Genomic DNA, 60948 nt, shown 5'->3' on the forward strand with positions numbered 1-60948 from the left:
AGGTTAATGATTGTTAAAGATTTTTTGTAAAGCTATCTTTTATATTTGAGACATTTAAGTGAATTTAATCAGAAATTGCAATTGAAACAAAGGCTTCAATGGTTCTTAAATTACAATTATTATTATTATTATTTTTTGTAGTTAACAACAAGATGACTATTATCATGTAAAACTAGGGGTGGGCAATAGTCGGTTCGGGATCTGAACCGAACCGAACCAAAACTAATCGGTTCTTTAGAAGATGAACCAAATTCGAACCGAATTTAGGAACCGAATTGAAATATTTCAGTTCGGTTTAGTTCCTAAATTCGGTTCGATTAGGTTCAGTAACAAAATTTCTGTTTAATCACAACATTCAGCTTAGTAAATATTCAACATTTTTATTTAATTATAAGTTTATTTTAACTTGTATAACTCCAGTAACAACATTTCCATTTTGATGATTTTAAAATAACAAGAAACTAAAATTAGTTAAGAGCATGCATATAATATTAACTTGCAGGATGTTGCTATGTTACAACATCTGTAACATACACACCCAAAGCAAAAAGCACACGTGTCCTGACTTACAGAGAAAAAGCAATGCAAATGCAAGGTTGGGGGTTAGCTGAAGCAACATATGTACCTTACAGATGCTTTAACTTAGCCAACTCCTTACTTGCAATGAGTACTCCGATGTTATGAGACCCAAACCGAATAAAATAAAACGAAAATGATTTGAAATTGATTGAGATTTGAGACAGAATGAGATGTTGGGTATTGATCCAACACCATTACCATGGACCCAAAAACTCAAGTTATTAAGCAAAATTAAAAAAAAAAAAAGACGGGCCATGGCATAAATTTAAAAGAAAAAAGACACCCACAGGCTGCAGCTGCAGCAACCAAGATGACCGTGTGCGAGGGTTAACGACGGCGTCACAGTGCATGAGGGGAGGGGTTGTACTGCTACTGAGGGGCTGTGCTAGGCGCTGACCGTGGTGTGAGGCGAGGCAGAGACGCGAGGGAGAGACGTGAGGAAGAGACCGAGAGGAGCTGAGTCGAACCACGCCATGCACGCGCAGAGGGAGAAGATACTGCCGAGGGGTGGTGCTGCCGCTGAGGAGTTGTGCCGTGAGGAGAGAGAGAGATGCGAGGGAGAGGCACAAGGGAGAGAGGCAAGGGCAACAGTATAGATGCAATCGTGAATTTGTGATTTTCAATTTAGGGTTTTGATTTTTTGTGATTGAAATTTGATTTTAAATTTATATATTTCACTTTAAATATTTTGTAATTAAATTGAACTGAAACCGAACCGAACAAAAATCAATCGGTTCATCGGCAAAAACCGAACCGTTTGCCCACCCCTAGTAAAAACTATCGCTAAATCTAACAAACAATGACTGTTTTTATTGGAACGTGATTAAAGGTAGTCAATGAACATAAATGATCATTATAATATAAAATTCGTCATGAAAATACATGAATAATGACTGTTTTTGCTAGAACTATCATTAAAAATAGTCATTCTGCTCACAATAAGACGATGGCTATATCACAAAATCATTATTAAATATCAATATTTAATAACTCTTCTTAAATATCAATATTAATATTTTTGGTAATTTGGACTTTAATGTATCTAATAGGGTGTAGGCCTTTAATATATAGAGATTTCAGGGTAATTTCTATTTCTTTTTGGACTGAAATAAGAATACCCAACGATAACAAGAAAAACTTTCTATATAAGTAGTTATGGTCCCTAGATCACATGCATCTTTCAATTTTTTTCTGACATCTCATCATTAAAGAGGAAGTATAGAGAAAATTAAAAGATTTTTTAGGAAAACGTGTTGATCTGGAAAGCCAACCACACAACCCTAGAGCGTAGTTCAGCATTATGGACTCAGGTACGCTTCCGCAAATTTTGTTATTGATTTTTGATAATATAACATGAATATTCCTGATTTATAAGTGATGATTTTCACTAAAAGATTTCTTATTCTAACAAGGCAAACTCATGTTTTAGGGCCTCCTGTTGTCTGTGATACAAAGATAAATCGTCTTCAAATCTAGTCTGTACAACTAATACTAATGTGTTGGTATGCCTTATTTTCATAATGTAATCATTTTACAGACAGTAGCTTGTCCAACACATTTGAAAATTTTGATTTAACTTAAGAAAGCATAAGAGAAAAATACTACACAAAAAGGATAAATAATTAAAGAGTGTTTATAGAAGTGCCGAGAAGTTGAGCACAAATACAAAAAAAAAATGGTAGTTTTGATATTTGCTTAATATATACAAAACAATAACAAATAAAATCAAAACTAGGATCACAACAAAAGTACATAAAATTGAATAGTTTGAAATACTATTGAAAATAAAACAAGAAGACTAAGCATAAAAACTTCCACGGATCAATAATTGAGCTCTAGTGGCAGCATCGTCCTGACATTGGTTTCAAAGTTGTTGGATGCAGTGACTGAAGGATGTGGCTCCTTCTTATATTTCAGACTGATCCTGTCTTAACTTGTATATTCAATCAAAATCCAGAATGATTCTAACAGGTGAAAAAAAAAGTTAAAGTAAATTTAATAGAGTTAGGTGAGAATTTTAGGGCCCGTTCGGTACTCTTTTTCAACTCCTGTTTTTATTTTTGTTTTCATAATACAAATATAATATATGTTCAGTAGGATAAATTCAAAAAACAAATTACAAAATAACAAATTCATATTCAGTATTATAACTTGAACTATGAAAACATGTTTAACATATTCTCTAAATATTACAGACTAAACTTAAAAATAGATTAAAAAACAAAACCCATCTGTTGCAATTCGTGAGACCAAAACTATATCAGTCAACACCAGTTGCAGCCCAAGACCTCTCTGATTACAGACCAAAACAAGATGCTCACAAGATTCTATTATGGCTAAGTTTAATCAATTAGAAACACATATGAAAAACTGTATTGAGTTCACAAAGAATCAAGAACAAAGACAATGTAACGTGGTTCAGCTGTTTGCACCAGCTTACATCCACGGAGAAACAATATGGTCAGCTTTATTGATTTGTAAGGAATTTCAATGAGACTTTTCATAATACAATTCAGAGAACAAGAAGCTGATCTTTTCAACTCGAACTTCTCTCAATCTCTCTTGAAAGATACTCTCCTGTTTTTCCACTCTTGAAAACCAGCTGTGTTAACAGCTTTTAACTGATTTCCAGAAGCCCAGAAGCTCACGCCTTTCTCACGTGAAACTAACGACCTTTAACGACTTAGATTTAACACGTGACGAGCTTGTGACTTTCTAAAGCTAAAACGACAACTCACCGTGTCGTTTTACTTGTACAAGTTTATTCCTCGAAACGCAACACTCCCTCGTCGTTTTGATCTCCTTCTGATTTGCTTCACCAGCTAACTCAACAATTCTCCACCTTGAACAAATCAGCCTGATCAACATTGTTCCTCTCCATGTGTGCATCACCATCCACACAAACCAGCCATGTTCAAGCAGAACTTGAGCTTGGCTGTTGAAACCACCTTCGTTAGCATATCAGCAGGATTACTGTCAGTATGGATTTTGACCATTTTCACCACTCCTTTGGACACTTCATTTCTTATGAAATGAAGCTTTATGTCTATATGTTTTGTTCTTTCATGATGTGCTGGATTCTTGCTCAGATAGATTGCACTTGAACTATCACAAAACACTTCAACAGTCTTCTGAGCTAATCCCAGCTCTGCCATGAGACCCTTTAACCACAGAGCTTCTTTAACTGCTTCTGCAGCAGCAGTATACTCAGCCTCTGTTGTTGATAAGGCAACAACATGTTGTAAGCTAGCTTTCCAGTCAATCAAGCAGCCATCGAACATGTATATGTAGCCTGATAATGATCTCCTTCTATCTAAATCTCCAGCAAAATCAGCATCAACAAAACCACATATTCCTTTTCCTTTCCCATCTGATCTGCCATAGACTAATCCATATTCAAGTGTGCCTTTCAGGTACCTCAGTATCCACTTTGCAGCTTGCCAGTGGTCCTGTCCAGGTGAAGCCATGTACCTGCTTACCACACTGAGAGCATGTGATATATCTGGCCTAGTCAGGACCATTGCATACATCATACATCTTACAGCATTTGCATAAGGAACTACTGACATTTCATCCTTCTCCTGATTTGACTTTGGACATTGTAAGCTTGAGAGCTTAAAATGTGCAGCAAGTGGAGTTTTCACAGACTTACAATCTGTCATGCCAAAGCTTGCAAGTACCCTTTCCAGATACTTCCTTTGTGTGAGAAACATAGTTCCTCTTTCATTGTTCCTTCTGATTTCCATCCCTAGGATTTTCTTTGCTTGGCCCAAATGCTTCATGTCAAATTCAGAATTCAGCAACTGCTTCAGAGCTTCAATTTTAGTTCTTGACTTACAAGCAACCAACATATCATCTACATATAACAACAAGTATATGTAGAGATCTATTTTCACCAACTTGTAGTGTACACAGCAGTCATAGTTGCATCTCAAGTATCCATGTGATATCATGAACTCATCAAACCTGAGATACCACTGCCTTGGGGACTGCTTCAGTCCATACAGTGATTTTTTCAGCAAGCAAACATAGTCATGCTTCTTATGATCAATATACCCTTCAGGTTGAGTCATTAAAATCTCCTCTTCAAGTCTCCCATGTAGAAATGCAGTCTTGACATCCAGCTGATCAAGCTCCATGTCATTCACTGCAGTTAATGCCAATAACACTCTTATTGAAGCATGCCTGACCACAGGTGAGAAGACTTCTTTAAAATCCACTCCTTCCTTCTGTGTATATCCCTTAGCTACTAACCTAGCTTTGAATCTTCTAGGCTCAGCAGCTGTTAATCATTCCTTAACCCTGAAAATCCATTTGCAACCCACTGTTTTCCTATTGCTGATCTTTTCAACCAATTCCCAAGTGTTGTTCTTATGCAGTGATGCTATCTTATCATCCATAGCTTTCATCCATTCTACTTTATGAGGGCTATGAATTGCTTCAAAGTAGTTCTTAGGTTCATCTACTTCTATTTCATGAGATGCAACAAGTGCATAAGCTATTAAGTCAGTATATCCATACCTCTGTGGGGGTCTTATTTGTCTCTTCTTTCTGTCCTTTGTTAACTGATAATTCTGTAGCTGAGTTTGTTGTTGTTGGGGCTAGGTTTGAGTCTCAGTGCATTCTTCCTGTTCTTCACAAATGCTTTCAGAATTTCCATCATCTTCAGATTGTTTATGGATAATCTGCTCCACCTCAAACTGATTACTGGTCTTTTCATCATCTCCTTGTTAACTGTCTCCAGCAGGTTTCTTCTTTTCCAGTGCAGCCCCTTCATTGAATATCACATCTCTACTAAGGATACATTTTGGTGGGTTGAGATCAGTGCACCACAGTTTATAGCCCTTAACTCCTTCAGGGTACCCAATAAACTGTCCTTTGAGCCTTGGAGCCAATTTATCTTGTCTAATATGTGCATATGCAGGGCAGCCAAACACCCTCAAAACATCATAGCTTGCTGGTTTACCATGCCACACTTCAAATGGGGTTTTGTAGTCCAGAGCAACTGAAGGACTGAGGTTTACCAAGTAACATGCAGTTAGTAAAGTTTCTACCCACAGACTTTTAGGGAGCTGTGCTTGAACTAACATGCATCTAACTTTATCCATCAAGGTCCTATTCATCCTCTCTGCTAGCCCATTCTGCTGTGGTGTCATTCTTACTGTTTTGTGTCTAGCTATACCTTCATGTGCACAGTAGCTATCAAATCTTTGATTGCAGAACTCAAGACCATTATCAGTCCTGAGTTTCTTCATCTTTCTTCCAGTCTGATTCTCAACTAATGACTTCCACTCTTTGAATTTTTCAAACACCTGATCCTTATGCTTCAAAACATAAACCCAAACTCTCTTTGAGAAATCATCAATTATTGACAGAAAGTAGCTGTTACCTCTAAGTGAGGTTGTTTGTGCTGGCCCCCAGAGGTCTGAATGTATGTAGTCTAGTATTCCACAGGTGGTGTGAGTTGAGCTTTTGAAACTGCTCCTTGTTGTTTTACCAAGTACACAGTCTTCACAAAAGTCCAGCTCAGTGATCTGCTCATCTCCTAGAACCCCTTGTTTCTGCAGTTCCATTAGACCCTTGATGCTCATATGCCCAAGTCTCAAATGCCAGAGTTTGGTCTTGTCTTTATCAGACCCAATGGATACACTTGACAATCCTATAATGGCTTCTCCATCCAGGACATATACCCCATTCCTCTTAATACCCTCTAATACAGTTCTGGTCCCATTAGAGATTATTAGCTTTCCAGATTCAAGCTTAATGCTAAAACCATTTTGATCAACCATTCCAAGAGAAATCAGATTTCTCTTTAGGTCAGAGACATGCCTAACTTCTCTAAGTTCCTAGATTTCCCCATTTTTCAGTTTAAGATTCACAGTCCCTATACCTATGATTCTACAAACTGCATTGTTTCCCATTATTACTTTCCCTCAATCAATTTCTTGATAATCAGAAAAATAATTCTTGTAAGGAGACATATGAAAGGTACATCCAGAGTCTAGGATCCATTTACCTCTCTGCATGTTCTCAGTTGCCACACAAACTCCAGCTGACTCATATCCTTCTTCTTCAACTGTTGCTGCATCCCCATGTTGATTCTTCTTTTTGTTTTTTATCTCTGGACAGTCCCTTTTGAAGTGCCCTTCTTTGTGGCATTCAAAACACTTCAGATTCTGAGACTTTGCCTTAATCTTGTCTTGTTTCTGTTTCTTCTTTCCATCACCCTTGCTAGCTTTGCCTTTTGCTATCAAACCTTCACCATTTTGTATACCCCCAGATTTTTACTGTAACCCCCTTGTATTTAGGGCTGCCTTAACTTCATCTAAGGACAAAGTCTGTCTACCATACATGAGGGCATCGACAAAATTGGAGTATGATTGCGGCAATGAACTCACCAGAAGCAGTGCCTTACCTTCATCATCTAACCCTTCATCTATAGTCTCCAATGTATCACAAACTTTATTGAATTCGTCAATGTGATCATCAAGAGAGGATCCTTCACCCATTTTGAGAGTAAACATCCTTTTCTTGATATATAATATGTTTGCTAGAGACTTAGTCATGTACAATCTATCAAGCTTTGCCCAAAGCTCTGCAACAGTCCTCTCCTTGGCAACTTCTCTGATTACAGAGTCACCAAGACTCAAGATGATGGTGCTTCTGGCTTTATTGTCAATCTCAGCAGCTTGCTCAGGTGTTCTTGATGATGAAGTTTCTTTCCCTTCTTTCTTGGTAACTGGTTCGATTGCATCTCCTAGCCCTTGTGTGATCAGCAGAGCCTCCATTTTCACCTTCCACATGTTGAAATCATTCTTGCCATTAAACTTTTCCAAATCAATTCTTGCCATTGCCATACTTGGATCTGATTCTTTAAGATCAAGCTCTGATACCAATTGTTGCAATTCGTGAGACCAAAACTATATCAGTCAACACCAGTTGCAGCCCAAGACCTCTCTGATTACAGACCAAAACAAGATGCTCACAAGATTCTATTATGGCTAAGTTTAATCAATTAGAAACACATATGAAAAACTGTATTGAGTTCACAAAGAATCAAGAACAAAGACAATGTAACGTGGTTCAGCTGTTTGCACCAGCTTACATCCACGGAGAAACAATATGGTCAACTTTATTGATTTGTAAGGAATTTCAATGAGACTTTTTAGAATACAATTCAGAGAACAAGAAGCTGATCTTTTCAACTCGAACTTCTCTCAATCTCTCTTGAAAGATACTCTCCTGTTTTTCCACTCTTGAAAACCAGCTGTGTTAACAGCTTTTAACTGATTTCCAGAAGCCCAGAAGCTCACGCCTTTCTCACGTGAAACTAACGACCTTTAACGACTTAAATTTAACATGTGACGAGCTTGTGACTTTCTAAAGCTAAAACGACAACTCACCGTGTCATTTTACTTGTACAAGTTTATTCCTCGAAACGCAACACTCCCTCGTCGTTTTGATCTCCTTCTGATTTGCTTCACCAGCTAACTCAACACCATCGTTATCTCCTCATCCTTTTCTCTTGGGCAACAACCCTCTCTTCCTCCTCATCTTTCTCGATCTAGTCACGGCAGCAGCGCTCTCTCTCCTTTTCTTCCTCCAACAACATTTTCTCTCTCCATATCTCTCCTGATCTACTCTCTCTTGGTGTGCCAACCGTTGTTCTTCGTCTCTGCCGCCGCTGCAACTTCATCTCAGCTATTGTCCTTCAATGTGCCATTCTCTCTCCGTTGTGGCCACTTCCGCTCCGTCTGCGTGTAGCCACCGTTGTCCATCTCTATGTAGCCACCGCTGCTCTGTCTTAATCGGCTGGACTGCTGCATCTCTCTCGGCTCTGACTCTTGTTGGTATTTTTTTTATTTCAGCAAATTTTGAGTAATTATTTGAATAATTTAGAGTGATTATTTTTTAAACCATGTTAGATTTTGGATTCCCTCTATTCATGCAAACATTTTGAGTAATTTTTTATGTTTCAATTGTGGATTCTCTCGGTTATTGGCCTATGTGTTTAGGACCATTTTGAAAGCATATATGAGATATTGTTTTGAAAGCAAAACTATGTGAATTGGGAACCCATGTTATCCCCTGAAAAATTGAGACATATTGTGTACTTGAACTTAAAAGTTTCATTTGAGTGAGAAAGAGATATGAGATGTAATTATGGGGGTGGGGACTCCTTTCTCACGGACTGACTTTTGCAGCTACTGCTACCCTCTTTATGCCATTGCCAAATGCCAACTTCATGCCAAAATTTTGAGTAATTATTTTTTAAAGCATGTTAGATTGTGGATTCACTTAGTTCATGCCAAAATTTTGAGTAATTGTCTTTTAAAGCATGTTTAGATTGTGGATTCACTTAGTTCATGCCAAAATTGTGAAATTAATTTATTTGTTCATATTTTTATTGCATGAACCAGGACATTGAGGTTGTTATCTATCAATCCAAAAATGATTTATAATACAATAGCAATGATTGTAAATTTTTTGTTGTGTCCTGAAAAAATAAGTTAAAAAAAATTGACGAGAGCTTGCCCTTAATTTGAATTGGTCAAGTTGTATTAGAATATTTTTTATAATTATTTGCAACTTCTACGTGGCATGATTACACACACAATGGATGATGTCTACCATGTAATTTTGTATAACTATTTTGTTTAAATTATAGGTGTTGTAATATATATCTTTATTATAGTGTAAAACAATGACAATGTAAGACTTTTTTTTTTTAATGCTAATACTAAAGCTTTATCCTCATGTAATTTTTTATATTATTTTGTTTAAATTATTTATGGTATGTTTGTATATGTATTAGCTAAACAATTATTTTCTAGCAATAAATACGACTTAAATGTTTAGTAAAAATTATTTTTGAAAATAGTACTACCGAACGCATATTCTCTGTTTTTATCATTTTCAATTGTATCTACCGAACGCATATTACTGTTTTTCAGTTTCAAAATACAGGATATAGAAAATGATATCAGACGCATACTTAAATTCGAAATACAACAACTGTAAAACATCATTTTCATTCTCATTTTTATTTTCAAAAAATACAGTTTCAAAAATAATACCGAACGGCCCTTAACAATTTTGCAATCTTTCTTCCTCTCTAACATTTAACTTTGGGCCTTTCCCCCACCCCCAATGAAGCTTTCACCTAATACCACAGCAAACTGAACAGAGAGCTGAAATGGCAAAGACTTCAGTAGCGCCATTTTTTTTTACTGGCAATGTGGGGTTTGAAGGAAATTGAGTTATGGGTTTGATTTTTGGTACTAAGGCTAGGGATTGAAGGAGGAAGTGTGAAATAATTTTGGCTGAAATCAAAATTAGAAATCAAAATTAGAGGAAACATCTAAAAAAATTTTCACTTCCTCCTTCAATCCCTAGCCTAGTACAAAAAATTTAAAGGGAACATCTAAAAATTAAAATTAGAGGGATGCGGGAGCATCTAAAAATTTGGCAAAACATGTAAATGAAAGAGAGGGAACAACTAAATTTTGGTGTAGCGTGAGAGGTGAGCCAATTTTTTTTTTAGCTGTGTTCCCTTTAGCGTACATGAAAAACAAATATACTTCACTAAAAAAAGGTGGTGAAATTTTCACCCTACTTTTTTTTAAAAGCCACCCGATTTACTAACACACCCCATAAAAAATAATTAAAAAGAATATATTTTATAAACATATCCCACAAACATAAAAAGTAACCATACTCATTTGATATTAATAATATTTTCTTCTCTTTTTTTTTATAGATGCAGTTTTTTATTAAAAAATCAAATTTATTATTTCACATATTGTAGAATTTTGATGAATTAATATTCAATAAATTAATAATCTCGACTAAATAATAGTTAATACCAGTTTTAATTTAGTGTCAACGTGATAAATTAATAATGATGAATTTAGAAGATAATAATAGCATTTGGGTCATGAAAAATGTATAAATTTAACAAATATTAAAATAAAAGGATAAGTTAATGAGGTTTTAATTTATGTGGAAATTCCATTTTTTTAAAGTACGATCACATTTATTTTATTCATTTACCTTGATTTACTATTTAATATGTTTTATTTGAATAGTGTTTAATAGTCTTGTATTAGTAGTAATTAAATTATTGAATAGATTTTATTTTTCTACATTAAGGATTTTGCGCTTGTTGTAAAATGAGAATGTAAATTAAAATTTCAATTTACAAAAAGAGTTAAAGATGAAATCGAGTTCCAAGAAGCAGCAACCAAGAATTTTTTAATAAAAATTACATGACATATTATATAGATTTAATTTTAAGTTAAGTAACTGAATCATATAAAAAAATTATTTTTTTAAGAAAATATTTTATGGTGGTCCTAAAATGGAACCAGCAAAGTTATTATTTAATAGAGATGATCAATTTATCGTATCAATTTATGAAGTTAAAGGGACTGTCACAATTAAACATCTTAACCACTTGAGTGGGGTAAAGAAAACAGATGGATATCAAAGCCCAGCCACGTTGCCAAAAAGTCTAACCGCCAAACAGTTTAAACAGATGTGGCATTATTTACATGGTAGCCAACGGGGCCCATGCATGTGAATGTTGGGGATAATGTAAGTGGGGTGTTTAATTTGTTGAAACCGAGACAGAGAGAGAGAGAGAGAGAGAGAGAGAGAGAGAGTGCATGGCGCATGGTGGGAATTTTGTCAGGATTTTTTAACGGAGTCTCGGGTTTTGATTTGATTTGAATTGAATGCATGTGCTCTCTTTTCATGTGTACTTGATTCAGAGCTTGGTCAATAATAGTCGACAGGTCTTAGGATTCTGGCTATACAAATGGTTGAACTGAGCATAGCTTATTCAGGATACCACAAAATTTTCAGAGAAAAAGGAGCGGATTTCTACTAAAGGGAAGAAAAGAAAAAAATGTCAGAATCTTATTGGTTTGCTCTTCCTTTGCTGAAAGATTTTTTGGTCCATTTGCCCATTTAATTAGGAGAAATAAGCCTGATTTGTCTCTCCTTAATTTGGTAAATTATGATTGTGATGCTCAATTTGATATAATAGATCATATTATAGGATGATTATCCACAGAAATGCACAAGATTTACTTTTTAACTTTTCTGAATTTTATATCGCCAATTTTAAATTTAAGTTAAGCTTAGAAAGAGGACTGCTTGGACGAAGAGGGACCAGCGGATAAAGAAAATGCATTAAGCTGTGTGTACATATAGCTAGTTAGTACATATGAATTGCCTCATGTCTCCGAATAAATTATTGACCCATCATTATGAACTAAGCAAATATGACCAACAAGGAGTCCAGCCCTCTTACGTGTGCACGTATAATTCCTTTTTTTTTTTTTTTAAATGCTGCGAAAGGAGAATTATAAATAATGGTGAACTTACAAGCAGTGACAAAGCCCCGGCATTGATAAGTAACTGCCTTGTGTTATAAGCCATGCCATGCACTTTGTTTCATGTTTAATCATTTCATGTAGCTTCAAAACGTAGAAATTTGTCTCTTATTGGCAACTTAGCTTTTAAAATTGGCAAATATATGCTTTCAGTAGGACTACAGATTGATCCCGCAAAAGAGATTTCGGATTTATTACCGCAACAAAAATATAAGAAATTCTCAAATCTATACAATTAGAACATGGCTTAGGAGTCGGCTTTAATTCGAAAATGTGTTTCTAATTAACACCAGACTTGACCCGGCACATCTATAGACATTTATAAAAGACATGATTTATTGTTGTTCTCCAAAATAAGAAAGAGTGTTTTACAATCCAGCAAATGGCGTACGAGAGGTGACCTAATATTTCAACACAGTAAAAACCACAAATTCTCAGGACACGTTTTCAAACTTCAATTATCAGGACACGTTTTACCACACTTAATTCTCTCTTTCAGTTCTTTATTGAACTAAATAAACACAATCAAGATAAAAAAAAACCCAAGTGGCACACCAATATGACAATCCAGCACACTAACAAAGAAAAGAAATTAAGAGAACATAAAGAATGAAAAAAAAAAATTGAAGAAAGGAAAGCAAGCAAGCGAAGCAACACAATTGATATTGTGTGTAAACAATGTCAAGGAAAATGAATAACTAAAATTCAATTTGATGAAAGTAGAAATACTTTAATCCTTTTGTAATCTTTTTTTTAACGTTTTTTTTTTCTCTCTTTTTTTTTATAATCAAAATAAATAAGACATTCAAACCTGATTAGAAACTAGCTCTGATACCAAATGATATGAAATCCCACAATGAAACTTTGAAACTCACACTTAACTGTGTTTACTTTCTGCAGTGGGAGTGAGGAGTGCGGATTCCTCCCACTCCAGTGTTTACTTCACTAAATTGGGGAGGGATTGGGAATCCCACTTTGTGGGCCCCACCCATTTTTGGAATGGGGACCTCTCCCTTTTCTATCCTTTTTTTTAAATTTAATTCAATTTAATGTTTTATAATTAATAAAATAAAATAAATAATATTATATTTATTTGAATAATATTATTATATTTATTTTATTAATTACTATAATAAATAATAGTACTATATTTATTTAATATTAATAATTAATAATAATAAATAGTTTATTCTAAGAAAATATTAATTTTGTACTAAATAATATTATATTATTATTTTATATAATAATAAATTTAATATAATTATATTTAAATTAATATAATTATATTAAATAAAATAAAATAACATTTCATTTTATATTAATATTAAAATTAATAAAAAAATTGTGATGTTCATAATTAAGAATATTAATAATTATTATAAATTTAAAAATATAATAAAATAAATATTTATTCATTAAATATATTTTTTATTCGCTTGTTAATTAAAAACTATAATTCTTTAAATAAGGATAAAATTATAATTTGAAACTATTTACTCCTAATCCAAGACAAAATAAATACATAAATTGGATTATGATTTCCATTTCATATTTCCATTCCAGTGTAATCAGACAACCTACTCTCACTCTCACTCCACACTCTCAATCTTAGGATTCCCACTCCACAGGATTCCCACTCCTATCTAAAAAGTAAACGCTACCTAAATTGTAGTTTCAACTTCCCAAGAAAGTTCTAAACAGATTTATGACAAACAAAACCTTGACCCAATGTTTAAGAAAAGCATGAACCAAAGGTATAGAGAATGATATTGACGCCACACTCAAGAAATAGATGAGAAGGTGAGTGATAAGTCTAAATTTGGAACGCCACAAGAATGCAAATTCTTGATAAGTTCACTAGTTCTCAATAGAACCAAAGAAATAATAATTTTTCAAATTCAAATAACATTAATCTCTTAATTGTCATACATAGCAAGGTTGCTGAGTTTAAATAGGCTAAAAGAAACCCAATATCCTAAAAATATAAATGGAAACATTGGAACAACCCTCCAAGTATAGGTTTGTCAAAGGGTGCTTTAAAAGGCTTTACCAACCCACCATTATTAATGTTAGCATTGACAAACATAATGCTAGCCCACCATCATCAATGGTAGACTTACCTAACACATTGATAAACTTGACACAAAACAAATAAATGAAGTTGAATAACCAAAGGAGTCGTTTGAATTCCCAAGCCTGAACAAGCTGTAATAAATTGATCATAACTCCTTCTAGAGAACTCTAAATCCATCTCTGTAAAATGCATTGGAAAGCTAACTTAATTATCTTTCCAACGATATATAGGTTGCACATTAATGATGGCTCAATCAATACCAGATTTATTCCGAAGTTTCCATTTCTGCATTTGATCCAAATTGTGTATTTGGCTGCCCAATAGCTTGAATAATGCCCACAATGCCTTGTCTTCTCTCCGAGCCCAATTCATGATGTCTTGCACCTTGAATTGCATTTTCAATCCATATTTTCTCAATCAATCCATTTAATGCAGCTTGCATCTTTTTGGCTCTAGCTCTTGTAATTGGGCCTCCATGAATGTGCAAATGATCACTTGAAGCTTTAATGGTATTCCCTTGATGGTTCTCATCATTCCCCCTCTCTTCAAAAGGATTCGTCCTCGAATCTTCACCTACATCGAAAGGAGAAAGATCAGAAAAATTAAAAGTAGCACCTACATTATACTCACCAGGAAGATCCAATTTGTAGGCATTGTCATTGATCCGTGCAACCACTTGAAATGGACCATCTCCCCTTGGAAGCAACTTGGAACGCCTTTGTGCTGGGAACCTCTCCTTTCTCATATGCACTCACACCCAATCTCCAGGTTGAAAAACCTCTTGCTTACGTCCTTTGTTGGCTTAAGTAGTATATTGTTCTGTTCGCTTTTCTATGTGTTGTCGCGTTTTCTCATGCAATTGCTTGACAAATTCAGCTTTCTTTTTACCATCCATACCAGCACGCTCATCAATAGGTAAAGGTAATAAATCCAAAGGAATTAATGGATTAAAACCATATACAATCTCAAATGGTGAAAATTTAGTAGCTGAATGGACAGTTCTATTGTAAGCAAATTCAACATGTGACAAACATTTTTCCCAAGTTTTCAAGTTCTTTTGAATAATGGCACGCAACAAAGTAGACAAAGTTCTATTTACAACCTCAGTTTGTCCATCAGTTTGTGAATGACAAGTAGTAGAAAGCAAAAGTTTAGTACCCAACTTACCTCACAAAGTTTTCCAAAAGTGGCTCAAGAACTTAGTATCTCGATCTGAAAACTGTGCTCCTTGGTACTCCATGCAATCTGACTATTTCCTTGAAAAATAAATTAGCTATGTTTGTTGCATCATCAGTTTTGTGACATGGAATGAAATGTGCCATCTTTGAAAACCTATCAACAACAACAAAAACAAAATCCTTTCCCCTTTTTGACCTGGGTAAACCCAAAACAAAGTCCATAGAAATATCAACCCAAGGTTCACTAGGTATGGGTAGAGGGTTATACAATCCACGGGGTAAAACTCTAGACTTAGCATGTTTACAAGTGATACACTTTTCATATATTCTTTCAACATTACGTTTCATATGTGGCCAAAAGAAGTGTTATTTTAAAACATCTAAAGTCTTTGCAATGCCAAAATGTCCCATTAAACCTCTCCCATGAGCTTCACGCACAAGCAATTCACGCAAAGAACTATTAGGCACACACAATTTATTTTCTTTAAATAAGAACCCATCATGCTTATAGAACTTACCGAATGAAACTTTCTCACAAACATTAAACACATTAGTAAAATTAGGATCATTAACATATAATTCTTTAATGTACTCAAATCCTAACAACTTTGCATTTAATGTAGAGATAAGTGCATATCTTCTAGATAATGCATCAGCCACCACATTCTCCTTACCTTGCTTGTATTTGATCACATAGGGAAATGACTCAATAAATTCAACCCATTTGGCATGTCTCTTATGCAACTTACCCTGCCCTTTCAAATGCTTCAAGGACTCGTGATCAGTGTGTATAACAAACTCTTTAGGTAGAATATAGTGTTGCCAAGTTTCTAATGCTCTCACTAATGCATACATCTCATTGTCATATGTAGGATAGTTTAGGGCTGCTCCACTTAATTTCTCACTAAAATAAGCAATTGGACGCCCTTCTTGCATCAAAACAGCTCCAATACCTATACCTGAAGTATCACACTCAATTTCAAAAGTTTTACCAAAATCGAGTAAAGCGAGTAATGGTGCAAAAACTAATTTCTCCTTAATTAGATTAAATGTCCTTTCTTGTTCACTACCCCACTTAAATCCCACATGTTTCTTCACAATTTTAGTCAATGGTGCAGCAAGGGTGCTAAAATCTTTCACAAATCTTTTATAAAAACTAGCCAAATCATGAAACTTCTTACCTCACTTATACTTTTAGGTGTAGGCCACTCTTTAATAGCCTTTACCTTCTCTTCATCAACCTCAATTCTTTTAGCACTTACAACATAACCAAGAAAAACAATCTGATTTGTACAAAAGGAACACTTCTTCAAATTAGCATATAACTTTTCCTTCCTTAAAACAATCAATACACTTTACAAATGTTCAATGTGTTCATCTAAGCCTTTGCTATAGATCAAAATATCATCAAAATATCATCAAAATAGACAACTACGAATTTACCAATAAAAGCACGCAAAACATGGTTCCTTAACCTCATAAAAGTGTTAGGTGCATTAGATAACCCAAATGGCATCACTAACCACTCATATAAACCATGTTTTGTTTTAAAGGCAGTTTTCCACTCATCTCCCTCTCTAATCCTAATTTGATGATATCCACTTTTAAGATCAATTTTACTAAACACACAATAACCATGCAATTCATTAAGCATGTCATCAAGTCTAGGAATAGGATGTCGATACTTTATAGTGATTTTATTAATTGCACGACAGTCAATGAACATCCTCCATGTGCCATCCTTTTTGGGCACTAGTAAAACTGGTACCGCACATGGACTCATGTTCTCCCTCACATATCCCTTTGCCAAGAGTTCTTCAACTTGCCTTTGAAGCTCCTTTGTCTCATCGGGGTTACTTCTATATGCGGGTCTATTAGGAATGGTAGCTCTAAGGACTAAGTCTATTTGATGCTCAATTCCCCTAATAGGTGGCAAACCATTAGGGACTTCATTTGGAAACACATCATCAAAGTCCTGCAAAAGAGTCACAATAGCACTAGGCAAAGAAAAGTTAAGCTCGTTAGTATGTAAACAAGTCTCCTTGCACAAAAGTACAACGATAGGCTATTTTGAAAAGAAAGCCCTCTTAACCTCGCTCTCTTTTGCAAACAAGTTCACTTGTTGCCTCTCTTTTCTCTCAACAATATTTTTTTCTATCTTTTCGCTTGTTTTTCTCTCAATCTCTTTTTCTTTTGTACTCTCATTTTCTTTTTTTGTATCACTCTCTTTTTGTATTAACATTTGATCCTCATACACTTGCCTATGTGTTAATGGTGCAAGAGTGATTTGCTTTTTATTCATTACAAAAGAATATCTATTTAAGTAACCATCATGTGTCACACGCCTATCATATTGCCAAGGTCGCCCCAAAAGAATGTGTCCAGCATGCATGGGTACTACATCACATAGAACTTGATCCTTGTATCTTCCAATAGAAAATGAAACCAGCACTTGTTTATTTACTTTAACTTCCCCACAATCATTCAGCCATTGTAGCTTATATGGCCGAGGATGTTTCAAAGTTTTCATACTACATACTTTATTTTTGATGTGGCATATAGTATGAAAGATGTTATCACATTGTACCTCTGCATCTTCTTTTACTTGCACATTGAGAGCACGCCTAACAACCATCAATTTACCATCAACGGGATACTCTACACCATAATTAGCATCCTCCAAAAGTGGCATAGGATCATCATCTGATTCACTCTCAGTTTCAACATCTCCATCATCCCTCGAGATCATTACTCTCTTATTTGGGCATTGAGATGAAATATGACATGTCCCCAAACATTTAAAATACTTAATATCTCTATTTCTAGAGTGTTGGGAATCAAATTTACCTTTGCTTTGGTTGCCTCCCTCTTTATGATCTTGAATGACTCAATCTTAGGCTTTGAAATAGCCTTTTCATCTTTACTCCATTTTGACTTCCATGAGGAAGATGAACCCAAATTGGTTCTAGTGGAACCTTTCTTTTTCATTTGTAATTCCACTTTCATGGCCATGTGAACCATGTCTTCCAAGTCAACATAGTGCTGCAAGTCAACCACATTAGCAATATCTTGATTTAAACCATGTAAAAATCTTGCCATAGTGGCCTCTCGTTCTTCTTCAATGTTGGTTCGAATCATGATTATTTTCATCTCCTTGTGGTAATCTTCCACACTTCTGGAACCTTGTGTAAGACTTTGAAGCCTTTGGTGCAGCTCCCTATAATAATGATTAGGAACAAATCTCCTCCTCATGATGGCCTTCATCTCCTCCCAAGTGGTTATAGGCCTTTCACAATTTCTTCTCCTACTCAAAATAAGTTGATCCCACTAAATAATAGCATAATCAATAAATTCAACAGCAGCTAGTTTTACATTTTTCTCCTCAAAGTAGTTGTGGCAATTAAATACTAGCTCCATCTTTTTTTCCCACTCCAAATAAACTTTTGGATCATTTTTACCTTGAAAAGAAGGAATTTTTAGTTTAATACTCCCCAAATCATGATCTATACGTCTTGCCCTTCTATCATCTCTTCCACGCATGTCAATAGTGGCCTGGTCATCAAAATTATCTAAGTCATCACCATCTTCTTCTCCCATGGCAGCACGCCCTTGATTACCTCTTGCATTATGAGCTATTGGTTGTTGCCCCCTTTGTAGATTGGCTATGACAGTGTCTTGCCTCTCCAATTTGTCATGGATCTCTCCAAACATCATATTCATGCGCTCAAATTGTTGTTGCATGGCCTTAAGCATAATTGATTATTCTATAGCTTCTTGATCTTTTGACATATTTATGATCTGAAAAGAATGTTAGCAAAAAGACCTCACAACACTTCCTCACGTGTTTCACATAATTTGAAGTCACTTAACTCTCGTGTTTAACACACAAATTGGCTTTTTTCCTCTAACGATCTCACAAACTTTTGCCTTTTACCACACTTAATTCTCTCTTTCAGTTCTTTGTTGAACTAAATAAACACAATCAAGAAAAAAAAACCCAAGTGGCACACTAAATATGACAATCCAGCACACTAACAAAGAAAAGAAATTAAGAGAACACAAAGAATGAAAAGGAAATTGATGAAAGGAAAGCAAGCAAGCGAAGCAACACAATTGATATTGTGTGTAAACAATGTAAAGGAAAATGAATAACTAAAATTCAATTTGATGAAAGTAGAAATACTTGAATCCTTTTGTAATCTTATTTTTTGTACGTTTTTTTCTCTTTTTTTTATAATCAAAATAAATAAGACATTCAAACCTTATTAGAAACTAGCTCTGATACCAAATGATACGAAATCCTACAATGAAACTTTGAAACTCACACTTAACTGTGTTTACTTTCTGCAGTGGGAGTGAGGAGTGCGGATTCCTCCCACTCCAGTGTTTACTTCACTAAATTAGAGAGGGATTGGGAATCCCACTCCGTGGGCCCCACCCATTTTTGGAGTGGGGAGTGGGAGTGGGACTCCCATTGGGATTCCCACTCCCACCTCTCCATTTTCTATCCTTTTTTTTAATTTAATTCAATTTAATGTTTTATAATTAATAAAATAAAATAAATAATATTATATTTATTTGAATAATATTATTATATTTAACTAAATAATAATTTGCATTGATTCTAAGTTAAAATTATTTAAAAATAATAATATTATATTAATAGAGAATTAATAAATATAATATTATTATATTTATTTTAAAAATAATAGTACTATATTTATTTAATATTAATAATTAATAATAATAAATAGTTTATTCTAAGAAAATATTAATTTTGTACTAAATAATATTATTTTATTATTTTATATAATAATAAATTTAATATAATTATATTTAAATTAATATAATTATATTAAATAAAATAAAATAACATTTCATTTTATATTAAAATTAAAATGAATAAAAAAATTGTGATGTTCATAATTAAGAATATTAATAATTATTATAAATTTACAAATATGATAAAATAAATATTTATTCATTAAATATATTTTTTATTCGCTTGGTAATTAAAAACTATAATTCTTTAAATAAGGATAAAATTATAATTTGAAACTATTTACTCCCAATCCAAGACAAAGTAAACACATAAATTGGATTCTGATTTCCATTCCATGCTTCCATTCCAGTGTAAGTAAACAACATACTCTCACTCTCACTCCACACTCCCAATCTTAGGATTCCCACTCCTATTTAAAAAGTAAACGCTACCTAAATTGTAATTTCAACTTCCCAAGAAAGTTCTACACAGATTTATGACAAACAAAACCTTGACCCAATGCTTAAGAAAAGGGGAAATTTACACCAATAGCCATAAAATTTTATACTTTTTCCATCTTAACCCCCCAAATTAATTTCTATCAACATTAGCCATAAAAAAACCTTTGAGACCAAAATACCCCTCTCACATCTCTCCCCCAACAATCTCCCTTTCACTCATCTCTCCCAAACCGAAGAAACACCCATAGTTGGCGGCAACATCAGCCCTCGTCAGCGGTGGCTCCATCCATCATCGGCGTCCGATCTACCATCTACGGCCTTCAACAAAACCTAGGTTAGCCATTTTATTTATATTTCATTAATTTAAAATGAAATTTTAGAATAATAGTGGTTGTAGTTTGAGAATAATGGTGGTGGTGTTTGTGGTGGTTGTTATTTTGAGAGTGTGTTGTTTTGGGAGTGATTTATTCTTTCACTTGTTTTGGGTTGAATGGTCGTCGGGCAGGAGCGTGCGCATGCGCTGCTGTGCTGTCGCACCAGTTTTGGTGTGACAGGCTTGATCTTGCTGTCGCACCAAATTACAGTGGGCTTAATTTTTTTTTCCGTCAAGTCAATTTATTTTATTTTTGTTGTAAATGCAATGTAATAATGTTATAAATATTACAGATACATGGCGAAATCAGAATCATCGAAAATCGAAGTAGGCATAATGTATTTTCGTTATGTCGATCACTTTCTAGGTCGAATTTCGAGCATGTGTAATTTATCTTCGGTCGTGAAAGCCATCGAGAAAAAAATTAACAAAGCGGCAGTTGAATTTTTTCAAGAATGACATATGTGGGCATTTCTTGGAGTGTCGAAACTTTCCATTTAGTGGGGTAATTTTGCACAATCTTTTACTGAGGCAAGTGGCCCATGAAGAAAATAGCTGTAAGGATCAGTTATGGTTTCAAATTGGTGAGCATTTGATTCGCTTGTCAATTGTAGAATGGTGTCTGGTTACTGGACTTTCATATGGTGTAGATACCGAACTAAGAAATAACAAAACAGTGCATAAGCTATGGAATCCGTATTTTGGTGGTGTGCATCGCAAGATCAATCTTAAGGAATTCGATGTATTATTTAAGAAGTTGAAATTCGAGGCAATGGACGATATTGATGCATTAAAAATTGCGCTCTTTTATTTTGCGGATAGAATTCCAAATGCAAGAAAAAATCATTGTCAAATCAATTTCTCATGGCTTAACGAAGTAGATGATATAGAGTACTTCTGAAACCGTCCATGGGGTCTTTTGTCGTGGAAAATGATATATGAGAGTATTGACAATGCACTGTTCGAGAAAGACGAGAAATTTAAGACGACTCAGTTGAAAAACCCAGATCATAATATTGAAAAGTACAATCTTTACGGCTTTACGTCCGGAGTTCAGGTGCGTTGTGTTTTTGTTTATTAATAAGTTTTATAGTATTAAATATTTGATAGTTGTTTTAATGGGTTTTTCACTTTGGTTGTTGTAGGCTTGGATTTACGAAGCGATCGGAGGTTTGCCGTCAGTATGGGTCGTGAAAACGAAGAAGAAGATTCCCCGCATCGTGCAATAGAAGCCCATGGCATCTTCGAGAATCAACTTTGCTGAGGTTTATTCGTTCTTCAACGACGAATCTCGTCTTGTAAGTAATATGTATTAGTTATTTTTTTAACATTACTAAATTTAAGTTATGTATACTTACTTAAAATTTTGGATTGAATTTATGGCAGGGGGCGTTTTACAAACCCTTGAGCCGAATGCAAAGGAGAGTAGCAGAAATTTTTTGACTTTTCATTTACTAATTTTAAATGCTACTTTATACAACACCAACCCTCAATCAACGTTATGCCGTCCGTGCAGCGTCATGACACTTCTGAGGATGACGTGGCTGTTGATGACCACCAGGAGCAGACAGACAACTCTGATGACGCACATGATTCCGAGGTTGTAAATAATTTATTTTCTTCCTTTATAAATCATTATTTTTTTACTGTTATTCTAAAGTTGTGCTTATTTTCTTTTGTAATAGTCGAGGACAAAGCAGTTTAATGATTACATGCGACAACGGTTGGACAGGATTAATCGTAACATTTATGAACTGAAGTCAGAATTAAAAGATTTTAAAGAAATCGTGGTTGGATTTATCGACACATTTTCTAAACGTCCAAATAAGGATTCTTCCACTAGACGCTCGTATGCGGTGAGCAAATTTAAGTTTAATAATTATGTTCGTTTAACTTTTAATTTGATAGTTGTTTAATATGTTCATCTTAGCGAATGGACATGCCCCGGATGACTATGGAGTGTATACTGACGTGGGCAATCAAAATTTTTCTACCCCCACGTCATTGTATAATTTCTACGGGGATGTTAGTGGGGAGAGCGTGCAGGTGTTCACTGAGTGCCTCCGGGCATTAGTAAGTTCGGTCGCGCGTACATACCGTCGTATGTTTATAACAGTCCTTACATGATTCCTCCATTCGGGTGAGGAAAGAACGCCCAGCCTTTACCTCGGCCCCAAATCATGGACCATACGATTGACATGAATACGAGTGTGGATATAAATCCACTAAGAGGATTGGAGGATTCTAGTCTGTATGCTAAGTTTGATCGATGGTTCGCTGGTGATATAACAGTGGATCAGAAAGTCCTTCACCCGCAGTCATTCTTTGAAATAATTTTGGGTATAGCTTCGATGGGATGGCTAGGCGATGAGGTAATTATATTTTCGAAATTCTTTGAATGTTGTCGATTTGTGTATAAATTTTTCCTTTTAAATCGAAATGTTTCTGTTCCTCTACAGCATATTCACGAGTATTTTCGCTTGATTAGCGAGAAACAACGGCAGTATCCGAATGCCTTAGTTCAACGTGTCACACATACTGACACATTTTTTTGGATAACGTGCCGAGATAACTTATAAATACCATTTCTATTTGTTTATTATCGCCTAAGTTTTGTTAATTTATGCATTTTTTGGTTATCTATGTACTAGGTGTTCTTGAATCAGTTATGGAACAACGAGGATTGTGCGGTAGATTCATTAGTATTCGACGACCGCTTGAATAGTTATATTTGTGGGCGACAGTACACTATGTCCAAACCAATGACGGATGTCGATATGGTATGTATTTTATTGCATTTCACATCTATAATCAAAATATACAAGTTGTCACTTTTTGTTGGTTGTTTTTCAATTTCATATATTACGAGCATGATTATTTAACGATAAATTTTTATATACAGTTACTCATCCCTGTTAACTTGGACGGCGCGCTTTGGGTACTAGCACGAGTAGACTTTCGTAAAAATAAAGTCTGGATTTATGACTCATTACTGACATTTCGCGACGACAAAAGATACAAGTTGAAATTCAAGCCGCTTGAAGTTATCTTCCCTCGATGGTTGGAATATGTTGGCTTTTACAACATCCGACCTGAGTTGCGGAGTGCCAACCCCTGGAAAGTTATCGCAGTTAACAGCGTGCAACAACAAGAGCCCGGAACTGGCAATTGCGGTATTTTTTTATTGATGTTTATGATGTATTTAATGTTCGGGCTTAAATTAGAGTTTGACGCTAGTCATGTCGAGTACTTTAGAAAGAAGATTGCAGTTGACATATTTGATGACGATATTGTATTGTAAGCCGTTGTAGTAATTCGAATGTTTAAACTTGAATTTTTATTCTAATTTGCGCACTTAAGTTTATATAATTTTAATGCTAACATTTTAATATTAAAAATAAAATAAAATTTCATGACATATAAGTGTACAATACACAAAAAAATAATAATAGTTTTAACCAACGAATCGTTGAAACAACACAACTAACTTCGAGTCGACGCAATGAGATTCTTACATCGCTTACGATTATGCCCTAGTTCATGACACCGCCCGCATCTAACAGTCTTCCGATTAACGTCCTCACCAGCCGAAGGTATTCTGAGATCTTTACGACGGCCAGGTGGTGGTGCCTCAACTGGTGGGTATACTTGCATCTCCCGAATTTCATCTGGAACTTCCCAATCAGCCACGTCGCCAACTGGCTCCACTGGTTGTGCATAAGCCATTGCCAACGTTTTTGTACTATAAAAGTCTGAACAAAGGTTAATAAAATCCACTCAGACAGTTAGACACGTCGCAATTGTATGAGCACATACAAGCTGATCAAGCTGAAACACTCTGCAGGAGCAAGTTTTTTTTTGCAAGTCAACCAAACCTTCCTTATTCCCACCACCTACAACTTGAAATCGATGCGGAGACACCGGCCGAACTATCATTCTTTCAGCTATAGTTCTCCTCTCAGTGACTATTTCATCTGCCCATGTTGTTAGCCGAGTACTCATTGATTCAGTCATAATTTTTCTATCATAAAACCATTGCTGCAATATTTTCCTAAAGTAATCAACAAGATGAGTAACAGGAAATTTTTGCAGTTCCCTCATGAAAGAATTAACACTCTCCGCGATGTTAGTGGTAAGTATGCTGTACCTCCTACCTTCAAACTGAGACCTTGCCCAATTACACGTACCGACATTATTTTCTAAGTAATCAACCGCACCCAAGTGGATCATCCACAACCCTTCAAGTTGTCTTTTAAATTCCTCGTAGCCATATGTTTTTGCTGCATTAATAAAGCAGACTCAAATTCATCTCAAAGAGCTTTGGACATCCTAAACCGTGACTTAATGTTACATTTCACATGGTAAAAACAAACGCCATAAGTTGCATTGTGAAATACTTTAAGAACGGCTCTCTTTATGGCAGTGCACCGATCAGAGATTATTACCAACTCAGGTCTATCGCCAATCAAACTGAGACCTTGCTCAATTACACGTACCGACATTATTTTCTAAGTAATCAGCCACACCCGAGTGGATCATCCACAACCCTTCAAGTTGTCTTTTAAATTCCTCGTGGCCATATACTTTTGCTGCACTAATAAAGCAGACTCAAATTCATCTCAAAGAGCTTTGGACATCCTAAACCGTGACTTAATGTTACATTTCACGTGGTAAAAACAAACGCCATGAGTTGCATTGTGAAATACTTTAAGAACGGCTCTCCTTATGGCAGTGCACCGATCAGAGATTATTACCAACTCAGGTCTATCGCCAATCACTCCATGTAACTTCATCATAAACCATTCCCAAGCATCATTGTTTTCTGAATCCATGACCCCAATGGCTAACGAATACAATTGATTGTTACCATCAAGACATGTTGCTACGAACATGCTTCCACGATATAGCCCCTTGAGATGAGTATCATCTACAACAATGACAGGCTGAATGTACTACATAAAACCCTTGATGGAAGATCCAAGTGCTACAAAATAGTACAAGAAATTATCATCTCCATCCTGCTCGAGGTGAGTGACTGTACCCTCATTCGTTTGAGTTAGTACGTGAGAGTATTTAGGGAGCAAGTTGTATGACTCTGCAGGGTTGCCTCGAACTATTTCAAGACCAACTTCTCTCGCCCGATATGCATGCTGGTATGTTAACTGAACACCATATTCCTGTTGCATATATGCTCTTATGTCATTCGGAGTATAAATCCGTCTGTCGCAACAAGCTTCGTGCGACAGGCAGCCTGTCACCAGATTCACCCACGACTCCCAGTTCACTGAAACTCTCGAGCAAGTTCAGAAAATAACTCATACCACTAAGTGATGTCGATTAGTGTTGGATCCGAATAGATTATGATCGGATTTCACTTTTACTGTTCGCCGTCGGCGTTTATCGTTGCCTTTTGCCGTCGCCAGTGATGATTCAAGAGTGGAAATCTGCCTTTGGTTTGACAAAAGGGGAGAAAGAAAGTTACTTTTGGTTTGTAAACAAGGGTAATTTGGGGAGAAAAGCGTGTGTTTGACATAGAAAAAAGTTTAGAGGGTTAATTATGAAAATAGTAAAAGTTTTATGGTTATTTTTGTAAATTTCCCTAAGAAAAGCATGAACCAAAGTTATAGAGAATGATATTGACACCACACTCAAAAAAACATGAGATTGTGAGTGATAAGTCTAAATTTGGAACGCCACAAGAATGCAAATTCTTGATAAGTTCACTAGTTCTCAAAAGAACCAAAGAAAGAATAATCTTTCAAATTCAAATAACATTAATCTCTTAATTGTCATACATAGCAAGGTTGCTGAGTGTAAATAGGCTAAAAGAAACCCAAGATCCTAAAAATACAAATGGAAACATTGGAACAACCCTCTAAGTATAGGTTTGTCAAAGGGTGCTTTAAAAGTCTTCACCAACCCACCATTATTAATGTTAGCATTGGCAAATATAATGCTAACCCACCATCATCAATGGTAGACTTACCTAATACATTGATAAACTTGACACAAAACAAATAAATGAAGTTGAATAATCAAAGGAGTCGTTTGAATTCCCAAGCCTGAACAAACTGTAATAAATTAATTATAACTCCTTCTAGAGAACTCCAAATCCAACTCTATAAAATGCATTCGAAAGCTAACTTAATTATCTTTCCAACGGTATATAACTTGCATATTAATGATGGCTCAATCAATACCATATTTATTCCGAATTTGCCCTTTCTGTATTTAATCTAAATTGTGTATTTGGCTGCCCAATAGCTTGAATAATGCCCACAGTGCCTTGTCTTCTCTTGCATCTTGAATTGCATTTTCAATCCATATTTTCTCAATTAATCTATTTAATGCAGCTTGCATCTTTTTGGCTCTAGCTCTTATAATTGGGCCTCCATGAATGTGCAAAGGATCACTTGAAGCTTTAATGGTATTCCCTTGATGGTTCTCATCAATTTTAATTCTTTGGTCTTATCAATGATTCAGACATGCAGGGAAATTATTAATTAAATTAAATTTCCATTTTTATTAAATAAATTAAGAAAGCCAAATTTATCTATAAATGATATAAAAAATGCAAACGAAATATGAAAAATTAATAATTTCAATAAAAAAAACATAAAGCAAATTAAAAAGTTAGAAGATCAAATGAGTAAAGAATTTAATAAAGTTAAATAATTAATAAAAGATTTCAATATTGAAGATCATGATATATTAAAGTAAGAAATTATTAATATAATGAATAAAAACTTAGTAAATATAAGATTAAATAAGTTATAGATTCAATTAAATAAAATAGAAATTTAGTACTAAATTTGTTATAAATATAAATGGAAAACTTCAAAATAATTGAAGTATTTGCAGTGTAGCCTGGGGTTTAAAATAAAATTTTAAAATTTATTGACTTTTTTTATAAATATTAACTTTTCTGAGGATTTAAAAATTTATAGCTGTAACGTAGCCAACGTACCATAAGCTTTGCCCAAATAAATTAAATAATATATAGTAGTGCCGTACAACAACGAAAGGGAAGAAATATTCTACAAATATCTTTAAAACTAAACGTGGACGGTGGATGAGAGTATTGGGCCCATGCTCGCAAGAAATCATAACAAATTAACAACCAAACAAACGTTCAAGAGATTTGAGAATTTGATAAAATTTGAGATTTAAAGAGTATTTGAGATGATATTCACTTGCAGCTTAAAAATAATATCATTTCAACCGTTCCTGACTCCATTCTTGTTACCTCATTCTCATCCTTTTCTCAGCTTCATCAATTCAATGCCGCAGAAACTCTCACAGTCACAGTCACAGTCACATGGCGACCCTCTTTCTATCTTCAAGCTTTCTTCTTCCCCTCTCTTCTCATAAGCTCTGGCAGTGGCACCCACCTCGAAAACACTTGAGTTTCACAATCTGCTGTGCTTCTTCTTCTTCGTCCAATAAATCAGCTTCGTCATCATCATCATCATCAAGGTCTAGTAGAAAAGTGAAGAGCAATGAAGAACTTTACAATGATTTAAGAGAATTTTTGTCGACAGTTGGGCTTTCTGAGTCTCATGTACCCTCTATGAAGGAGCTTTCAGCCCATGGAAGGTTTCTTTTTACTCATCTTCTTTTCTTTTTATTAGGGTTTACATGTATTTAAAAAGAATAAAAGACAGAACTATGATTTTTGGTAATAACGGTTTAGTTTTACATTTTAAACTGCACCCTTATGGTAATTTTACGTTATAATTAAACCCTTTTAGAAGCTTCAGTAAATAATGTAGAAAAAGGAAGCATATAAAGAGAGACAGGTGTTATTTTCTTGTTTATTGAAACAAATTTTCAGTAGTTATTGGGTTGGGCTTTCAATTTTAGAAGGGGAATTTAAATTGAATCAGTAGTTTTGTTTAGTAAGGTTTTATGACAGTCAGTGGGTACCTGACGCTTTTCAAAGCAAAAGATTAAAACAAAGTTGATGATAATACATCTTAACTTTCTCTTTCAATGCTATAATGAAGCTTTATTTGTATGTTCATTTTATCTAGTTGAAGGGGAAAGAAATTTGAAGCTATATGAACTGATTGTATGCCTTTTATTGATTGTTGAGCCATAAAAGAATTGTACGGCAGTAATTTAGTTTCCAACAAATGAATTGGAAGTTTGACTTCTTTCCTTATTGTTTAAATGCTCTATAGGGATGACCTTGCAAACATTGTCAGACGAAGAGGGTATAAATATATTAGACAGCTTCTTAAAAGTTCAACAAAACCCGGCTTCAACGGGTTTGTTGCGGAGAAGAGCTTAGCAGGTCAAACAAATGTAACCTTCTTATGTTCATGAGTTCTCAATTTAGAATAATTCTGCTTTCTATTGATACCTTATGTAATTTAAAAGGTCAGGATGAAAAAGTAGCTAATGAAGTTGAAGATGTTTCATTGTCAGTTGAAGTTTCCAGTGTAAGAGACTGTTTTCCAAGTATAAATACTTATCCAACTGTCAATTCTGTTGACCCTGATTACATGCGTATAGAATCTTCAGCCAATTCATTGTTGCAGGAAACCGAGTCATCTAATTTGAACTGTCAGAATAAGAATGTGGACAATTCAGTTGAAAACATTTCCCTATCAACTGATGTTTCTTTCGTGAAAAACCCTTCTAAAGGGTCATGCATTAATACAGACCTCCACTCTGATGTCTATAGTTTGCCGCCTACAGAATCTTTATCTGATCCATCCTTTGTGGGAGAGGTCTCACCCAATTTAAATGGTCATTATGAGAAGGCAGGTAACGTAACTGAAACTTTTTCCTCATTAGCTGATTCTTCAATCTTGGAAAATCATTCCAGCAGTTCAAACATAAACCCATCTCTCAATTTGGATGAACATGGTTACCTATCCTTACAATCTTCAGACATGGAGGAAAAGGTTGCAAATTTTATTCAGAATGGAGATTTGGATATAATAGACGGTATGATTTTTATATGCTGTAGTTTACATCCATCCATCTCCCAACTTCTCATTTTTACAGTTTATATTGAGTTGATTATTTGGAGCTGCTTGATGCTCAAATAATGCTTATGGCATTTTTAAATGAAATTGATTTTGAGAATAGACAGGGCTATGATATTGAATGGGAGTGCACTGACATCCAAGCAGATTGCCTCTTTCGCAACTGTAAATCATCCTCTTAGGTTAGTTTTGGTACATTGAAAGTGTCTGATCTGTAGCTAATATATTATCAATTTATGAATTCTTGGACTATTTAAATTCTATTTTTTCTTTTTAATGTGTGTTTGCATTGTGGAATAAATAAATAATTAAACATGTGTTTGACAAAAATATGCCCATTTGAGTAGTAATTTACTACTTTGTAAAGCCATAATGGCCCGCCATTCCACTGTTTCTGGCCTATTTGGGAAAGTTAAGGTTTGTATATTCAGTAGTTAATATAAGACTATTTAAATTAATTTTGCATGCCTTAACGTGATCATATGAATGATGAATGACCTAGTACCATAATAGCTTTTTGCTAGAAACAGCAGCACTTTTGAATATAAGCATAATTATATGCTCAATGACTTAAACCATTCTCTTATTTTCCTCTTTCTGGATTTTTGGCCATGTTATGGAATACTGAATGCTTCTGACAATTGAAGTTATTTATTTGTTGCTCCAAACAAGAACACTTGATGCAAAGGATGTGTGAAAAATTTGCACCTTTCTCTTGCATATAGTTTCAAAAATAGTTTTGTTGTACGATGCAACGTCTTCTATCTTAATCCTTTTAGTTTGGTAATTGATTTCCTCATCTGTCATAATGTGAGCTTAACATTAATAATATCTTTTACACACTTTTTATCATGTATGAATGTTATTTTCAGTGAGGACCATTTGGGAACAGGAGTAGAAGGAGCTGATTTTGACAGCTCGGAGGTTGAGGTCATTGTATGTTCTGTATTATAATATTATGATCTTGATTGATTACACATTTGACATGTAGGTCTTGAATTTTGTGTTTCGTGGTACAGGCCAGGAGAAGGGAGAATCAACTCGAGATTGATCATCTAAAATTTATGCTGGTACAAATAGTTGTGCATCATTCCCACTCACTAGTTTGTTCTACGTAGTACGAGGTTTTATTATGCAGACCAACTTATTGGATTGTTGTATCTTTTGGCATGCTTAGCATCAAAAGGAGATGGAATTGTCTCGGTTGAAGGAACAGATTGAGAAGGAGAAGGTATATACTGATTTTTGAAGGCTTGTTTTTTTTTTTGTGTGTGTGTGTGTGTTGCTAGGGCCGGCATTACAGTGTGGAAGTTGCTAGATTCTCATTTCATGCCCATTCCATGGGCCATTCAAAGATATTAATGACATGTCTCCTTTTTAATATAGTTGAAGACATTAAACAAAATATTTCAGAACTGGACTGTTAGACATTCATATGTTGATGAGGCTTTCCAAATAACTGGTTTATGTCCTTCAATGTGGGATGATCTAATTTCTGTAGCATGTGATAGTCTAAAAGGAACCAACACACTAGTTCATCTTTAGGGCTTGTCTATGAATTTTTTGTAGAAAGCCCTTGTATTGTGCTTGTTATCTGCCATACGAAAAGACGTGTGCAATTTCAATATTTCACATTTGGTTCTTTTAAAGGTTTCCGATAAAACTTCCTCTAATTCAAGAATAGAAGATAAAGCTGGGGTAGTTCTGGGTATCAAAAAGAGAAAGAAAACAATGGAAGAAAGAGTTTTCATGTTTTCTGCACCAAATATTTCATCTTCCATTTGTGCAACGTAGTATTTATTGTTTATAAGGTGTTGAAAAGTATGTTGTTGCCAGAATGGATTTCAGCCTTCTGTTAACACTAAACTGAAGTATTTTCCTTTTCCTTTGGCCTTCAGCTTGCTTTGTCTGTTTTGCAAACCAAGGCTGTAACAGAAATCAATAAAGCTGAAAAACTTATCTCGGATAAAGATGAAGAATTAATTGCTGCCGAAGAAAGTCTTTCAGGACTAGAAGTGGTATGGCATGTACTTTTTGGCTAAAATTTGTTTATTATGCTTTTTCTTCTTCTTCTTCTTTTTATTTTCCTTCCCCAAATTGAATAATTTATGAAGTCTGATCATTTTGGTGGTGATCGGATGCTTCTCTGGAAATTCTTGAACACTAAATTTGAGTGTCATATATGTATTGATTATCACAATCAGAGTTGAAAAACATCTTTGGCAAAGAATAAAATCATTTTAGATTGTGCGTCGCTTACTTTTAAGTTGATGATTGAGCTACATTCCAATTGACCATAAAACATGATGATTGAGGTGATTTCCAGTTTGGTCGAAGAGCCCTTTAATTTTGATTCTTTCAATGAATGTACATACTTAAAATGCTGTATTAATGCTCACTATCCCGTTGTGCCTAAGCTGTTTTAGTGTAGGTTTGTCCATGCAACATATCGATAATCTAAAATTTTGGATGATGTCAGAGTGCTACCAGCTTATATACAAGTCGTGAGTTACATTTTCACATTTTGATTTATTTATCTGTTTCGCCTAGGAATAATAATGGTGTTAGAGCTCTCATTTTATGAGTGGCTTAACTTAGACAGAGAGAGAGAGAGAGAGAGAGAGGAATATTCACATGTAATTGTTATGAATGGTTGTAATCTTGGGAGAGGAAGAGATAACTGTTTACATTGCCTTGCGCCAATCAAATGAAGTATCTGGGTTCCATATCTGCAATGCCAGCTGACAGAGGTTAATTTTTCTGATTTTATTAGGTGGAGATCCAATACTCAGGAGATGGTGAAATTGTGGAGGTAGCAGGCAGTTTCAATGGTTGGCATCATCGGATAAAAATGGATCCTCTGCCATCTTCTAGTATCATTGAACCCATTAGATCAAGGTGTTTGTTGCTCTTTCATTTGTCTGATTCATACCCTCATAGCTAGTTCTTTTATTTTTTGGTAGGTGTTGCTATAATCAGAATCAGATATTTAACTTTTTATATCGCATTAGTTAATGTTTTATGGTTTCCCCTCATTAACTGAGACTGCAATTTTGTGAAGTTGCTGAATTTCTATTTCAGCAACTGTTCCCTCATTTCTGATGTCAAAATTCTTGGTGATTAATGGTCAGGGCTCATTCAGTTATTTTGGAAGTACATTGGTAATTTGTCCAGGTTAAGGATATTCAATACATATGCTACATTTTTTTAAAAAATTAATCCAATTCAAGGAATCTGTAGTCTGCACAGAGGTGTGGTAGGTTTCTTCCTTTAATATCTATACCTTTTGCTCAACTTTATGCAGGCTTAGTTTCTTTTGGATCATTATATAATACCCATCTGATATATTAGATAATCATGCAAATTAAGGGAAAAGCCTACGAGCCGACAAGAAACACAGTTTGCATCTACTTTAGTATCAATAGGGATTATTACCACATGATGGACCTTGGGAAATAGCCCAGGAACTCATGTACTGCAATGTTAATGAAATTGTTTGCATTTGAGCCAAGTTTATATTTTTTCCCCGATGATTGGTATTTTAGGTTAAATCAAGACAGTAGCTGATATAGTTAAATGCATTTTGAAGTCTAGGTAGCTGATATAGTGAAATGAGTTTTGAAGTCTATGCCTTTCCCAGCCTCTTGGCTACAATTAGGATTTCTGAAGCCAAACCTGCCTCACTTGACATTGTAAGAGTAAGATATTCATTGGTGAAATAGTAATTGATGCTAATTTACTATCTGTGAATCACCAGTGTTTTGAAAATAAACTCTTATCAAATTTCATGCTTTATGCGGGTTTTGCATAATTCTTTCCCTGTTTTTTTTTTTTTTGGGTTACTTGTTATTCCTAACTGGGAAAGAAATATGCTCATTACAATAACATTTTACCAGGAAATCCAGACTTTGGTCAACGGTGCTATGGCTTTATCCTGGGACATATGAGGTTTGATCATACAACAGTTCCTTAGTTTAATTCTGAAGATTACTATGAGTTCAGTTATAAGCAACTTTCTTGTGGCCAATATTGACTGATAAGTTTACTTGCTATTAGCATCAAATGCATGATAACATTTGCTTTTTAGTTTTCTTTGTCATGCCAGAAACAGTTGAGATTTTCCAAAAGTCTTGAGCTGCTGCTCAAATATGAGTAGGTCCATCTCTGATGTTCCACGGGTACTCTTTGCTTAATGAGATCAGAAGTTTGTCTTGATGATAATATATTTCTGATCAATACTTGTTCGGAGCGTACTTGTTAACTTAATTTGGTGTTTTCAGTCGAAAATGAATCTAGATGCACATCTAGTCCAAAAATTTTTAGGGGGAACTAAGAAGATGCACTTCAGTATAAATCCTCTTGTTCTGTCCAGAGTTTCTTCACCCTTCACCCTTGTAGTTCTGAAAGAAGCCTTTACTGAGTGAAAAATGGAAAAATAAGTGCTCTTTCATTTAGTTTTTCTGCACTTCTGGTGAAGTTAGTATGTTTATCTTGTTTCTTAGCATTGACAGATGTCCAGCCAGTATTAAGGCATAGACTTATGTTTGTTCAATTGGAAATGAAGATTTACATATACAAGTTTCATGCCAGCACTTACTTTAGATGTACCTTTTAGGTGGAATGAGACTCACGTGATCTGCCATCCATTTTGTCAGCAATCGGAGTGCTAATTATAGTAGGTGCTGACAGAGAAACAAGGCACATAGACCAAGAAGTGAATTATATACTTATATATTAAGCTAACAATGAGTATAGCCTGTGGAAAAAGGACTGCTACCAGGATAAAATGGTGAAATAGAGTCACCTTGCTGATCTGGTTGCTGAAGAGTCTTAAAATTGCATAGTGAATTAGTTGGAACCACTTGAAGTAGGATGAAGGGTGGAGGAAATAAGATATGGCTCCAGACTTGATCCTCCTTTGCGGTTGGGGAACAGGATCAATGACACTTCGCAGCCATTTTGTGTTTTAGTAGCTAAGAATACACACTTAGCCTACCTAAGAGATAATTTATTAGGTGTTTTGTATAAGTGAACAAACAAACACAACGAAATTTGGTTAGCTGAATTGTTGATAAAAGATTTTCAAGAAATATTTTGCTACTTCAAGAAATTAGGACAGAGAGGTGAGGGTTGGCACTGACACTATGTTTTCCCCATAACAGAAAAGGGTTAGGATTGGGGAAAACAAAAAAAAAAAAAAAAAGAACTAAAATTAATGTTTTATTTTTCAATCAAGACGGAAGCACCAAAATAGGAATAGGATGATTCCCCTGAATTGCCTGTTTATTATAAGAATGATTATTGCCCGCCATGAAACCAGTGCCTATCTCATGCTGAGTAGAAAATATAAAAGAAGACAAGATAGCCTTATCAACACACTAGGGAAGACCAACAAAACCAACAACTCAACATCAACGATGCACAATCTACAGCAAACAGCTCTTTAATTTCAATGCGCATTGTAACAAGAGAACACATAATAACGGGGCAAAATGCTTAAACATACCAGATCAAATTACCCAGAGAAAATGTTACTATATATTGTTGAGAGAATCGACACAATGAAGCTAGGAAAATTAAGCTCAAAGAGATGCAGACTGAGAGTCAAACTGAGGGTGAGCAAGGCTGAGAGCTCTAAATCGACCACTATGGGGACAAAATTAGGAACATGTGATTCACCGTTGTTTTAGTTGACTGAATTTACTGAAAAATTCAGACGAATAACGCGTTGTAGTTGCTGCAGCTTTTCACGGCAGTACCAGTAGGAATTCCCTGCTGGCCCCCTCTGATACATGTAATATGGGTGATATCACTCTACTGAGTGGATTGCAGATGCACAAGGGATAGTTGCTCTACTCTCGATAATTTTTTTTTTTTTTTGAATGGGTGTTAGACTAGGGACATTTGCTCCACTCTAATACGACGTTTATATATGAGGACTAATTGTGAGAGAGATAGTTGAATAGTTGTATATTTAGTGAGGAAGAGTTCAGCCCATATAGGACTACAACAATCATGGACATGAAACACTAAAGTTCCCTGTTTGGTTTTAGCAGGAAAGAATATCTGAATTGTAGATGATACTTGTGATTACCCGGTATCCCTTGGGGGAATTGCTTCCAATGTCATCACTTGCCAGATAAGCATGTATAATCTGGCAATTCTGGACAGTACTGGCCATACTCTTTATGAATAATATGTTGCAGCAAGAAGGCCATCATTTATTCTTATTTTCATAGGTGCAGCCCTTTTGGGAGGATGCAAGAAACTGAGGCAAAGGCCCATATAGTATGTGCATGATTTCTGAATTTCTTGCAGCTGCTAGAAGTGGCTTCTATTTAACATCTTATCTAGGTTTTCTGTTTGAGATATCTTTTGTTTTCAATAATTGTTTCTGTGGAGTTGATTTTTTTAACATTTTGTTGATTGTAGATAAAATTCATTGTCGATGGTCAGTGGAAGGTTGATCCTCAACGAGAGTCGGTTACCAAGGGTGGCATTTGTAACAACATTCTTCGAGTGATATGAATGTTGGAGAGATTTTTTATTTTCTTTTGATCCCCAAGGTAAATTGATTATTTACTTGTGTGTAAATATCGAATCGAAATCCCATTTGAGTACTGCCAAATTGTTGTGTTGTCTCTCTGAAATCTTATTCTGAAACCTTTAAGTGGATATCATGAGGAGTCAATAGGAAATTTTGCGCCAACTGCTATTGGAATTTTAGACATTTCTCTTATCTTCTGTCAATTGTATAAACTATGAGTACTCAATAGTGTGCTATTAACTAGTAGATTTGATCTTTAAATCGTAAGCCATATGTGTGGGGAGTATTGTTTTCTGAGAGCTGTAAAATTTAAGAAAATTTAGATATATTCCTGATTGAAATATCAAGTTGCTTAAACTTTGCAGTGCCTTTTTTTTATCTTCCCTTTGTGCATGTTATTAATATACCATTATTATTATTAGGCGAAACATAGAATACTTACGGTTCATATTGCACAGGGAAAAGTGATGGATCGGTTAAATCACATATGCTATCTGGTGGGAAATACCAAAGGTGGATGCTTGCTTGCATGCTGATTCATTCAGCTTGTGGATTGATGCGGTGCAGAATAATGAATTAGCTTAATAGGCTTAAATGCCTTTTTCTTTTTTTTAACACATGTTCATTTGAATAAGTATTTTATATTAGGGAAAAAGGGTCACTGTCAATGCCTGAATAATCCCCGGATTCGTAGGGGCAGGTGGCATGGTCAAGAACAATAACAGGTGCTGGTGGTGCCAATATACAATTGTCTTGAACAAGGTAGTTGCTAGGAATGTATTTTTCTGCTGATGATTAAATAAAAGTTTCAAGTGTCGGACTCTTTTTTCTTCAATCATTTGAATTATTAATTTTTTCAAAATTATTTACGAGCTAGGATTTGTTGAGTAGTAAATTATTATGCAGAGTGTTGCTGCAATGTTTGCCCAGCAGCCACTGCTCAGAATCATTTTACATGGAACTTGAAACGAAAGTAGTTCTTTTATCTAATGTGCAAATCTATATTTAGAACTTAGAAGCTCTCCTCTTTGAATCGAAGTGGCTGAACGATTATAAGTATTGAACATACTAAACAGAGCAGAAACTTGGAGATTAAAATGCTGAACCATGGCTGGAAGGCCAGCTAATGAATGGACAGAGGAACGTGCAACTGTTCAAGTAAAGCTCAAGAAGTCGGTAATCTTTATAATATTTGATTACAAGTGGGAGAGCGTGTTGAGACCACGTGGAGAAGGTCCCATATATCTTATATTGGCTTTGGCGTGTCTCTTTCTTCACCTCATTCTCCTCTTTATCACTTCTGGCATCAACCAAAGGCAAAGTGTAAAATTCAGTTACTTGTGAAACAACAGTCAAAATCCCTACTTCCTATTTTCAAATGGCTTTGGTAACTACTGCTACTGAAACTCTCTGTCTGAAGAACCCATTTGCAAACTTACTAACCCCTTCATTTCCCATAGCTGCAGCAGCAGCAGCAACTTCTGGGTTTTTGCCTTGTGCATTGTCTGCTATAATGAAGGAGAGAAGGGGTTTGCTCTGTCGGTCTTTTGCATTAAAGAATGAGGTTATTGAAACTGCTGATGGAGCTCAACAAGTAGAAGAAGAAGAAGAAAAGAAAGAGATGGAAAAGCCTCGAGAGACACTGCTTTACTCCATCGCTCCTCTACCTTTGCTATTCGATGCTGCTCTTCCTGGAGGTGTGATTTTATCATGCATTATCCTCTCAGCTACTTTGCAACTACTTTTTCATCTCAGAAGTATATGTTATGGTAACGATTGTTAGGTGCTAGGTAGCTCAATTTCAGACCTAGTGATTTTCCCTGCATTTGTTCTTATAAGTTGTATTAATTGCAAGTTTTCGTAATTTGATCCTGAATGGAGTATGCTAGCAAGTAATTACATAGCGCATCTTTTATGGCATGTTGGATTGAATGGGGATTTGGTTTTTGGGGTAACCTTGATAATTGGCTTCTATGAGTAGAACTTCATATTTTGTACCTTTTAAATTCAGGATGCCATTCTTGATGGGAAAGTTTATGATTTGAGACAACCCAGGTTTCTCTGTCACAAAGCATTTACCTCATATTGCTACATTAGGCATTTAATTGGGTGTTAATGAGTTTTGTAATTTACACATCTTAACACATATTTTTTGGTTTAAATATCTGGACAACAGGTGGGACTGTAAGAGCCCTTTTTGGGCCTTTTGTTGAGCTTGTGAAGTCGTGGAATCTTCCTGACTGGCTTGTGCATTGGGGTCACCCAGGCAACATGGTACCTAAATCTTCCTTTCTGATTTCCTCGATTGATCTACTTAATATCTCTAACTTGCAAGTTTCTTATGTTTATTTTTCTTTCCCTAAATTCTCAGGCAGTCGTGCTCTTTGCTATGGGTGGTTATGGAACTTATCTGGGTTTCCGCATACGCTATTCTGATGATATGGTAAGCAACTCATTGCAACATATGTTAATCAGCTAAGCCTTTTCATTATCACAAATCACCTTGATTTATTGTTTTGAGCTTTTCAGGAGGAGAAGGCCAAGGCCAAAGACTTGCACCCAAAGCTTCTTGGTGGGATGTTCTTCTTCTTTGCTCTTGGAGCAACAGGTGGAATTACATCACTCCTAACTTCGGATAAACCTATCTTTGAAAGGTAATTTGCAAATTAACATTTCTTCAGAGACAATTAGTACTTGGACTTAACTGGGTTCTATATTTCCTTTGCAGTCCGCATGCTGTCACTGGTTTCATTGGCCTTGCACTCTTAACCATACAAACTATTTGGCCAGCATTATTTGAGGTGATATATAAATTTACTAGTACATACGCATTTTGTGGACCTTCACTACCAGCAAAGTTTTCTTATTTCTTCCTTCATAATCATTTACAGGGTAATCCTGGATTAAGGAATGTTCATGGATCTTGGGTAGCGGGATCATGCCGTTGTTCCTCATCCATCCTTGGACTTCAGCTTGGCCTCAGTTACTAACAATATTATTTTGCCGATTCATTCACCTGGGACTATGTTGTTATTCATTCTCTCATTCTTGCTCTATGGCTTGCGGCTAGGGCAAAAGAGACAGGAAAAACATTACGCAAATTGGGATGGTATTTTTACCATAAAATTTTCAGTGCTTGTATCAACATAAAGCATGTAAGTTCTTGTCTTAAGACCTCATTTATCGACACTTGTCTTAAGACCTCATTTATCAACAATGTAAAAGCAAATTACAAAAGAAGTTGCTGTAATCTATAGAAGATGCTAGCTAGTCGGCACGGACGTGTTGAGAAGAACAAATATAGTTTTGTTTAGGGTTATTCTTTTATTTACCAAGTTGTACTGACAGTAACCGTTTAACGTACGCCTAACATATGGAAAACATTAACGCCCGCCGAGTTCTGTCATCTTTAACAATTAATTATCATTGAATGGCTAAAATATTGTTGTCCTAACCGCAGTAGCATTTGTTTTTTTCGTTTGAAATCTAAATGAATATGAATTTTACTAAAGTTGAATAGGTTTGGATGTACATATTTAAATGACACATTTATTTTTCTTTTTTCATCATCTAAAATAAGTGTGAAGTTGTTAGTTTTCTGAAAAAGAAAACGTCTGCATATGATATTTTGACATATATAACCTTATAAATATTAATAATATTTATATTTATTTATTAAACAATGACAAGTTATAAATAAATTATTTGATTAATTAAAAATTGATAATGTGTACTTTAGTAAAGGATGAAAAATAAAAATTATATCTAGCACATATTTTTTGACATTAATATATGATACGTATAAAGTTATTTTTAGTATATTATATGATATCTTTCTTACTAATTACGTACACCAACCAATTACTATTTAATCATTTGAATTAAAATTAATGTATTAAATAATATTTAAAATCTATTAGAAAAATTATAATTATAAATATAAAGAGATGACTTAGTGTAAAGAGCACTCACCTAAAGGTCTATTATGTTTAAAATTCTCATTAGTATAACAAAAAATTTGAATGGACAAATAAAAATAATAAAAGAAAATAAATGTATTTGATAGGGGTGTTAATGAGAGAGAATATTAAAACTCTGTTAAGATATTTTATTATTTAGATAAAAGTTAGAATATTTAACTTTTTTTATTCACACCTAAACATCTTATAATCATATATAAGTTAATAGAAAACAAATAAATTAAAAATTTTTAACATTTAAAAATAATTAAAGATTCAAACTTTAGACAAAAAAACAAACAACCCTACATCATGAGTCAACTTTCCAGGTAGCGTTTTTTCTCATATAGTGCATGCACAAAATCGGTACAACTAGTTTTTAATCAATCATTAGACTGTATATTGCCACCATCGGTATCTTCCGAATCAACCCTTCCAGCATCCCCCTTGTCAAAATCTTCTTCCCATTCCTCAAAGTCATCCAGATCAGAGCCATCCAAGTCTTGATCTGATTCCATCCTGGAATTATCAGGTAGATTGATTTAATGGATCCCTTGATTCATACAGTAGAATAACCAACCCCTCTCAAACCGGAATCTTCATTTATGTGGTGAGGAATTTTACCTTTTCGATATCTACCTGCACACCAACCTTTCAAGTAATAGTTGGCAGTATATGCCAAAGCCAATAGCTTCATGGTAGATTTAGCCAACATTTATCCTGCTTTACTTTAATCTGAATAGCCACTTTATCTTGCTTCACATTTGCAAGCTCCTCATTATAACACTGCCTAACTAGATCCATCTGTTGTTCAAAGTCTCTAAGTAACAATAGTTCTTTTTTTCTCTCCTACGCTTGTTCCAAAATTAGGCTCGTAGAAAGCCTAGCCTATTGACTCAAAATTCGCATTTCTAGCTCACGTGCTCTATAGTATTAAGAGCCGTATTCATGGCTGATATTGTTGCTTAAAAAAAGTTTTGCAGTGAAAATTAAACATATAGAATTACGCTAATCTAGAAATCGTATCTTATTTTTACGTTGTAGTAATTAAGGCTCCCAAGTCACTATCAATCACTACCAATCTTGTTAAATCACACTACCAAAAAAATAGACTATTATGATAGAATTTTTATAATAATATTTAAAAATTAGTCATTTATCACAAAAATATGATAGATTCGTGCTAGAATTTTTATATATCATAAAGGCATAATAGATTTGTGATAGCTTATTTATCTATCACATACACATGATAGCATATTAATATTTTATGAAACGGTGAGTTTTGAATGAATTAATTTAGGCATAGAACGACGCCGTATCTTGAAACCACCAAAAAATCGTAAGTGGTAGACTCTCATTTGAATGACTTCAAATGGCAAACCCTAATTTCCAAATCACACACAAAAACAAAATCACGTTGCCAGCCTCTGCACAAACACACAAAAACCCAGAGAGAGTCGCGGGCGCGCGAGGAGTGAGAGTTGAAATGGTGACGTTTCTGAAACCAAATAAGACCGTGATCCTTCTTTAGGGCCGTTACGCCGGCCGATTGTGAAGTCGTTCGACGACAGGACCCGCGAGAGGCCGAACGGGCACTGTCTGGTAGCGGGGATAAAGAAGTAACCGGGCAAAGTGATCCACAAGGACTCGGCGAAGAAGACAGCGAAGTAGTCACGCGTCAAGGCCTTCGTCAAGTTGGTCAGCTACCAGCACCTGATGCCCACGCGCTACACTCTCGACGTCGATTTGAAGGTAGTCGTGACGGCTGATTCCCTCCAGAGCAAGGACAAGAAGATGATAGCTTGCAAGGAGACCAAGAAACGCCTCGAGGAGAGGTTTAAGACTAGCAAGAATCGTTGGTTCTTTACTAAGCTCAGGTTTTAGATTTTTAACCAAAGGAAGAAAACGACTTGTCGTTTTGTTTTGTTTTGTGTTATTGAAAACGCTTTAGTTGTTAAAGTGCGAATTTTGAGATTTATGTAGTGTTTTGTGAACTTATTTTTTTTCTGGATCTGGTACTATTTTTATGTGAAAAAAAAATCACGCTGCCGACAAAAAAATTGGTTCTCTGTTGCACTGCTTGTGGTCAACAGATTGCTACTCTTCGTCTTCATCTTCGTCTTTACTCTTCGATCTGCTACTGCTACTACTTGAACAATATGCTCAAGTTCAGCCAGCCTTTACTTCATCGTTTTCTTATATTATATTCTTTTGATTTGATTTGATTTTTATGTGATCTATACATCGTTTATTTTGATCGATCTGCTTGCTATTCTATGATGTTTATTTTTTGTTGAACCATTAGCTTTCAATTGATTTTGATTTATTTACTAGATCTAAGGTTTTTTATTGCCTTATTAGTTTAGTAGTTATGTATCATCTGCGTTAATACTTTTGGTAATCTCAGAACAAAAACTAGAATCTAAATAAGTAGTAGAAAAAATTTTATGTAATTGTTAAGATTTTTGATATCCTGAATTTATGGATTAGCTAGATATCTAATTTCTTCACCTTTTAAATTAGAAATTACTAGTTACTTGATAAGTATGGTAAGTTTATTGCAAAATACTTGTCTAGGACGCCCTCTATTATGATGGGCACTAATGTGTTGATTTCTCTGATTTCTGCCCTGGAAGAAACTTTCCATTTCTCTAATTTCAGCTGTTTTTTTTTTAACCGTTGTTGCTATTTTAACTACTAGTTTTTTTTATTGAATTTAACTACTGTTGGTTTTTTTTATGGGTTGATTCTGTAATTTTATTAGTTGTTCTTACTGTTACAAACAACATTAATCCAAATGTGCATGATTATATATATATATAGTTTGCATTAATATTAATGGAATAAAGATAGAAAAAGATCATAAGTAACCATAACACACAAGTTGAGATTGTGTGGATATTATATCTTTAAAATACACACCCAACTAGCTCTGGTGAGCTCCAAAGACTTTAAACTCGTTATTCGAAGCCTTTTGCTAGTATCATTCATTTGGATTAGTTGCAAATAAAATTCATTGTTTCTAATTAGTAGCTAAATAGGTTCACTGTCCATGATGGAATTCTCCTACAATTTCAGGATTAACAAAGATGAATCATATGAAAAATTATAATAATGAAGGAGGAAAATAAGATATGGAATTATGGGAATTTGATTTTGCCAGAATAGCTAAGGCCACAGATAACTTCTCAAGTTACAATAAACTGGGAGAAGGTAGATTTGGGCCAGTGTACAAGGTAATATTGTGGCATTCTGTTGAGATTAAATCAGGTTTTCCTTTTATACTAACTAATTAGCAGTTCTATGGTACATAGGTAGAAAGGTAAGAAATTGCAGTTAAAAGGCTATCAAAAGGTTCTAGACAAGGAATGGAAGAGTTAAAAAATGAAGTTACATTGATTTTTGTTAGTAATTATAGGCTATTATTACATATGTGAAATTCTTCATTATTCTTGATTATTGAACTGTGTGATGACTCCTTATGAATTTGATTAACTATAAGTGACCGATATGTTAATTTGCATTTTTTTGGTACTCAACTTAATGAAATCTGTTTTTCAAGTGATATTGGTAGCTTTTGGGAATTTACCATCAATGTTTTTTTTATGGATTAATTGTTTTTTAGGATGGGTTGGTGATTGGATATTGTGGGTGATTAGATATTGTAAAGGATTTATGAGATATTATTATGGATTTGATTCACCATGTATTTTGATGATGCTATTTGTTGGAAGTTTCCAGTGATTGAAATTTTTAATATACGATGCTATTTGGTATTTAATAGTTTTGTTGAATTTGAATGTAATTTTTATTTAAGTTAATTTAAGTTTTAAAATGTGATTTTTATTATTTTTATTTCAAAATTCTGGAATTTAAATAATAATAATTAGTATTATTATAATTTCAAAATTAAAAATAATAATTTTATTTTTCTTTAAACCTTAAATGTCATGATAGAGAATACAAATCATTAATATGTGACATAGTTTGAAGAAACCCACCAAATTCAAAACAATTTAAATTACCCGCTAAAATTTTCGATTAATTTCAAAAAGTTTTGCAAAACGACGTCGCATGATTCATGACATATGTGTGATAGATATACACTGTCATGGAAGATGTGATGGATAAAATACTATCATACATTTATCACAGGGGCTACAATGACATATAGAAACTCTGTCATAAAGGGGGTCGGATGATAGAAATTCTCTGTCATGGTAGCCCATTTTTCTAGTAGTGTCATGATCCTTCACTAATAATCTTTCAAGTTATGATTCAAGTTTGACCTGCACTTGACGTGTGGGCGCCTTTATGTGTTTTTATCACTACCTAGCAAAAGAAAACATTTTCTCTCAAAGTTAGATAGAAAAGTTTTCTTTTTTTTTTTCTGTTCTGTATATTGTGGCCCCTCTATTGTTTTGTAGATAAACAAGCCTTTTATATCTTTTTGGTAAAAACCCTAGGCTTCTTATTTTTTTCTCTTTTTTTTTGTTAAATCAAAAAAGATTTGATTTCAATTAAAAGATAATATAAAGCCACTATTTTATCTCTTTTTTTTTCTAATTCTATTAAAAAAATATTTGATTAAAAAAAAAAGATGAAGCCAAAAGTGTCGCATCACTTGTTCTTGTTATAATGGCTCACCTTGCAAAATAACACGAGGCCGCTTATACACAAGTATATTAAATAAAGCCTCCCACCAAATAATTTATTTAGGCTTTTAACCCAAATAGTTAGTTATTTTTGTTATTAATCCAGTAGTAATGTAGTCAATTAAGTGAGCTAACTCGACGATTATTTGCGAGTTGACCCACACGATTATATGGTTTTGATTTTGATGATAACAAACAATGCGTCAAAGGTATATTGGTATATTTATGTTTCAAATCTTACTAGCCTTTGAAGGACAGAAATTATCCATGTGAAAACAAGCTCAAGACAATCAAATGTACAAAGCTCATCAAGTTAAGAACAAGCATCAAGAGCACTAGGCTTAGGTGATTCTTGTTACAATTCTTGTAAAGCTCATATGATTAATTAAATGTATGATTAAGCACTTAAAACTCAATTAGGTTTTTGTGATATTTTTAGGAAAAATCCTTTTATATGATTTCATTAAATAAGATAATTTTAAAGTTTAAGAACTCAATTGAAATGGTTTAAGAATTTTAAATGACAAGTATTATTTTTAATCCTAAAAAAGAGCTATTTGAGTTTGGTAAATTTTTTTGGACAAAACTACAATTTCTAGCAATCAATCGGTGAACCGCTAATTTCAAGCAGTTAGCCGATAAGATTGGGAAAATTTTCTAGAATCAAACGACATATCGCAGACTTGAAGCAGCTCATCGATTGTGTTGAGATGCGCATCTGGAATAAAACAACAAATTGATAACTACAAAGCGGTAAACCGACTTCGATTGGATGAGGTTATGGAAATCAAATGGTAAACCGACAACTTTTAAGCGGCGATCCGATTGTGCAAAGATTTCATATTTAACTATAACGATAACTTTTCATATAAGAAAACAGGGACCTATTTACGTATAAACAGTAAATTGATAGTACCTAGAAAGTCAATAACGACTAATTTTTTCTTGTTCAAACTATAAAAGGCCAAGACAAACTTTTCTAAAAGTGTTTCTTTGTCTTATTCATTGTTTTCTTCAATCTCTATCAAGCTTAACATAGTTCACACAAATTACATTGAGCTTTCATTTGCTTATTTATATACATTGATTTGTCATTGAACTATTACTTGCAAATATTCTCTCATGAGAGTGCTGCTCTTGTAAATTTTAATTTTACTTCAAAAATTGTGTGCTTTGTAAGTGTGGGAAATACTTGAGAAAAAGGTGTGCGATTATCTCTCATTGTAAAGGTTCATTGATACCTTTGAAGTCCATTGTAATCATCTTGAAGCCGTAGATTATAAGGCTTAGTTAGTGGAATCCTTAAGCTTAGTTTGCTTGGAGGCATAGACGTAAGTGGGTTTTGACGAACCATGTAAAAAAAATTGTTTTTTTTTTTCTCTTCTCTTATCTCTTTAAACTTGCTCATTGTTATTTTAAAACACTTGATGATGTTGGATTGTGTAATTATTATCTAAGAATTTTCAGAGACTTTTCTTGGGTTGCTTTACTAGAATTTCATTTGGTATAAGAACGAGGTTCTCTCATTAAGACTTAATTATCTAGAGTAAAAGATCCATGGCAATCCAAAATGACTCGATCTTTATGGAAGGTCAATCCACCACTAAACCTCCATTTTTTTACGGCATTGACTACCTTTATTGAAAACCTAGGATGAGAATTTACTTGAAAGCACTAGATTATGAAATATGGAAGTTTTTTGTGATAGTTAGTTCATGCCTATGACTAAAAATAAAGAAGGGGAAGAAATTTCAAAACCTTCACATAAATGGAATGAGATGAAAAAGAGAAAAGCTTCTCTGAATTCTAAAGCCATGAATACCCTATCTTCTGCCTTAGAGAAAACGAATTTCATAGAGTTTCGGCTTGTTTTAATGCTTACGAAATTTGAAGAAAGCTTGAAGCTGTCTATGAGGGAATTAAAATAAGCAGATACACTAAAAGATATGAATTGCTTCAAATAGAGCAAAATGAGAATGTTCATGCCATTTATATTGGATTTACGGATATTGTAAACACTCTAAGAGCCCTGCAAAGAAATTTTTCAAACAAAAAAAAGTGAAGAAAATTAATAGGTCACTACCAAAAGATTAGAGACCTAAGCAAACGACAATAGAAGAAGCTAAGAATCTTAATACTTTATCTCTTAATGATTTAATTGGTTCATTTATTTCTTATGAAGAAGATTTAGCTATTAAAAAAAGAAGTGAAGATAAGAAGAAGAAGAGTATTGCCTTGAAAGCTTTGAGACTTGAAAGTGATGAAGAAAGCGAATTTGAAGATGAAGATATTGCAATGATTGCTTGAAAATTCAAAAGATTCTTCAAGAAGCTAGACAAGAGAAGAAGGTTCAAAGACTTGAAAATATCAAAAAGAGAAGAAGAAGGCAATTGTTTACTTTGAATGCAAGAAGCCATGTCATATAAAATTGGAATGCCCTCTTCTCAACAACTCTAAATTGAAAAAGAAATCTATAGTGGCAACATGGAATAATAGTGATGAAGAGTCCACTGAGGAAGACCAAGCACATGAGATGTCAAACTTAGCACTTATGGCGATAGGAGACGAGCTTGATGAGGTAAATCTTCCCCATTATGATAAATTACTTGAAACTTTTAAAGAATTGCATAGTGATCTAAAGAAATTTGGATTTAAAAAAGCATCTCCTAAAGAAAATTTTATAACTCAAGTGAAAATGATAATTTACAAGAACAAAATTGTTCTCTAAATGAAAAGGTTAAATATCTTTAAATAGAGAATAAAATGTCACATGATGAAATTATTTCCTTTAAAGGAAAATAAAAAATTTCATTTAAGCATGAGAAACCACTTGTAAATGATTTTACTAAGGAAAATAAGCTCTTAAGATAAAGAGTAATGAGCTAAATGATATTTTCTTAAAGTTTACAAATGGTCAAAAGAATTTAGAAAAGTTGCTTAGCTCTAAAAAATGTGCTTTTGACAAAGGAGGAATTAGTTATAACCAACTAAAAATAAAATATTACTAGAACTATTTTATTAAGGATATATCAATTAGTGAACGTCAAATCATTTGCAATTGTTGGAATGGAAATCATCACATGAGCTATGCATGTTCATGAAAAATACTTATGTTGGTGTTAAAAAGGTTTGGGTTCTGAAAGAAACTATTGCTAACATTCAAGGACCCAAAAGAGTTTGGGTACTTAAGAACACAATTTGAGACCTGTTTTGTAGAGATCGAAGAAGGAAAGGAACAAATAATATTTAGATAGCAGATGCTCAAGCCACATGGCCGGTGACTATTCTTGGTTTTCAAGCTTCACCAAAGTTAAAAATGGTGGAAATGTTTCTTTCAACGACAACCCAAAAGGAAAAATCATTAGTATAGGCAATATTGGTAAAAAAATTCCTCTATCATTATTGAGCATGTATGTTTAGTTAATAATTTCATGCATAACTTTCTTAGTATTAGTCAATTGTGTGATAAGGATTATAAAGTTATCTTTGACAAATCAAAATATGTTATTGAGAATGCATGTGATGGTAACACTCTCTTTGTTAGAAAAAGATGCACAAATGTATATTATTCATATAAATAGTGTATTATCTCATGATAAGTGTGTTTCGGCGTTGCATGATGATAGTTGGTTGTGGTATAGAAGACTAGATCATGGAAGCATGGATTTGATTTCAAAGAATTCTAAAAATGATTTAAAGGTCTTCCAAAATTGGTTTTCAAAAGGATAAAGTGTGTTATGCATGTCAGATTGGAAAACGAGTCAAAACCTCTTTCAAAGATAAAAGTCATATTTCCACCTCAAACCCTCTTTAACTTCTTCACATAAATTTATACGAACTGTCTTGATATACAAGGTTTAATGGAAAATACTATGCATTGGTTATATCTGATGATTTTTCTAGATATACTTAGGTGTTGTTCTTAGAAAATAAGGATGATGCCTTTGAGGTTTTTAAATCTTTTGTAAAAGGGTTCAAAATGACAAAGGCTATGTTATTTCATGCATTAGAAGTGATCATGGTAGAGAATTCGAGAATCATGCCTTTCAAAATTTTTGCAATAATTTAGGTATTGAACAATTCTCTTCTCCAAGGACTCCACAACAAATGGAGTTGTTGAGAAAAAGAATAGATCTATTCAAGAAATGGCTAGGACTATATTGAATGAAAATTCTTTACCAAAATATTTTTGGGCCGAAACCGTTAATACCACATGCTATGTTTTAAATCGTGTATTAACTAAACCTTTTTTTAAAAAAAAACTCTGTATAAGCTTTGGAAAGATAGAAAACCTAATATCGATTATTTCAGAGTTTTTGAATGCAAATGTTTTATTTTAAGTACAAAAGATAATTTAGGCAAATTTGATCCAAAATCTCATGTTGGCATCTTTCTTGGATATTCAAATTCAAGCAGAGTTTATAGAGTTTATAATAAAAGAACCTTGGTTATTAAAGAATCCATGCATGTCATATTTGATGAATTTAATCCTCTTTCTATGAAGAAAGTTCTTGCTAATGATGATGTAAACGTGGAGAATATAAAGAATTGCAACATGAAGAATTCTCAAAAGAACAACGAATATGATCTTCTATGTGAGAATCAAGAGGAGCAATAAGGAGAATAAGCTAATTTAGAACTCAAGCACTCCCCAAGGAGTGGAGGTATGTTCCATCTCACCCTAAAGATTTAATTATAGATCATCTTCAGTATACGACATTTATATCTCAAATTGAACCTAAATCTTTTCATGAGGCCAAAAATGATGAATCTTGGATTATGGCCATGCAAGAAGAATTAAATTAATTTGAAAGAAATTGTGTGTACAAACTAGTCACTAAACCGAAACATCAATCCATAATAAGCAGCAAATTGGTATTTAAGAATAAAATGGATGAATCCAATGTAGTTGTAAGGAATAAAGCTAGATTAGTGGCTTAAGGTTACAACAAAGAAAAAGGGATAGATTTTGATGAAACGTTTGCACCCGTAGTTAGATTTGAATATATTAGGATGCTTTTAGCATTTGCATGTCATAAAGATTTCATTCTATATCAAACAGATGTTAAAAGTGCATTCTTAAATGGTTACATTAAGAAGGAAATTTATGTTCAACAACCTCTCGATTTTGAAAATGAAAATTTTCAAATCATTTTTATAAGTTGTCTAAGGCCTTATAAACCCTTTCTCCATTGTGAGTGACTTCACCAGCCAGAGGCCAGACGCCTTGTGTAGACAGTTATAGACGGCTGGATCCCTATCTTATGCACTCTTATGCATATGCACTAGTTAGATGATACGAAATCCCACAATGAAACTTTGAAACTCACACTTAAATTGTAGTTTCAACTTCCCAAGAAAGTTCTAAATAGATTTATGACAAACAAAACCTTGACCCAATGCTTAAGAAAAGCATGAACCAAAGGTATAGAGAATGATATTGACGCCACACTCAAGAAATAGATGAGAAGGTGAGTGATAAGTCTAAATTTGGAACGCCACAAGAATGCAAATTCTTGATAAGTTCACTAGTTCTCAAAAGAACCAAAGAAAGAATAATCTTTCAAATTCAAATAACATTAATCTCTTAATTGTCATACATAGCAAGGTTGCTGAGTTTAAATAGGCTAAAAGAAACCCAAGATCCTAAAAATACAAATGGAAACATTGGAACAACCCTCCAAGTATAGGTTTGTCAAAAGGTGCTTTAAAAGCCTTCACCAACCCACCATTATTAATGTTAGCATTGACAAACATAATGCTAGCCCACCATCATCAATGGTAGACTTACCTAACACATTGATAAACTTGACACAAAACAAATAAATGAAGTTGAATAATCAAAGGAATCGTTTGAATTCCCAAGCCTGAACAAGCTGTAATAAATTGATCATAACTCCTTCTAGAGAACTCCAAATTCAGCTCTGTAAAATGTATTGGAAAGCGAACTTAATTAACTTTCCAACGGTATATTATTTTGCACATTAATGCTGGCTCAATCAATACTAGAGTTATTCCGAATTTTCCCTTTCTATATTTGATCCAAATTGTGTATTTGGCTGCCCAATAGCTTGAATAATGCCCACAATGCCTTGTCTTCTCTCCAAGCCCAATTCATGATGTCTTGCATCTTGAATTACATTTTCAATCCATATTTTCTCAATTAATCCATTTAATGCAGCTTGCATCTTTTTGGCTCTAGCTCTTGTAATTGGGCCTCCATGAATGTGCAAAGGATCACATGAAATTTTAATGGTATTCCTTTGATGGTTCTCATCATTAGAGGAGAGATTAGAGCAACTTTGGCATTAGCTTTCTGACCAGAGAGAACTACTATGCCATAGGCTGGTGACTGAGTAGCATGTATGCTCAAAGCAAGCACCAAGAGAATGGTATAACAAGCTCATCTAAATTTCTCTTAGAAAATGACTTTTCAACGAGAAAAATGGATACTACCCTCTTTGTTAAGCATAAGGACCAAGACATTCTTATTGTTCAAATTTATGTTGATGACATTATCATTGGTTCTACTAATGAGTCATTGTGTAAGAAAATTTCATCTTATATAAGTAAGGGATTTTGAAATGCGCATGATGGAAGAGTTAAAGTACTTCCTTGGACTACAAACTAAACAAAATAATGAGGATATCTTCATCAATTGAGCTAAAATATATGAAAGATCTACTCAAAAGATCTGGCATGGATAATGCCAAGATTAAAAGTACTCATATGAGATTAACAATCAAGCTTGACAAGGATAAAAAAGGTAAAGAGATCAACATAAAAAAATATCGAGGTATGATTGGCTCTTACTTTACTTAACTGTTAAGAGAGAAATCTTTCTGGTTTGTTTCTGTGGACATTCATGAAATACCTGTAAAGGAATTTCTTAGCAAAGTCCTAGATTTGAAAGGCTGATCTGAAAGTAAGGTTTAAAGGAAAAGCTTTTTGAGTAAAAGCCTTGAAGGGAAGTGACCGATACATGACTATAACTGGAATGGTTTTTATGGAAGAAATGAGAACAGGTTTATTTATAGATGGACGGGTAAGGAAATCAGGGATAAGATTTTTGTCACCTTTGATGTGTTGGACTGTGAAATCATACTTTGCAAACCATGTCTTTAAATTGAGTAATTGTTTGTCAGGAAGCAATTTGTTCTTGAAGTCAAAGATCTTTGAAAAAGAACTGTTGTCCATTCTGATGAGGAAATTGTGGCTGATTAGATGAAATTCAAATTTCTTGATTCCATACTTTACCGTGAGAATTTTCTTGTTCTGAGTCTTTGAACTGTCCACTTGCATGAGTGCAATAGGACTCTAAGTCACCTATCTTTTCCAAAAGGATGGCACTCCAAAAGTCATCACTAGCGTCTGTCTGGAGAATGAGTTGGCCTGTAGTGGGAATTTTGAGGGGAGGATGTGACTGGGCTATCTGTTTTAGCTACTTTATGGCTTTTGTCTGAGCTGGACCCCATGGTGGAGTTTTCTTTTTAAACATGCATGATAACTAGCTGGTGTGGGCCGTTCACAGTTCTCTGGACAAAACTCTAGGAACTTTTGTGAAATATGACTGTATGGAGATGGTGTTTCGGAAAGTGCATACAGACGTAATGTATCTGTATAAGGCAAGAACATTTGCTTATAGCGAACTCCAGAACTGGTGAGGATTAAGTTCTTAACCAAATGAAGAATGTCAAAACCTATAAGTAAATCTTTATCTGGTAGTTTTGACGCTACAATCTTTACAAAAGGATAGAGAGATCCTTATATAGAGATCTCAAGAAAGGAGAGATAAGGTAGGGTCCTTATCTTTTACAAAAGCAAAATGATTAAAGCACACCACGCCAAAACCAAAAAGGAAAAGCATAAAAAGTAAAAGACAAGCTTTAGACAAGACAAGACCCTTGTCTAATTATTAAAGCAAACTTTAGAAAAGCAAAAGCGAAAGATTCCCATGCGTGGCTGTAATCAAGGAGTGGATGGGTAGTGTGATGGAGACACATCACCAGTTGCTTTCTCATATTGGCATTTGGCACGCTTGATCTGTCTTTGATCAAGATAAGCTTTAGCTTGCAAATAGGCTTCTTCATCAGCAGCAGTCATTTCTTTTAGGGCTGGGGCTAATGGAGCAGGAGGGTCTGGATCGGTGACAGTGTAGTGGGAGTTTTCAGTATGGAGAAGAGACTGAAAATATTCCCATGGGTCCTAAGCGTCTTGGAATAAGACGTTAGTGTAATCAGGATGTTGTTCCATGACAAGGATTGCTTGAGGACTTGAACTGGAACCTGAAGTACATGTTTGTTCTTTTGGGATTATTTCCAAAATGTGAGATGGTCCAATAGAGGTGTGGTGAATGTTTGTGACGGAGGGCTGAACATTGTTAAGCTCCAGTAGGTATGACTTGAGAATAGAGGTGACAGATGGATCATGAACGAGGGTGTAAGGATGAGGATAAGTTCTCCATTCATAGGCCATATCTTGTGTCGAGAAGTCTCTTGTTTCTAGGTGCTGGAAGTAAGGTTTATGAACGATGAAGATGGTAGTGAACATGTCTGCTTCCTGTCCTGGCATTTTGTCTAATCCGTGAAAAGTACACAGATTTTTTAGTTGCTTATGCCACCACGTGAGTGGGGAATACCATTCAAGGAGAGTCCACAGAAGGTCTGATGAGAACTTAGGAGTGGTGAGATGGCGGAGGACTGGTTGAACAAGGAAGATCAGTTTTGTGGCATACAGGGTAGTGAGACACCACATGTACCATAACTCATCTTCGCAGATGGTTAAGAAATAGAGAGTGAGAGTAAGACCTGTGAGAAACAAATTTTCCATACAGAGAGAAGGAAAACGATCAGGTTTTTTGGTTTGGACATTAAAGAAATACTGGTAAAGGAATTTCTTTGAAAAGTCTTGGAGCTGGTAGGCTAAATGAAAAGTAAAGTTCATGGGGAAGGTTCTCTGGTTAAGAGCTTTGAAAGGAAGTTGACGGTTCATGGCTATAACTGGGATGATGTGAATGAAAGAAATACGTGAGGGTTTATTTATAGTCAGTCAAGTAAGAAAGTCTGGGATGAGGTTCTGTTTGCCTTTTAAGTGTTGGACAGTAAAATCATATTTAGCAAACTAGTTTTTTAGGCTAAGCAGCTGTTTGTTGGGGAGCAACTTATTTTTGAAGTCAAAGATTCGAGGAAAAGAGGAGTTGTCCATGTTGATAAGGAATTTGTGGCTGATTAAATGAAATTCAAACTTTTTTATTCCATACTTGACTGCCAAAATCTCTTTGTAGATCACATGGTAGTTCTTTTCAGAGTCTTTGAATTGTCCACTTGCATGTGCACAGAAGTGACGTACACCATTTATCTCTTCAAGAAGGATGACACTCCAGTAATGATCACTGGCATCAGTCTGTAGGATTCGTTGGCCAGTTGTGGGAATTCGGAGAGGAGGAGGTGACTGGGCTATCATCTTTAGTTGTTGGACAGCTGCTGTCTGTGCTGGTTGTTGAGTGTTAGAAAATGTATATTTATAAAGGAGAAAATTGTCATTTTACATTTCAAGTCTTACTAACAACCCTTACTTTTATGTATTTAAGGTTCTTGTAATTTAATTATGTGTGTTTTATTTTAATTAAGTATTTTGTGTATTTTAGGGGCATCATAGTCATTTCACAATAAACGAGAGATCAAATGGCAAAACAGACATCACTTTTGAACTCAGGACAGTCGAAAACCTTAGGAGGAGCATAAAAGGAAAAATGACACTGTTCACATGTACGGTACTATTCACATGTACGGTACTGTCTACGTTACTGTTCACATAGACGGATCGATGACGTGGCATTGACCGATGATGTGGTATTGACTGATGAGGTGTCATGATCCTGTTGGTCTAAAATTCTTATGAACTTTTGATGGTAACGTGGTAGCATATTAGTAGACCAAAACTTGTGCGTACGGTACATGCATTACACAAGATTATTTTCAACCAAATCGCGTTACTGTTCAAAGCCGGGTCAAACCGCGTTACTGTTCAAAGCCGGGTCAAACTGTGTTACTGTTCACCCGTGTGGTCAAACCGCGTACTGTTGACTGATGACGTGGTGCAATCCTGAGCGTCCAAACTATTTTTAATTCGATGGTCATGATTTACTCCATGTATCTATAAAAGGGAGGCCTCTCCCCCCTAATTTGATATCTCTGAATCCATTTTTGGGATCCATTTTCTGTAATTCTCTCCATCTTGTATTTTCTACGTTTTATAATAAATTCTCATTTTACCTCTAGTTCAATTATGAGTGGCTAATTTTCTTTCAAGCTTGGGTTGAAGGTGAAGTCTCAACATGTGTCATGGGCTTAATTTAGTAAATTTATTTTCTCTTCCCCTCTAGTTTTTGTGGATGTTTTGACTTCTCGTCGACAAATAATAATAATCTTGTCTAGATACCGCCTTGGTTACACCGGCTCTCTAGTATAAGATTATTATTATTTGGCACGATAAGCCCTTAGCACCATATTGATTAGAGTGTGGTTCATGAGGTGTGGATTCCCCCCTCATGATTTAATTGGCATTAATAAGGATTATTTAGCTCATGATGCATGTTGATACGGATCCAGATACCCAAGTACGTCATTTCAATAGAATTTTCTTCAATTTATTCTCGCCATTTCAATACCAATTTTAGAATTTATTATCGCCATTTTAATTTAAGTTTTAGCATATTCCAAATCATTTCCACCACAAATCCAATCACCCATTTACAAAATTAATTCTACACAATTAAAATCCACCTCCTCATGGGATCGACACTCGTCACCATTGATCTATACTACAATAGATTCGTGCACTTGCGAGTACATTAAAATTTGCACAACACTGGTCCCCATAGAGGGCACTGTTTTCTGAACATGCGGGACAACTGGCTTGTGTGGACTGCAACTTTAGGGATGAAATCACGGACATAATTAACAATCCTGAGGAATTGTTGGATCTGCTTTTTATTGAGATGTGTGTCTGAAAACTTTAATAATTCAGTTGCAATATGCGGGCCAGGTTGATAATGGCCATCTTTAATAACCATGCCAAGAAAGTCAATTGATTCCTTTACTATGCTGCTTTTCTTTTCAGAAAGCATGATTCTGTGTTCCTGCACAATATGAAAGAAATCCAAAAGGAGCTTTTGGTGGCTCTCATGGTCAGAAGAAAATAATAAGATATCATCAATTTAAACCAAGGCATGATGGAGGATAAGACTGAAGATTTTTGTCATGGCCTTTTGAAATAATGAAGGAGTAACCTTAAGACCAAAAGGCATAACAGTCCATTGGTAATGGGCATTAGGGATGCAGAAGGCAGTTTTGGGACGGTCAACTGGTAAGATACCAAGTTGCCAAAAATCAGCTTTTAAATCAAACTTAGAGAAGATACGAGCCCCTTGAAGATGGACAAATAAGGTCTGGATTTTTGGAAGGGGAAACTTATCATCTTTAAGAAAAGTATTAAGCGGTTGGTAATCAATGACTAACCTCTTTTTACCACGAACTAACTAAGATCGTTTTTCAACATAGAAGGCTTGACAAGCCCAATCTGAATCAGTAGGTTCAATAAGACCTTGCTGGAGCAACTGAGAACATTCTTGCTTAGCAAGTAGGAGGTCGGAAGAAGACATACCCGGGTGTGATGCTTTTGTGGGGTTTATGTCTTCGTTGAGTTTGAAAGGAAGATGAATGAAGAATTGTTCATTTTGCCAAAGAGGTGAAGGATGGTGGAATTGTGAATGGTTCTCTGGACAACACTCGAAACTTTTCAGAGCAGTTAATGGTGAAACTTTTGAAATCACAATGATTACTTACACCAGATCTATAACAGAACAAAGTATGTTCTTAGGGCCAATAGCCCGTAAGTTCTGGTTTCCAGCCGATATACACTTATCCGTCAAAATACCAAAATCCAAAAATCATAGTTGAAAACAGTTTTTCACGATACCACCCGAAAACATAGCACTCTTGGCCTTCAAAGAGGGTGAACGTTGTGAGAAAACAATTTCAGTTTACAAAATCGATTTTGGAGGATAAAACAGGACCTTTCTGATGCACAAGATCCTTAGGCTTAAGGCAAGTGCAGAGCATACTCAGTTTAGAAAATTAGAGGTGAGCGTATCATTATTAACTCAAATAATTTCTTTGATTCCTAGAAGAGAGAAAAGGGTTTACGGAAACATGATGTGAGGAAAGCTTAATTTCATTTCTGATTAACTCCTGCCATACAACAAGATAGAGAGATCCTTATATAGAGATCTCGAGGGAGGAGAGATAAGGTAGGACCCTTATCTTTTACAAAAGCAAAAAGATTAAAGCACACCACGCCAAAACCAAAAAGGAAAAGCATGAAAAGTTAAAGACACGCGTTAAACAAGATAGGACCCTTGTCTAATTATTAAAGAAAACTTTAAAAAAAGCCAAAGCGAAAGATTCCCATGCGTGTCTTGTAATCAAGGAGTGGATGGGTAGTGTGATGGAGACACGTCACCAGTTGCTTTCTCATATTGGCGTTTGGCATGCCTGATCTGTCTTTGATCAAGATAAGCTTCAGCTTGTAAATAGGCTTCTTCATCAGCGGTAGTCATTTCTTTTGGGGCTGATAGAGCAGGGGGGTCTGGTTCTGTGACAGTGTAGTGGGAATTTTCAGCATGGAAAAGAGACTGAAAATCTTCCCATGGGTCTTGAGCATCTTGAAATAAGACGTTAGTGTAATCAAGACGTTGTTCCATGACAAGGATTCCTCGAGGACTTGAACTGGAACCAGGAGTACATGTTTGTACTTTTGGGATTATTTCCAAGGTGTGAGATGGACCAATAGAGGTGTGGTAAATGTTTGTGGCGCATGGCTGAACATTGTTGAGTTCCATTAGATATGACTTAAGAATAGAGGTGACAGATGGATCATGAATGAGGGTATACGGATGGGGATAAGTTTTCCATTCATACGCCATATCTTGTGTCCAGAAGTCTTTTGTTTCTAGGTGATGGAAATAAGGTCTATGAACGAGAAGACTGCAGTGAACATGTCTGCTTCTTGTTCTGGCATTTTTTCTAATCCGTGAAATGTTCACAGATTTTTGAGTTGCTTACGCCACCACGTGAGTGGTGAATACCATTCAAGGAGAGTCCACAGAAGGTCTAGGGAGAATTCAAGAGTGGTGAGATGACGGAGGACTGGTATCAGAGCCACATTGCATGTTGAGGTGGTATCATTAGTAATTTGAATAATCTTATTTGGTCTCCTAGAAGAAGATTCATCAACCATGGAAACAAACACATCTTCCACTTCTACATCCTCTTCATCTCATATTTCTCTTTCTTCTACTCTCTCTCTTCCCAAATCATGCTCTAAACACATAACCTCCAAAATTGATAATCTTGTTGAATATTCTTATATTCCAGAATCTGCTCAAATCAATGAGTCCCAATTTCCCATCATGAGTCCTTACAATCTCTACAAACAGAAAACTTCTTTCACTAGAAGTATTCGGACCCTCATCTCCACTAAAAGACCACTCCTAAAAGAGTATATCCAGTCTTCTAGACTGGACCAGTGTGCTCTAAAAGCCTCACAGAGTGAACAATATGTCACTATAGAAATACCTTCAGATCTCGTCGCCAACTGGAAACGAGAAGGCTACACACACCTCCATCTTGGTGGTGTACAATTAATTCTCACTCTTCATGGTCGAAAAGGCTTACTTGTTACAGCTAGAATTGCTCTCCTAGACACCAGGTTCAAGGAGTACCAACACGCTGTTGTCGGCACCGTTCTAACAACCCTTCATGCTGGCAGTCTCTTATTAATCTTTTACCCCAATTTCAACCTCTCTCTTGAGGATCCCAATCTTCCAACAACCCTTAAAGTCCAGATCCAGCTCCAAGGAGCAGAACAAACACCCACATCAAATATTGCAACCCTCCATCATCAAATAGTCTATCGATTACATAATCATGCCCTAGATCTTCCTACACTGTACACAACTTCTGATGCCTTGATGATCTTGGCAAACACAGACACAATTCCAACCATTATCCAAATCCCCAAACAAATCCAGAAACAAGAATTGCTCAGGCTCATGCCTCTTGAATGGCTAACTAACTATGAGCATTTTCACCAAAATTCGGAACCAGTACAAACCACAGAAGCCACGTTTAACAAACGACCAAATGGTCAAGTTAAACTATCTTTTCAAACCCCTGACACCGAGCCTATTTCAAACAGTCCACAACTTTCCTATACTGCTATGATCACAACAGTTCAAACTGGTCAAGAAAAGAAACTTCCTATTCATGGTTTTTCCTCCGAAGGGTATCTAGTATATTCTGATAAAGTCAATGGTCATTTTCTATGGGATGTTCCTGAAGCCCATATGTGCAACCCGGATTGTCCTTGCTTGGATGATACGGATATTGACGAAGAATTGGAAATTATGCAGAGAAAGAAAAAGAAAAAGAAAAGATCTTCTTATCCACCATCATCTTGCAAATCTTTTCCTCCACATCCTCCACCAGATCCCAAACCTCCGGTCCATCCAATCAGATCTTGCCTTATGTTTTCAAGTCACTCCTATAAAGAATCCTTTCCTCCACTTGAAAAACAGACAGACACACAAACTCGTGTCACCTCAAAACCTTTTGTTCAATCTCCAATTACAGCCTCTGGGCAACCTGAAGAACCAAAACAGTATGAAGCTGTTTTGAACTGGCAAACCAAAAATGCCAATGCTCAAAATCATACTCTCCAACAACTCGGTAAGAAAATTGATCGTGTTGCCGCTCAAGTCTCCCAGACTGAAACTAAAGTTGATTCAATCAGCAGTCGTTTAGATCAGATGTATATACATCTCCAAGACCGGATCTCTGAGCTAGATGCCGATCTCAGACAAATGATCAACAATCATATATGGGGTCCAGAGTTTAATAAAAAAGAAGCTGAGATCAGAAAACTCAAAGCTGAATTGTCTAGGATTGATGCTGAAAAGACTCGACCTTCCCTTTTTACTCAATCACAACCTACACCCGTATCTCCTCCGTTTTTTGAAACTTATTCACCTTTCTACACACCATCCCGGCCTCAACAACCTGTTTATAATCAGTTTTTTGGTTTCTCCCACCTTCAACCGACTCCTCAACCGACTCCTCAACCATCTTCACCCAAAAAGGCACGATCTAAAGTCAAAATCTCCGAACCACGTCCCAAGGCCACTTCCTCTTCCTCTACATCTACAATCCCTCTAGAAGAATCACCACAAGACCGTCCCGAGCCTCTTAATAAAGATAAAGGCCCAATGGATCAGTATCATTATCATACTGTCCAGACCCAATCTTCAGATTCCTCTGACTCTTCTGAGCCTGAAACACACAATTCATGTTCGTCCTCCTCTTATGACTCATCAAATGCCTCCACTGACTCCGAGTCTGAATATGCTGACATTACAGGCATATTAATGGCCACTGAAACTGCAAATCCAAGTGCCTCTACAGAACCCATACCACCACCAGTTCATGAACACTCAACAAAACCATCTTCAGCATCTTGGTTTACATTTGATGACATTCCCCGTCACAAATGGGCTGCTAGACTTCAAGAATTTGCTGCTTAGATTGATCTCCAAGGTACCAAGCCTAATGCTCAACCTCAAGCCGTTCTTCGTGAATTCATGGCCCGCTCCACGGGTTCTTTACGAGACTGGCTAGAAAGCTTAGGAGAATATAGACAGCTCCAATTCATGGAATCTCCGATTGGTATAGCCCTCAATCTTATTCATGAGCAATTCATCGGTGAAAAAACTGCTTCCACTGAAGCAGACAGAAAAGAATACCATCAGATGAAATGTTGTTCTCTTAAAAGACATCTTCTAGATGCTCATTACAAAAGAATGAGTATTCTATTCTACAAGCTAAATGGGTTCAATGAGCCATCTC

The 60948-nt window shown here is 35.0% G+C and overlaps 3 protein-coding genes and 1 pseudogene across 17 annotated transcripts; 3 read left to right on the top strand and 1 right to left on the bottom strand.

The window, feature by feature from the left end:
* Positions 1-24309: 24309 nt before the first annotated feature.
* LOC107178777 (uncharacterized) lies at positions 24310-26012 on the bottom strand. Its single transcript, XM_015534365.2, has 5 exons — positions 25868-26012; positions 25505-25753; positions 25323-25415; positions 24702-25106; positions 24310-24578 (listed from the first exon to the last, which is right to left on the bottom strand). The coding sequence occupies exons 1-5, from the start codon at positions 26010-26012 to the stop codon at positions 24310-24312; spliced, it is 1161 nt and encodes a 386-aa protein (XP_015389851.2).
* Positions 26013-27921: 1909 nt separating this feature from the next.
* On the top strand, positions 27922-37204 carry LOC102606921 (protein PTST homolog 3, chloroplastic). Of its 15 annotated transcripts, none has more exons than XM_006491611.4 (14): positions 27946-28422; positions 29010-29133; positions 29214-29289; positions 29530-29598; positions 29725-29781; positions 29926-30004; positions 30695-30758; positions 30842-30892; positions 31000-31053; positions 31721-31840; positions 32596-32720; positions 33719-33770; positions 36255-36388; positions 36828-37204. In XM_006491611.4, exons 1-13 carry the CDS (start codon positions 28145-28147, stop codon positions 36348-36350), a joined length of 1245 nt encoding a protein of 414 aa, XP_006491674.1. In that variant the 5' UTR covers positions 27946-28144; the 3' UTR covers positions 36351-36388; positions 36828-37204. The 15 variants fall into 15 exon arrangements, 12 of the variants coding, with proteins under 12 accessions (XP_024948468.1, XP_024948467.1, XP_024948463.1 ...); XM_006491607.4 differs by having other exon boundaries at positions 29214-29270; positions 29370-29598; XM_006491610.4 differs by having other exon boundaries at positions 27948-28422; positions 29214-29270; positions 29370-29598; positions 30695-30746.
* Positions 37205-37346: 142 nt separating this feature from the next.
* On the top strand, positions 37347-39716 carry LOC102608392 (uncharacterized). The gene is given in 8 exon segments (XM_015534374.3): positions 37347-38066; positions 38546-38643; positions 38741-38812; positions 38899-39023; positions 39098-39170; positions 39261-39288; positions 39291-39327; positions 39329-39716. Coding segments are annotated over 8 exon segments (783 nt in total). The 5' UTR covers positions 37347-37747; the 3' UTR covers positions 39360-39716.
* Positions 39717-41706: 1990 nt separating this feature from the next.
* LOC107178772 (60S ribosomal protein L27-like) lies at positions 41707-42444 on the top strand (annotated as a pseudogene).
* Positions 42445-60948: the final 18504 nt, after the last annotated feature.

Source organism: Citrus sinensis, chromosome 6 (genome assembly GCF_022201045.2).
Source record: "Citrus sinensis cultivar Valencia sweet orange chromosome 6, DVS_A1.0, whole genome shotgun sequence".
NCBI classification, from domain to species: Eukaryota; Viridiplantae; Streptophyta; class Magnoliopsida; order Sapindales; family Rutaceae; genus Citrus; species Citrus sinensis.

What these genes read in the sequence shown, in the direction of transcription:
- LOC102606921 (XM_025092695.2), top strand. Translation starts at nt 28,145, where the DNA reads ATGGCGACCCTCTTTCTATCTTCAAGCTTTCTTCTTCCCCTCTCTTCT. An exon ending in GTCTTTCAGGACTAGAAGTG is followed by an intron (nt 31,841 to 32,595) that starts GTATGGCATGTA and finishes TGATTTTATTAG; the next exon opens with GTGGAGATCCAATACTCAGG. An exon ending in ATTGAACCCATTAGATCAAG is followed by an intron (nt 32,721 to 33,718) that starts GTGTTTGTTGCT and finishes ACATTTTACCAG; the next exon opens with GAAATCCAGACTTTGGTCAA.
- LOC107178777 (XM_015534365.2), bottom strand. Translation starts at nt 26,012, where the DNA reads ATGCAACAGGAATATGGTGTTCAGTTAACATACCAGCATGCATATCGG. An exon ending in ACTAACTCAAACGAATGAGG is followed by an intron (nt 25,754 to 25,867) that starts GTACAGTCACTC and finishes TCATTGTTGTAG; the next exon opens with ATGATACTCATCTCAAGGGG. An exon ending in TTACTTAGAAAATAATGTCG is followed by an intron (nt 25,107 to 25,322) that starts GTACGTGTAATT and finishes TTATTAATGCAG; the next exon opens with CAAAAACATATGGCTACGAG.